Consider the following 72,089-nt stretch of genomic DNA (forward strand, 5'->3'; position numbering starts at 1 on the left):
GCAAAAGTGTGGAGATTGGGTAGTTTATTGCAACAGTTATTCATCAATCCTCTTACTTAAAATATATTGATTATTATTTTCATTCAACCGTAACGTCTACATTTTAATTTTAACTTAAATCAATAAATATAAATAAAAAATATATTATTTGTATCCTACTAATTAGCTATTTTTTAAAAAAATATCTAATTTTATATTAAAATCTATATTTTTATATTATCATGCATACAATAATTAGCGTCACTAGTGGGAATGGGGGGAGGAGCTCAAATGCTCGGACCCCCTCAAAATTTGAAAATTTATTTTAACTAAATTGGATAATAATTTTAGATAATATTAGCTAAAAAAAGGTATTGTAATGGCCAATGATGCCTGTGCGTACATTATATTGTTTTATAAAAAAAGAATACAAAAGTGGTGCAAGTAAAGTGCTGAATAAATCTTGTAAAGTACTTAAGATAGCTGGTGAAAATCTAACATAACTAAAGTCTTTAATATAAAAAGTACAACTTCATCAAAATAAATCTATTTTTTCAAGAGACTTCTTCAAACTCTTCTTAAAAAATATTAGATAATACAACTTTACCTAATATTCTAATTCATACCATAAATTATCACCTAAATCACATTTAAAAAAATCCTAGATTAAATTACAAATATCTTCACCTATGATATGTTTTGTATCATATTCTAATATGATATCTGATTTCTCATATACAAAAGGCACAAATTTAAATCCGCGTAAATTAACATATTTAACAACAAGAGATTTATACAACTTCATCAAAAAATATTCATTTATTCAAGAGAATGGACTCTTCTTTAATTTTATATGGTATGGTGATACAATTTCACCCAATAATCCAATATCGCTTATTTTAAATGATAATCTTTCTTTTAAATTTATAACGTAATAGATTTTGAATAAAATAACGTAAGTCCAGGCGCAAAGAGGGGGGGGGGGTAGGCGAAGCCCACCAAATATGGGCCCTATTTTAGAAATATCCTATGGGACCTTTAGCCTCCCTGTCTTCCCATGTATTAGTATTTGCTGATACTTAGGCTATTATAATTAAAAATTTAGCAATTAATAGGGTGATTATAAGATTTAGAGAGAGGTTTGCCTCTAGACCCATTGTCATGTAGATGCTACACAGACACCATTCTTTTTGTCGATTCTGACAGTAGCTACTTTTACCAAAAAATACTAATCTATATTATAATTTTCCGATGTCCTCACTACGTCATCGTGATATCATGTCATCGCTACGTCATGTCATCGGTACATATTTTTTATTTTTTTTATTTGTTGATTTTATTTATTTATTTTATACTAACAGATGAATGGAATTTAGAGAATTGATGGTGTACACATATCTAACATGGATTGAGAGATTTGAAAAATCGTCTTTGAATTGATATAAACAATATTCCCTCAACTTTCTAAGTATGAATGAAATAAATGATGTGAATAAAAAATAATAATTCACATTTCAATGTCTCTTCATTTCTCAAGATTCAGGCTAACTTTTTATTTCACTTAATCCTTTCTTTATTTTTTAGATTACCTTATCAATTTTCATCATATTATCAATTACACATTAATGAAATCTCTACAAGATACTCAACTTGTATATTTATTTTGAACATACTCACAATTTTTGTCAGTACTTACATTACAATTTTTTATATTCATATTTTTCTTTCATAACCAATAATTAAGAAGATAACCAAGTATATTTAAATATTTAAATATTCTTATCCTAACCTATTTATAATCTCCAATCTTTATAAATAACTCTTTCTTTATTTTTTTCCCCTCCCTTAATGAATTTATTTATCACTAAATTTTATTATCTCATTCTTTTCTTTCTATCTCTATTATCTATTAACCACTATTTCTCAAAACCTTATCAATTCCTTTAATTTAATTTTTATTATTTTTATAATATAACAATTTATACCTTCTTTTTTCCCCCCTTTAATCTTATTTTTTAATTACCTTACAATTAATTAAAGTTAATAACATTTAATTCATCATGTTATTTTTTAACTTTTAGAATATCATAATAGACTTGATAAGTCCCCCAAAAATATTTTTTGATAAGTGCTTTCCAACTACTAGAAATATGCATCTAATATTGATCCATCTACCGGTTTTACATTATTTTAATGTTTGTTTAATATGAAAAATAGTTTATTTATATTTTTGCCTGATTTCTTTAATTGTCTAGGCTAACCCTTATCCCTCACATTGTTACAAAACATGATGAATCTATTATTAAAGCTAAGCAAATAAAATAATGACGATTAAACAAACGCCTTACCCATTCTAGAGTTACTGGTAGACAAAATAATAAAGAACTACGCTTGAAATGAACTCATCTGGAGGTTTATTTTGTTTTTTTTATCTTATGTTTTATATCTATGTTTGTTTTATTTTCACTCAGTTCTCCAAATGATATTTCTATCACCACTACCACAATCCCTATGCCACCTCCGCCTATTTTTTAACAAATATAAACATTTAATTCTGTACTATCATTCACTTCACTAGGAGTTAATATAAATATTACTTTATCCGATTCTCTCAGAGACTTTCATGAATATTTGGAGGAATGTTCAAACTTGAATGTACAGTACGGCCAATTTCATCAACTTTATTAATGAAAAAATATGCAGTAGTTCTGTCGTGGCCTTTATAACAATACTTACGACCGTTTTATGGTTGAGTTAACATTGACATTCATGATTCTATTTTAGAATAGGATACCAATGCTGACATTGACAGAAATATCGTTTTGCGTGTTCAAACTTGAATGTACAGTAAGGCCAATTTCATCAACTTTATTAATGGAAAAATATGCAGTAGTTCTGTTGTGGTCTTTATAACAATACTTACGACCGTTTTATGGTTAAATTAACATTGTCGTTCATGATTCTATTAGAGGGGGATACCAATGCTGACATTGACAGAAATATCGTTTTGCGTTCTTCTTTTACCAGTATCCCAAGGCATAGGCATATCATCTTTATCAGGACGTAATGTGTTTTGTACATTGTTTTGTTAATCCGTCATTACTTTCATCTACAACTCTAAATGATATAAAATTATACATTAATTATTTCCTCTCCAGACGACCGCTCAGATTTATTTTGTCGCTTTTTCCATCAAAAATTAAAATGTCAACAAGGATTTGCTCTTTATTTTATCAAATACATAATAAAAATCCTCATTATTTTTTAAAAAAATTATCCTAAATTTATATGTCAATAAAAAAAAATATCTTAAAAAATATATAAATAATTTGCATATAAGTTTCATTAGTGTTTAATGGCATTTTTGTAATTTAAATATACAGCATTTTTTTTTACTTAACATAAAAAAATATATATCCCTTATCAAATTATTTGACAAATAATTTCAATGCAAGACATACATTAAATTTATCTGAAAAACAACAATATCCCTATATAATAAACAACATATTTTTTAGATATAATTTTAGTTGATCATATTACAAAAAAGTATAAGAGTCGGTTATTTTTATTTTATTTGTCATGATTCTCTAATAAGTGGTTGCCCAGGCCTTCCCAGTTTCCCTTAATACGGAATTTACATGTTTTTCATATAGACTAATTGGTAAATCAGATATTTCCCGTTCATGTGATGATATTAAAAATTTAACTATCTCCGAGGCGGGAAAAAATTTTCAAAATTATAATGGGTAGGACTGGGCTTGGAACCTCAAAATTAATATTAGCTTGCACCTGACTTGGGAATATCTTTTACAAATTATTAAGGTTGAACTGGGCTTAATAAACTTTTTTTAAATTATAAGATCTTGGCTGCTTCCTAATATTGTGAGCTTGAACCTGGCATGACATCTATCGTAAAAAATGAATAAAAATCTCATTCCCCGTCATTTTTGACGGGCTTTCTACTAGTGTATATTTATTTTAATAATGAAAAGATATTATTCGTCTGTATTATAATTTATTATTAAAGTAGTTTATAAAATTAAGTTAAAGGAAATGAATAAGGATTCTTTCTTTTTTATCGACTCATAAATTTTTATGATTATTTTTTATAAATTCATGGCGTAATTGATTATCATTTTTAAGCATAGGAATTATAACAATGGACTCGGTCTAGTGGGGGTGAGGCTATTGCGAGAGAAGCGAAATCCCACAGCAATTTTTTTTATTTTATCCCTCATTCCAAATTTTGAGGAGAGATGAGACCCCCTCTACCCGCCAAAAAATTATTTTTTCTATTGTTATAAGAAAATTGGTATATTTCAGTGTCTACATGAACGGAGATGGTAGGAAAAGTTTGTATCCTATTTTTTTAAGGAAGGGGGGGGGGGTGGTAGGCGGCTTTAATGGGGGTAGGATACATTTTTGGGGGGTTATCTATTATATTTTGAGATTAAATAGGACAAAATTTATTGCTGTAAAAATTAATACTTTTATTTTAGACCTAATATAATACAATTCATCAACCAAATCTATATATTGCAAACAATCAGAGACATTATTTTCCAAATAAAACTTTCTGCTATCCTTATAAATGTAATTTAAAAGGTTTAGACATTTTCAGCAAGCACATAATGCTATAATAATGAATTCATTGTAAAAGATGGGGGTTTTAATTAAATTTATTATCTAAAAAATAACTTTTATATTCACAAAATGTCGATAGTTGGTAGTAGAGATAAAATAAGTTAAGTTACTCTTTTTAAATTTTCTGATAGGGTATCATTATAATTAAAAAGGTGAAATTAAAAATGGGATAACATCGCCGCCGAAAGTGGATAAATTTTTTTAGGAGGGTTGGCATAGCTTTTTGAAGGGGATTTGCATCCAGGGAAAATCCTGTCATGTAGATACTGGTATATAGTCAAAAATAAATTTCTTTTTCAAATTCTTCATAAAAGAAAGAAGTGAAGTGAAAGGTTCTATTTTTTAATGTTTTCATTTTATATTTTATTATGACTAATAAAATGATTTATTTAATTTTGACAATTTTTATGGATATTAGTACTTTTTCATTTTTTAGTTCATCATTGAGACAAATTAATACTTTTCTATTTTTTATATGAATATTATAATATTTTAATGAATAAATTATTCTTAAATAGCTATTACCAAATTGTATTTTAAAAATTTTGGAGCATAATGAAATACATTCCCATATTATTTGGCCTAACTATATTAGTTGATTTTTTACTCATATATTTTACTGGTGGGTTTTCGGTTAACTCATTGTAGACTTTTATTTTAACCTTGTATTTTAAAAAATATAATTTGGGGTTTCTCTTTATTAACATGCTTATTTAAACTTCAGGCATTATTTAACGAAAAATTTCTTTTTTATAGGGGTTAAAAAAAATTTAAGCTTATATGTAAAGGAAGAACCACGCTGTTCCACCCCATTCGTTTTACCTATAGGGTTAAGATAAATATATATCTACAATAAATTCGTAGGCAATACTATATATCTATGATAAATTGCATAGCCAGAATTTATCCAATGTAGACAGCGTCTACATAGCGGAAAACCCTTCTACAAAATCGACCCCTACCCCCCCCCCCCCCTAAAAAAAATTCCGTGGCCTGCGGCTGCGATATTTGTCAAACCACAATGCTAAAGTGATATTAATAAAAATAATCTTATAGTAAGCTACAATTTATTATCTCACAAAATTTTGTTTACATCCTTTCAGCTCTATTTAGACTAGGAAAAACAATTAAATTCTAATTCTTGCTAATAATCCATCGGCAATTGGATTAGGACCACATCATTGGGATTGATCATTGAATGAGAAGAAAATATAATCTGGGAATCTTTAATAACTTTGGATTTATGCTAATTATCATATAAAGAATATAGCTAAAATTTGTTTAGATATCGAAAATCTTATTTTTAATAATAATATTTAAAGTATTTTTTTATTATTTTCTTACTGAAATTTATTATTAAAATTAATCATATATGTTAACCTATATACTTTTAGAAAAGTCCAAATAAGAATAATATTAATATTTTACGTGTGTAATTGTTAAATATTATGGTATAAAAATTAATAAGAAGGCTTAAAATTTAAAAAGAAAAATTAATAGTTTTTTATTATTTGTTAATTGACAGATCAATCTAATTAATTATTGAATTTAAAAAGAATATAATTCAAGTCAAAAACTACCCCCCCCCCCCAAAAAAAAAAAATTATATAAATTTCCAAAAATTAATGCATACCCCCTCAAAAAATATCTACCCCCAAAAATCTATGCCTACTACGCAATATATTTTTGAGACATTTGTCTCCTACCCACCCTGGCCTTGTAGACATTGAATGTGGAGGGGGGGGGAGGAGATATGTCATTGGATTTTACCATGTGATTTTATTTTTATTTTGCATTTAAAATATGCAACATCTTTATATTAAATAATTTAAAAGACTTATTCTAAAATCAATGCCAATGTTTTGTATTAGTGTTTATAATTGCTGTAAACATGATAGCTTTGCCTGAATCAGCGTCTACATGACAGGATTTTCACTGGATGCAAACCCCCTTCAAAAACCTTTACCTACACCCCAAAAAATTCACGCCGTCTTCGGCGGCGGTGTCTTTTTATCATTATTTTCACCTATTTATTTATTGATACACTTTCAAAGAATTTATAAAGTATAACATCTATATCTAGTACCAACTATCGATATTTTGTGAATATAAAGAATTTATTTTTTAGATAATAAATTCAATTAAAACCTCCATTATTTACAATGATTTAATTATTATGGCATTATGAGCTTGCTGAAATATCTAAACCTTTTAAATTACATTTAAAAGGATAGTTTATTTGGAAAACAATGTGTATGATTGTTTGCAATATATAGATTTGGTCGATGAATTGTATTATAATAATACTATAATAAAAGTATTAATTTTTACAGCAATAAATTTTGTCCTATTTCATCTCAAAATTTAATAGATAACCCCCAAGAAAATTTATCCTACCCCCATTAAAGCAGCTTACCACCTACCCCCTCAAAAAATAGGATGCAAAATGTTCCTACCCCTCCCGCTCATGTAGACGCTGGCCTGAATATAAGAAACAATTAGTAATAACAAAATATTTTGCCTACTAAACGATTAAAAGGTAGCTTGTTTAGTGCTTAATTATATATTGTTTTCTATATATTTGGTTGAAAGTACAAAGAAAAAATAGTTATTGGTAAAATATAAAAATTTTTTATCTGGAAGGAATGAATTATTTCCTAATCATATTATATATGGAAGGACCTTTAAGAATACCCTCCACCCCCCGATTTAAGTCTTGACATATGAAAATCATGGGGATACTAAATCCATGGGGTTTCAGAATCTCTTTATTTTGAATTATTTATTAAGAGTTATTTTTAAATTCTAAAATCTGATTTGATAGAAATTTAGTCTAAGAATCTATAGAGTATTCAAATTGTTAGATTTCGATTTTATAATGAATTTATGAACTACTCCTAATTTATATATATTTTTTATATAACGTCGCTTGAGAATTAGATTATTCTATATTCACATTTTGTAAAAAATGAGTTTTTTACATAAATCAATTTTTTATAATATTACAATTCTATTTACATTAAAAAACCCAAAATATTTATAAAATAATTTTCATTAAATCCGATACAAGGTTAAACAACCTATTGAAAATTAAAACTTAGTTTGCTCCCACCTATAACTACAAAAAGTTGAGGTAGAATTTTCTAACTCAGGCGACAATATAATTAAAAAATACGGAAATGTTTACAACTAAAATAGTCTAAAATTTATAAGTTAGATAGCCAATACATGTTAGAATACAGTTGTTATGATTTAAAATTGAGATATTTATAATCCATATGAATTTTATATCCCAATATGATATATTAAAAAGGGGAATAGAATAATTGCTAAACAACGACATCTATCAAAAGGTATCGTCCCTCTCAATGACATATGTCATTGGTCCCTCTAGTTCGTATCTTTTTTTATTAGGTGTTTTGTCGTTTTGCTAAAACTAAAATTTTTCCATTTGATTCCCAAAATATTCAATTGATTCCCCAAATTTCCAGTAAGTTAATTTAATATTTTAAATATATTATTATTTAATTTAATATTTTAAATATATTATTATTTAATTTAATATTTTAAATATATTATTATTTAATTTAATATTTTAAATATATTTATAGTTAATTTAATATATATTTTTAATATAATGTAAGTTATTTTAATATTGATTCCCAAATTTTTTCCAATTGATTCCCCAATATTCCAGTAATTTAATTTTATATTTTAAATATATTAATATTTAATATATTTATAGATAATTTAATATATATTTTTAATATAATATAAGTTATTTTAATGATTCCCAAAATTTTTTCAATTGATTCCCAAAATTTTTCCAATTGATTCCCCAATTTTCCAGTAAGTTAATTTTGTATTTTAAATATATTAATATTTAATTTAATATTTTAATTATATTTATAGTTAATTTAATATAATGTAAGTTATTTTAATATTGATTTCCAAAATATTTCCAATTGATTCCTGTAATATAAATTGAATATAATATTAACTTTTCGTTGTAAATTATATAACCTGAAGGATTGAATTCATAATATATATACGTGGTATTTTGTATTAAATATACTTTTACTTACTTTTATTTAATAAAACACTTCATTGGCGACGATATTTTTAGAGAAGATTTATTTGATTTATTAAATTTAAAGTAAAAGACTCAATGGAAGTAGCTCCTATTAAAGTTGAAGATTCAATGGAAGTAGTCCCTATTAAAGTTAAAGACTCAATGGAAGTAGTTCCTATTAAATTCAATATTCCAGAATTCGTCAAAGAAAAAGTAAATATTCAGGACTACTTATTTAACTTGGAGTTAATTTATAAAGTAAGAAATATTATAGATTTAAATACAAAAAAAGACCTGCATTTAGCCTATATCGGAACAGACAATCTTATCAAAATTAAGAACTTTCACTTTCCAATAAATTTAGAGATGATAAATTATGATACTTTAATAAAAAGCTTAAATTTGGTGTTCAAGGATAGTTCGAGCATTTTCGTAAATAGGAAAATTTTTTTTACGCTAAAAAGATGCAATGAGACGATTATTGACTTTTCAATTAGGGTTAAAACTGTCTGTTCTCTTTGTAATTTTAAACCGCCTTTTGATGAACTTTTAAGAGATATATTTATCCTAGGAGTAGGCTTACCTGAGTTGGACAAAGAACTTCGGCCAAAGTTTATCGAAGACAATATTACTTTTGAAGAGACCGTGCGTTTAGCGATCGCGCTGTCTTCGTTGGAAAATGAAACCCAGACTGAAGTTAATAAAATAATTAAAAATAAGCCAACACAGGGTTCGAAAAATAATTATTTTAGAAATAATAATTATACTAACGTCAATAGATTCAATAATAATAAACACTTTAGTAACAATTATATTCCTAATAATAATTATAGACCTAGTATCAAACCTAACTCTATTCAAAAGAAAGTGATATGCTTTTGTTGCGGTAAGGCAAACCACATAGCGAAAGATTGTAGAACCCATGCCATACAAATGATTCTGCCACGGACACCTCGCCTGTCATTTTCAAATAAAGCTACCATCGATGCGAAGATAAATGGGTTGCAGCTAGCTATGGAGTTTGATACGGACGCCGCGTGTAGTGGGATTGATGAGGTCACCTGGAATCGTATTGGCAGACCACAACTATCACCGGCTTATAAATTAGTGGGATATAATCATATCCAAATCGAAGTACTAGGTAAATGTACCGTAGAAGTCAAAGTAAAAAATATTTCGAAATTTTTACTTATTTGGGTAGTTAAAGGGGAGAATTCCCTTATTTTTGGGATGCCTTTCATTAGAGAATTTGATATAAAACTACCGGAAGAAGTTCGTATTAATCAAATAAATATGAATATGAATATTCCCTCTTTAAATACGATTGTTTCAAAATTCCCTCAAGTTTTTAAAAAAAAATTAGGTGAAATCAAACTGCAAAAGGCAGTCATCCGAATAGAACCGAACACGTTACCGATTGCATTACCAGCAAGAAGAGTTCCTTTTCCGTTGCGTCGAACCATTGAAGCTGAATTGGACAGACTTTTAGACGAAGGCGTTATCGAGAAGGTGGATCCAACAATAACTCCAATCACTTGGGCTACGCCAACGGTTAATATCTTAAAGAAATCCGGTGCCGTACGGATATGCGGAGATTTTCGTTTAACAATCAACAAATATCTAGCGATCGATAACGATTTACTACCAACTTTCGTCGACCTAACAAATAAAATCGCGGGTGGTAAAATATTTTCACCAATAGATTTAAGAGATGCATTTTTACAATTCGGAGTTAGTCCAGAATGTAGGGACCTTTTAGTAATTTCGACACATTTCGTTATTACCGATACCAAAGAATTCCATTTGGTTTGACTAGCGCTTCGATAATATTCCAACGCTTTATGAAAAACCTATTAAAGGGAATTCCTATGGTTAGTGTATTTTTAGACGACATAATTATTGCAGGTGAGAATAATTCCGATCATATAGTTAATGTGGAAGAAGTATTAAGAAGATTTGAGAAGGCTGGACTGAGCACGACGACCGATAAAATTAAAATCGGAGAAAAGACAGTCACTTATTTAGGTCATGTTATTGACAGTTTCGGAATTCACCCTACAGAAGATAAGATTAGCGCTATAAAAAATTTTAAAACACCTTCCAATGTTAAAGAACTACGTTCATTTCTTGCAATAGTGAATTATCATGAGGCATTTATTAAAAATTTGCATTCTATTTGTGCGCCTTTACACCGACTAACGAGTAAAAATGTTAGTTGGTTTTGGTCAGCTAAAGAAAATGAAATATTTACTAAAGTTAAAAATATATTGTAAAAAGAAGATACAATAATTCCTTATTCAGCCGATATCCCTGTCGTGATTTCTTGTGACGCTTCCGAAGATGGTCTAGGAGCTGTTATTGCACACCGATTTCTTACTGGCTAGGAGAAACCGATTGCTTACGCATCGAGGACACTTTCGGCGGCTGAAAAGAATTATACCACAATTGATCGGGAGGCTTCGGCGATCATGTTCGCTATCGAGAAGTTTCATCAATATATTTTTGGAAGACATTTTATCTTGGTTACTGATCATAAACCATTACAATATATTTTAGGTGATAAAAGAGATCTTAACAAAATAACAAATAACCGTTTAATACGGTGGGCGACGAAACTATTAAATTATGATTATGAGATAATATATAGACCAGGTAATCAAAATAAATGTGCCGATGCTCTGTCCCGTTTGGGGGTAGAGAAAGCAAAAACCAATGAAGTTACAAAAAAAATCGAAGAAAAAATGAGAGGATTAAAAATTAATTTAATAGAGGATTTATCTTTCACACGCAGTAAAGTCGTAAGTGAAACGAGCAATGATATAAACCTAAAAGATTATTAAATTAATAAAAAATCATTGGTATATTGATAATATAAATAATTATTCGGAGATTGTAAAAAAATATATTTCGATTAAAGATAATATTTCGTTCGAAGAAGGATTATTATTTTATAATGATAGAATTATTATTCCAGATATTTAAAAAAGGAGGTTTTATATGTGATTCATCGAGGACATCCTGGGATAGTGGGGATGAAATCATTGTGTAGATATTACGTGTTTTGGACAAATCTCGATACGGATGTTGAAGACTTTGTTAAATGTTGTAAGAGTTGTCAAGAAGGAAGGCCGGGAGCTAAAGAAGTGCCATTATACAATTGGAACATTCCTACCCGACCTTGGGAACGATTACACATTGATTTGACAGGCCCCGTATCTGGAAAATATTGGTTAATTTGCGTAGACGCTTTTACCAAATGGGTTGAAGTTGCAATTTTAACACATATTAATTCGGCGAGTTTAATAAATAATCTGCGTAATTATTTCGCTAGATTTGGGTTACCTCGCTACATTGTCTCAGATAACGGTACTCAGTTTACTGGATCTGAATTCAAAACGTTTCTTTTTAAAAACAATATAAAACATTTTAGATCGGCCCCTTATAGCCCCAAATCGAATGGTTTGGCTGAACGATATATAAAGACGATAAAGACACGTTTCTATGCTGGAAGGAGATGCGGGACTCCGGACCAGTTAAATTTAGCAAATGTTTTAATTACTCACCATAATACTCCCAATGCAACTACTGGTAAATCTCCTGCCGAGATGATGTTTGGAAGGTCGCTTAGGACGACATTGGATCAGTGGAAATTATCAACGAGAGAAAGGACGGAAAACGCTCTATGGAAATAAAAGTACTACAAAGATAGAAGTGTTGAACCTCGGGAGTTTGTAGAGCAAAAAGTTTGGATAGCAAACGAAAGGACAGCAGGGTGGCATGAAGAAAAAGTGTTATAACGAAAAAGCGCAATATTGTACGATGTGGAATCAGAGGGAATCGTTAAAAACAAGCATGCAGATCAATTGAGGGATGCACATACACAAGAGAAGGAAATACCCGTTACGTTGACCGAAGAAGTGGAAAAGGCAGAACATGAGAATACAACTCTTGAAAAAAGAGTTTCGAAACTCCCATTACGTTATCACGATGAATTCAATTTATAGTGGGGAGAACTGTAATATAAATTGAATTTAAATTGAATATAATATTAACTTTTCGTTTGTAAATTATATAACCTGAAGTATTGAATTCATAATATATATATACGTGGTATTTTGTATTAAATATACTTTTACTTACTTTTATTTAATAAAACACTTCAATTCCCAAATTTTCCAGTAAGTTAATTTTATATTTTAAATATATTAATATTTAATTTAATATTTTAAATATATTTATAGTTAATTTAATATATATTTTTAATGTAAGTTATTTTAATATTGATTCCCAAAATTTTTTCAATTGATTCCCAAAATTTTTCCAATTGATTCCCAAAATTTCCAGTATGTTAATTTTATATTTTAAATATATTAATATTTAATTTTAAATATATTAATATTTAATTTTAAATTTTAAATATATTTATAGTTAATTTAATATATATTTTTAATATAATGTAAGTTATTTTAATATTGATTCCCAAAATTTTTCCAATTGATTCCCCAAATTTCCAGTAAGTTAATTTTATATTTAAAATATATTAATATTTAATTTAAAATTTAAAATATATTTATAGTTAATTTAATATATATTTTTAATACAATGTAAGTTATTTTAATATTGATTCCCAAAATTTTTCCAATTGATTTCCCAAATTTCCAGTAAGTTTATTTTATGTTTTAAATATATTAATATTTAATTTTATGTTTTAAATACATTAATATTTAATTTAATATTTTAAATATATTTATAGTTAATTTAATATATATTTTTAATATAATGTAATTATTTTGATATTGATTCCCAAAATTTTTTCAATTGATTCCCAAATTTTTCCAATAGATTCCCCAAATTTCCTGTAAGTTAATTTAATATTTTAAATATATTACTAGTTAATTTAATATTTTAAATATATTTATAGTTAATTTAATATATATATTTAATATATTGTTAGTTAATTGAAGTAACTATGAAGATTCAAGAGGTTAGAGAGAAATCACAACAAATATCAAAGCTTATAAATTTAGAAATTAAAGTATATATTATTTAATTTACATATATTAATTTATATTTTTTGTTATATAAACTTTATCATTGATTCGTCACTGTTATTTTATTTATATAGTTAACATGCATTAAACCTCCTTTTCATTTTTAATAGTCATATTTATATATCGCAATACAAATGTTTAATTATTATAATCGCGATTGGAACAATAATATTTTTAATATAGTTTACAATAGATTAAAATTTTATATATGACATAAATAAGAAATGATTCCCTAAAATTATTATTCCTATTTTATGGAGTGTGCCACATAAACAATAGAAATAGTTTTAAAAGTCAGACTTTAGAATAGTTATAAAGACGACCATTATATGATAGAGTTAAGAAATTCAACTATAAAATAGGATTTACAATTATTATTATAATTGTAACAATATCGGAAAATAGGTAAGTAAAAACTTATGAACTAATATTATTTCGGGATATATCTTTTTAAATATTAGGTAAATTTAATTTAATGAGAAAGTAATATATTGCTTATTCAGAGTTGGGCAGTACCGCAAATACTTGTATCTAAGATACAAGAACCTTTGCATCTTGTATTCAGTATCTTTTTGACATTTTTAATAAGATAGAAGTGTCTCTATCTAAGATCCTTTATTCTGAAGTGAATCTTATATCATTTTCTTGATAAAAGATACAGATACAGATTCTTTTTAATATTCATGTTTAAAATTTTACATATCACAGTATACATCCTATTTTCTTCCAGAATCTTGTATTAATTTCCTTATTTTTTTCCGCCATATCGATAGATAAAAAAAATAACAACATCAAAACGAAATAAGCAAAGATTATATTTTATATATAAATGTAACTCGATATTATATTTTCATGGTAGCGAAGAAGAAAGTAGTGAAATTTAAATTAAATAAGTTCTCTTGAATCAAATTCCAATCTTTAAATTTTATATGGAAAATTTTTAAAAATAAAAGTTAAAAAATAAAATAAAATAAAATACACAGACTAGATGTAAAACCTGTATCTTCCAAATGATAAAGGGTTAAACACATATTTTGTTAATTGTATTTAAGTATCTTTATCTTGTATCTTTTTGATATTTTGAAAAAGATACTAGTATCTGTATCTAAAATTCATTTTTTCACAAAGAATCTATATCTGTATCTAGATTCTTTTTCCGTAGGACCTGCCCAACTCTGTGCTTATTCTATAAACTAAAAAGTCGACTAAAAGGTCAACATTTCCTTTGGTTCACAAAGAATAGATTTTATGGTTAGCTTACTCAATGTTATTAAAGAAATATTAGGGAAATTTCAAATAATCACACTAAAAATAAATAAATAAATTCGATAAGATATTATATATTTTATAGTGATGTAAATAATGTATAATATTTAAGGATCTTTACTTTAGGTATCTGTTATAATATTCATTATAATTTAATAATGAAATACAACAGTCATAAAACGATAAATTTTGAACAGGATAATATCGTTCACATTATATTCCACTTGAGCCATGGTAATGTTAATTCTTCGGATTCTGAGCTTAAAGATATACTTCAAATATTTTATAGAAGTTTGATTGTATTCATTAAAAATTCATATAAATAACCTAATATATATTGTATTATTACAAATGAGTTATCAAATTTATTTTAATTCATATTATACTTTATTATGCAAAAAAATAGATTGCTTTTTTATATATTTTTATTATGATATTTGATATAAATTTTATTAATATTATATCAAAGATATATATAATACATTTGTGCCCACTCTTATATATTATATTTAAGAGTTTGCCTAAATATTGTAAATTACCTGCAATTTATTTTTAGTATATACTCTTTTTGTAATAATATAAATATTAATTACTATTTAGCAATTTTTATTTATATTTAAATTTAATTTAAAATAAAAAGCATTTTTAAATCTATTTGTCTATAATTTAAAATAAAAAGCATTTTTAAATCTATTTGTCTAATATGTTGCAATGTTTCGAAATTATATATCTATATTTATATTTGATTTTAAATTTCCGGTGGAAAATTTGAAGTGATAGAACGTTACGTTTCAAACATATGAATGGAAAAAATATATTGAGTATGAATATGGAAATTATCTTCAAGGATGGATATAAACTGATAAGTGATTGTATTTGTACTTTGTATTTTATTTAATCATATATTTCTTATTTTAGGTTTTAAATTTTATTTTAGGTTTTAAATATTATTTATAGAGTACCTTCCCCGTCCCTTTTTTAAAATAAATAGGGCCGTAGGTTTTGGGTGTGGGCTGTTCTCTTGGTCCTTTCTATCTGTTTCCAGCCCACAGACGTTTAAATAATAGTTTATGAACTATTATGCGTACAAGTACGTGCGGCTTGCCCACAAACGTGTGAAGGGCTCCTCATATTTTACTTATACCTAACTTAAATCTTCCAATTAGATGGAAATGAGGAAAACCTAGCGTAGCTCTGTTGTACCTACAACGTTGAGAGGGCGTATGCGCTTTATTCCGTAAATACTATAATCGCTTCAAATATATTTGTGGCCATTTTAGGTTATTTGAGTTTTTCCATAAATGTTCATACGAAGAGGTTGACCCTAACCTATTAAAATTTACGTGATACGTGATATTAAGCGCACTAACCCTAAAATGTCATATATAAGAGCAACGCTTGGTTCTCTCATAAGAGCCCATCTAACTGGGATAAAAGAATGGGAAATAAATAAATAAGAGGACCATCCACGTTTTTTGGGCAGGACGCAGTTACCTGTGCGCGCAAGAGGCAAAGCCCCTTACTTAAACGCCCATGGGAAAATAAAAATTGAGATAAAAAGCCCATGCCCGATTAAATAAAAAATTTGAATATGGGAGGGATATATTGGCTATATTAATTTTAATTTTACCATTAATTAGAATGTGAGCAAACCTAGAAATAAACATGATTAAATAAAATAAATACCAGTACAAATACAGTACTATCACTTTCTTCCAAAAAATTTTGCACCGGATGTTTGCAAATTGATTTCTAATTTTTTTCGCATATGTTAGCCGAACAATGAGCATGTTTAAAAATGAAGGCATCCTAAAATATTATCAGCTGTTTAAATTTTAAATGATAAAGATAGAAATGCACATTGAATATGTTGTGAAATTGAAAGATCTAATTCTTAATGATGAAGACATACTATTCGTTTGCGGTAACTGTAAAGAATTGGGATATTGGGACCCTTCAAACGCTTATAAATTAAATAAAAAATATAATAATCAAGGGTACTTTAGCTTTTTTTCACATCCAACATTTCTTTATTCATAGAATTGAACAATGGTCAGGAAAAATTAATATCCTTATTAAGGATACTATTCAATATCGATACTTTGTTGCTTCCCTAGTAACCAGTGCTGATATCAAGGAGAACAATTTTATCATTAAATATTGGGAAAATGGATCCATTTCAAGAGTATATGACCCAAATAGCAACATAAGAATAATAAATGATGTTTTTGGATTTTGCAGTTTGTATGAATTTATATATTTTTATTTTATATTTGTAAAGATGGTGAAAAGATTATAGATATGGGGTGGTTATTATTAGATACACTCACACAAATCACCATTAAAAACTTGCACATTTCTGAAATTGTTGGTAATAAGTTTGAAATCTGCCCTAATTCATACTTTATTAAACTATCTCAAACAAATTTAAACAAGTATGTTTATAAATACTTATATATATATTTTATTTTATTTAAAAAGTATTGATAAAGGGATAATAAATGATCATAATATACTAATACAGGTTTAATAAATATTATTTAAATGCTATATTTTAATATATAACTATTTCTTTTATGTTTTTATATAAATATGGATTTTTCAAAATATTATTCTACAAATTTGATACCTTTTAGTTTTACTATTTCTATTTCAGAATCCTGTCAATAGGGTTGGCTTACAATACAGTATTGATTTTCTATTGGGTTTAAAAAGTATTTTCCATAGATTATATTGGCATTGATTTATATTAATATTCGTTTTAATTATTATCTAACTATACAACTTAGAGAAGAATAATAATCATCATTTTGTTATTATAAAAACTCTTGAATATGTTTAAAATAAAAATCACAATTGTCAAAAAATATGTATATAGATGATTTTCGTTGTTCTTTAGAAAAGCTTTCAAAGTCAATAATTTTTAAACTTTGATTCTCTATATCTCTGGTTTTAATTATGATATCCTAATTAAATAATTGATATATATTTCTATAAATAAAAGAAATATTTTGATGAGAGTTGCTAATCTTATAATAAATGTAGATAAAAGATAAGCTATCATTTAATCTTTCTAACAGAGTGGCAAACCTTATGATATATAAACTTGATTAAGTTAAGCTTACATAAATAGAATACTTTAAAGGATTAGGTTTGGCTCAGGTTATGGAATTAAATCTTATAAATGTACTTTTTAAAAAACAATAATGGAGGTTCAGTAAATTTTTTTACAGGCTTCTCTATATAGCTCTATATTTTATAAGTTCTTATAATTTGGTTGGACACTCTGCTTCCTAAGGTAATAATTAAATAATTATTGCACCAATATTTTGAGGTGAAGTCAAAACACAAATATTTAACTTGTTAAATTCAATATATAAGAAAATATTTTGTGTTGGGCCTCATTAGTCAGGAGCAGCGTCTACATGAGCAGGGAGAGGGGGATGGGGTAGGAACAGTTTGCATTCAATTTTTCTTGAGGGAGGTAGAGGGTTGGATAAATTTTTTGAAAGATTATTTATTAAATTTTGAGATGAAATAGGACAAAAATATTGCTATAAAAATTGATAATTTTATCATAGACTTATTATAATACAATGATATTACAAATCATTGATCAAATCTATATATTACATACAATCATAGACATTATTTCACAAATAAAACATTTATAAGTTTTGACATTCTCAGCAAGCTCCTAATGCTATAATAATGACTTCATTGTAAATGAGGGGAATTTTAATTAAATTCATTAATAAAAAAGAACTCCTTTATATTCATAAAATTTTAATAGTTGTTAGTAGAGAGAAAATAATTTAAGTTATTCTTTTTAAAATTTGAAAGGAGTATCATTATAATTAAAAATAATTAATTATGGAAAAACATTGTCGCCGAAGGTAGCGATAATTTTTTAGGGGGGTGGGGGGTTGCACCCAGAAAGCCTGTCATGTAGACGCTGGTTGCCAGTCTTTCCTCATCAGCAGAAGTCTCCTGCAAGTTTTTTTTCAATATTTACATACCCTTCTCCCACAAAACTCCAGCCAATTTTAAATTTACTCACATATTTAAATTTTATCTTTTTTAAATAATAATTTTTAGGAACAATATTTGTTTAATTTTTATATTTTATAATTAAATTTTAAAATAAATAATAAACATATCTTGTAAATAAATATTTTCTCAAAATCTTCACCTAAAATAAAAAATTTCAAAATCATCCCTCTTCCTTTATGAGGTTAATTTTTGATAAACATATTTTATACACAACATAAGCATTACATTTCATCCTACCTGGGGGTGAAGCAAAAATCTTATGTTTAAATTCAAGTTTTATCATACATAAATTATTACAATTTTCTATATTTTTTTTAAAAAAGATATAATATTTTATCTTATTATTGGAAAAAATTAACTATTTTTGGTATAAATTTATATATTTTTTTAAAAAATTTTACCTTGGAAAATAAAGATGGCCTATAAAATTAATAATTTAAAAAATTTCACCCGCAATTTGAAAATTTTGACCTGGCAACCTTGTTTTTATAAACGCACATCATTCAAGCGATGCGATCGACATCGGAAATATCTTTAGCAGTATGCTATATTTATTAGAGACCTGCAAAAGTACAATTTGCATGGCCTGCTCCAAATTTTTTTTTTAATTTGGGCTCGGCCCGAGTTTTATATAAAAAAAATTTTGGCCTCTGATTACTTAAAATTATATTTTATTTATTTTTAATTTTTATAGCTGATAATGGCGAGTTAAAATATTTCGGTTTAAAATATACGGCCCAGCTCGGGTACCTTAAAAAATTTTTTTGGCCTGGCCCGGATATATTTAAAAAAATTGAAATACCGCCTGGCCCCCTGCATGTCTCATATATTTATAGTAACGCACATCACATAAGTTGAGTAATGCGTGCTTACTATAAACGTGACCATATCCATGAATAGCCAAAATTTGCTAAGGAAATCTTAAAATTTAAAGTATTGTAATAATTTTTGAATAATTATTGTTATTGCTTTTAACTAAATATATTACTTTGGATTGATTTATCAGTTTATGATATTGGTAATAAGTGATAGAGTTGCCAGCCCTACTTGCAGATCTAAATCAAAACCTTGCCCATTAATTTTTTTAAGAATAGGCCAGGCCTAAAATATTTATTTAAATCAGAGCATATCAATTAATAAGTTGAAAATACATTAATGGATTTTTTAATATTCATTTATTCCACATATTTTCAATTTCCCTTTGAAACTATTTATCCAAATTATTTAAAACAACAAAATTTTAAAAATTCAGAGACAAGTTATAAAAAATATTTAACCTAATTTTAAATTTTAAAAGCCAACTATAAATTAATTATTATTAAAAATTATAAAGATGAGATAATATATTAAAGAAGTTATTTAATTAAAAAACAATTATCAAATTATAAGTGTTAAAAATTATTATCTTTCTGGATGAAGCTGCCTATATAGCTTATGTAATTAGCATTTTTAATAGATGGCTAGCCTCTACCTCAAGAATAAGCCTTCACGGGGTTCATCAGTTTATGTATGTCGGAACCTATTTCCTTAAAAAGTGATTTTAAAAAATTTGAACAGGCTTAAAAAATTAATCTCTTTTTTTCAAATCCAGGCTGCTGAATATTTATTAAAAAAGCATAATATAGTTATATTAATATTTTAAAATGGCTAATTATTCTTATAAAGTAATTCTATAATTTATATAAAGATTATATAAATTCAAATGTTTTTGGCTTCTTTTGATAAACCAGGTGTTGAATTTTATTTTCAATAGGTTTAAGTTCAACTCTGAGATTTCAATGAGTTTAAGGTTTAGTTATATCAAATTTAGAAATAATTTGAAATTTTTAACAATTTATTTATATTATTTGTTTATTATTTATATCAGAGACCTGCACAGGTCAAATGGAATTTGTAAAATTGTTATTTAAATAATTTTTCAAATTATTTCAAAGTAAAATTGAAAATATGAGCAGTATATCTGTATAAAAGGCTTTATTTTATGATTTTTCAACTTGATTAATTGGTATAATTTTAATATTTTTTTATAAATCGGTCCCACATGGATTTTTAATTTTTTTTTAGCCCGTTGTAACGTTATGAGGTGAATATATTATTGTAATACCAATTATTAGGTAAATACTGTAAATAATCAAGCATTAGTACATGTTTTTCATTTACGCATTTATTTTTTTATTGTTGAGCAATAGTGATTGAAAATTGGATTTCATTTAAATCATCAAAATTGTCTGCCTTTAATATTTACTTAAAATATCCTAGTAATAAAATAAAATCTATAAAACCACAATTTATAATATAAATTTTTAATAAATGGCAGGGAATTCGAATATCCTGATTTAAATAAGGAAAATTATCCGCTATTAATTTAAAATTACCCAATATTCCTTTTAGGGAAATGAAGAATATTATAAACATGGCCTGGCTGCCAATATATTCGATACACCGGCTTCGATTTTTTAAATTATAAATTCTCGACTGTGATTGATTATTTTTTTAAATCTTCTTTAATAAATAATAGTCATTATAGTGGTAATTAGCATGCATAAAAATATAAATAACTTCAATTGCTTATTCAAGCAATCGTTTAGAGTTTTATAACTAACTAATAATGTTGGTAAATAGCTCGATTTGAGCCAACTTTAAAAAATGGCTAACACAATATTTTAGCCCGAAAGATATCACATAAGTCACGAAATTTCGTTAATAGATGTCCAAACCTTTGTGCCATCTATGAGAAAAATCTGGCTTGCGTAATATATTTTTAGATAAAATATTAAGTTATCCATTTTTAAAAATGCCTCAAAATGAGCCGTTTAACAACACTATTAACTAATACATTTATCAAATAAATATTATTTATTGTATTAAACATAAATTAGTTAATGAAAAAAAAATTTATAAATAGAAATTTTATTTCTATAAATTTCTTAATAAAAATAATGTCTAAATTACTGTACCCTGCCCGGTCAAAAAGATTTTCGGACCAAACCTAATTTAATTACAAATCGGACTTGACCGAAGTTTTGAAAATGTAAAGCTTATAATTAGTCAAATTTGTGTTGTTGGCTAAAAAATTTGTAAATAATTTGATTGGGCTAGGATGAGATATATATACAAAATTTATAATATATTTTAAAATTATTTAGTGTTAAATTACATAACTTATTCATATATTTTTAAATTATTTGTTATCAAATTACATAACTTATTAATATATTTTAAAATTATTTAGTGTTAAATTACATTACTTAACTTATTCATGTATTTTAATAGAAAAAAATTTTAAATGTAACTTATTTTAAGAGTTCTAACGAACATAAAGTACTTAATATTTTGCTCTTATGCACAAATATGCTTACTAACTAGCGGAAAACGCTAAATTTAAATATCTTTTTTCGGGATCAACCCTTGCGATAAACATTAATTTGAATATTGTATATGAAATATGATTTTAATCTAGTCGCTCGACCAAAATGAGACACATAATATTAAACAATCCAAATATGGGAAGCATTACAACAACGGACAATATTTCACTTACCAGATCAGATCTTTTCCATACTTAAAAAAGAATGTATGTAAATTATATGATTGTAATAATTTTTATTATATTTTATAACACTTATAAATACAATTAAGTACCTAACCTTTACCATCTACAACATTCCTAAACACCATACGGATTTGATATCCAATGATTTGTATCAAGTGGCTATTTCCACTCCTTTCGATATAGATTCATATCATTCAATTTACCCAATAACTAATAATGCCCACACAATCCAATCAGGAAGTAAACAGACAATTTTTGATACAGAAAATTGCCCTTCTCGTGGCAGCAAAAAGTTGTTACTTTACGAATCAGATTGTCTTAACAGAAGTTCGAAAAAAGGGGATGATCTAAATGGTGTATCAAAAATATTATCTTCCGTCATTGGATACATTGAATGTATTATTTATTTATTACCCATTATTAATTCTTATGAATAAGTTGGTACAGATTTTCTGATGCCCTATACTTTACTCTATTTTCAAATAGATAATTTCAAAATAGTTCCAATTTTCATAGGTTAAAACCTAGTGATGTAGACTAGCCCCCCCCCCCAATAGATATGGTTAAGCAAAATTGTTGTTTTCAAAATACAATATTGATATCTAGACAGAAATAAGCTTTTATTCCATTTATATTGATAACCCCCCCTTATAGGTATGCACGGGCTGTCCGTAGCTCGATCTAAGCTCGGGTTCGAACATAAAAATTTATTTTGGGGTTCGAGTCGGGTTGTAAGAGATGTCCGACCCGAAATCCGACCCTAACCATAAAAAAATATAATATCCTAAATATTCTTTTTAATGCATAATGTCAATTAGATTAACATGTCATTTTCAATTATTATTTTAGATAACTTCTGTTTGCCACTATTTTGTTATTATATTTTTGTGTTATTATTACATATTTTATTTACATCATATTCTATCAGGTTAATTAAAAAATATATAGCTAATATCTATGTAATTAAATAGACTCAAATTTTTTAATATTTAAAATTGTTTACCAAATCTTAAATTGGTGGTAGACTTTTCAAAACGACTCATTTTAAGTGTTTTGGCTCTTAAATTTCTGTATCCCTGCTTCCTCTGCTAGCAGTGAAAGAGGACTTTTAGCGGTTGGTAGGGCCTTTGAAGATGGAAGGACTTGTTTAAAGCCTGACATGACTCTTCATTATTATCATAATTATTCACTATATGATACTATTGATAATGATATTTATATATCATTATAATATGTTCATTATATCATGCACATTATTTTTATATAATCACAATAATTTTTAAATTCGATTGTATTTCAAATTTTTTAATATTTAAACTGAATAAAAGGTATATATTTTCATTTTATATGAAATGCAACTTAATATAAATATTGATTATACTGTGGCTGTCAAATAAACTTTTATTTAAGGTAATGCACATAATTTTTAATTGTTTTTTGGATATTATAATATTCACACTCAAATTTAAAAAAATTTAGTCGGGTTCGGATGTGGTTGAAAAATTTTATTTTAATTCGGGCTCGGATCGAGTTCGGACAATAAAAAATTATAATTCGGGCTCTGGTTGTGAAAAAATTACCAGACCTCTACCCCTTCCTTCCTCCCTATTTAATTTTATAAAAGAATCTAAATATTTATTCTTCTATTTTAAAAAGTGCGTGAAAAATATCTTAAAGAATAAACATTACTATAAAAACATTTCACTTTATAATCAAATTTTCCAATAAAAGGTGCCTGAAATTTACGAATAAATAATACCAAACATTTCATGTTATAATCTAATTTTCATATAAAAAATTTGTTAAAAATTATAAAAAGCGGGGGAAGGGGGCTTTCCAAAGGCGCTATAATTCGCATGGGATGGATCAACGTTTGACCTTTTCTATTTTTAATTGTAAAAGTGCACTTACTATTACTAAACAAGATTAAAAAATCAGCTATCATGAAATATCGCCATGACCAATCGATCTTCTTTTGGTATCACATTTTCCATAGATGCCACAAATCTATTTGACTATTTTTATGCTACCGTTATTAAATTATAAGAATGAGGCTACAGCCAGAGGCATCGAGTTTCGTATTATGAAATATGATAAAAGTTAATCTATTATATGATGATAGTAATTTTTCTAGATATTTCGTTTGTTTAATTTTTTTTCAAATATAATTAATTGAGAGTTTTTAGATTCTTCGTTCTGTTAAGTCCTGATATGAATTTCAGTAATTTTCATATTCTAATAAATTTTATTTATTCTGTTTACCAAACGGATTGAAGATAAAATAAAATGTATACTATTTAAGTATTACAGAGTGGCTTAAGACTTAGAATTATAACTTTCAAAAGTTTGGCAAACTTCATGCCTAGGACTGCTAACTCGATTCAAAATTTTAACTATTTTACTTCAATATATATTTAATACAGTAAAGGACAAATGATATCTATAAAGATAATAATATTTTGAATCGGGAAAATTTAGGCCTAATTTGTTTTTGAATCGCATTTTAAAATACGATATTTAAAATAAAACTCAGCTTAAGGCATCATATTTTTATTTCAATTACAAATAGTTTTTATTATTGATTGGTAAAATTTTACTAACAATTCATATACTTCTTTTGCAGAAAGAAATTGGTCGATTTACGTTAACATCCTTACGAAAACAGAAATCGATTAAAGATCTTGACAACAGGATAATTTAAAAATATTTAAGAAAATGATAATATTGAATATGAATCAGAACAAGACTCTACCACATAGAGCGAAACATTATTTATTGAATGACAATGAGTTTAAAAAATATTTTAAAATGAATATTAATAGATTCATTTTACTATTATATACAAAATAAAGTTATTGTCAAAAACATTTATTTGAATTTGATGACCGGTAAAATATCGATCAATTGATTAAATCATATCTGACCGGCCACACTACCCTGGTTTCATCAGATATTAAAATAAAATTATGAATTTGAGATTTTCATTCGAATTGTGATTTTTTAAGTTTTTAGAAAGATGACAGCATTAACATATAAACACAATTTATCTAATAATTTATTTGAATAAGTATGTTTCACCTGTGAATAGGAAAAATAACCCCTGAAAAAAACTCTTGGAAAAAAAAATCGGATGCTTTTACCATTTATGTCAAAGTACCCATAGAAAAATTCAGAAGCTAGGTTTGGAAAGCCAATACAGGACCAGTGAAACTCTGTGGAATGATGGACGGCTTAGCATTTACTCCTTTATGTGATATGGGCAATGCAATGACATTCCTGAGATCGGTTACTCCGAGCAATGGTAAAGATATTCTTGATTATTTAGATAAAAATTATATCAACAGAAGCAATTCTCAATCCCAGACACGTTGAATTGTGTCTCGATTTCCTCCAGAAACTTGGAACGTGGATCAGAGCGCTATTCGACGAAGAACGAATATATAATCAATGCGAAGGTTAGAATCATCGTTTTTCTAATCTGGTTGGGAATAAACACCCATCAATCTGGAAATTGATTAAAAAATAAAATGCTCTATGGCTACCGATGAAACCAAACGTGAACGATGGCGTGTAGTTAGTTGGCCACCGAAAACAAAATCGCAGAGTTATAATATCCAGATTCGGTTAAAGAAACTTTGCGAGGAATACCGTGATGGGATGCGAAGCCTTCCAGATTTTATAAGAGTGATTTCCTTCAATATTCGATGTCAACCCATATAATTATTATTCTAAATTATTAAATTTGTATATAATCATGATATATCTTACAAAATTTTGTCAAATTTAGTCTACTTAATATCGTAATTAAGGATGGATTTGTATTTATTACTATAGCAGATAATTTTTACCAAAATAAAAAACATGGGTTATTTTACTGGGGTATTTATTTCCGGTACCAATTTGAATATCAGCATTTTATCTTGTTTAGGCATTTTTTATGGAGGGTATATGAGTAATCTTTAAATAAAGAATTAGGGCCTAAAAAATTTAGGTTATTAATAAATTATATTTTTTATAAAAAAATTTCTAAAATACTAATTCTATACCTTATAATATGAGTATATCCATTATAATCCAAATAAAAATATACCTATATTATTAGGTTTTAAGTAAATTCTATAAATATGAAAAAAAAAATCTGGGGGTTTTTTGCATAATATAATATTTAAAAAACAACTTGTTTACTTCAATCGTATAAGACGCCATTTAATCGTTAAAAAATATCAAACTAGATTGATATTTTAAAAAAAAATCGCATGCATTAAAATAACGTTTTGTTTGGAAATGGCCTTCGAACCCACTCACTATGCACCACAGGTATTATACCCTCCTCTTGCCATCTATCTAACTATATTATATTAACCTCCTATCACCACTGAAAAGGAATCCATCTCTATGATTCGGCCTATTATCTTTCTTTAAATTCATACTCACTTCAAAATCCCTCAAAGTCTCTAATCCTTCTTTAAATATTATCTTATAATCTTCCAAAATGTTCTTTATTTCCCCCTCCCCCCATTCCTTCTTCTAGCATTTGTTCGTTATTTCCACCTCATTTCCTCCTGGACTCTCCTACATTCCTTCCTATTTCTTTCTACCTCCATCTCTTTAAATATATCCCACCAATCATACAAGGGACCTACCCACCACAAATTAACCCACCCCAATATAATCTCATCCAATTCCTCAACTACAAAAAATCGAATAAAATTATTAACTCCTGGTAACTGTACCTGTAACTCTCCCCTAGAAAAAAAAATTATCTGATAAACTGAAGCACGAGAGGAGCAATATTTTAGAATTATTTTATTAAAATTAACAATTTTTACGATTAATTATGTAAATAAATATATATTTTGCGAAAATATATAATTTTGTATTAAACTAAACTTTAAGGTTAAATTTGGTATCGGCAAAAATAGTTTCGGAACAATATTCGGTTTCGGCACATCTCCGGTGAGATAAATTAATTTAGAGGCAACAGGTAGAGATTTTCCCTCTTAAAATACTACCCCTTGAAATATATATGGAGGTAATTTTTGCTCCTACTCACCCCAACATTTAGACAAGCCCATTTTCAAGAGAGAATAGAAACCTATTTTTTCTTAATTTAATATTTTTCTTTAATTCAGATCGGACTCAAACCTTATTTTAGGTCAATCCAACATTTAGACAAGCCCATTTTCAAGAGAGAATAGAAACCTATTTTTTCTTAATTTAATATTTTTCTTTAATTCAGATCGGACTCAAACCTTATTTTAGGTCAATCCTATTTCTAAAATGTAAGCTAAGATTGGACTCAGGTCTAACAAAGTATTGGTCACAAATATTATATAGGATTAGGTCGGAATTTAAAAAAAACAATTCCGATGCATTTATCTACTTTAAACCCTTAATATTTATAAAATAATTGAAATTTAAATCAATCTTTTAAGCATTAGATCATACTTATATTCTCTATTTTTAAAAATTTAGTTGAATATTTGGTCGTTAAACCAACTCTATTTATCAAAGAATTGAATCTGATGAACTCTTTCAACAAAAAACTCGACATAAATGATTTAGACGTTGGGCACAGGGGAATGGGTCAGTCTTTCAGAACAAAAAAGTAAATTTTATTTTAAAATCACTATGAATGAAACTAGTTTAATATGTATATACTATTGGGAAACACTTATTTATTTGTTCGATCCAAATTAGTCCATCGTTACCCGGATAAAAATAATCACGAGTGACTACATGATATTATGCGCACACTGTGTTAAATATATTATAGCTCAAAATAGAATAAGTAAAATTTAAACATTACAATACGTAAACATTCATTTATCTTACATGATAATTATTTTAAAATTGGAGGCAATAATAACAAACTAATCGTTTTTATACAGGTATCCAAAAATGAGTAATAAAATATATTCTAAATTAAAAATAAATAATGTACTAAAACATTTTTAGCTTAAAAATTCATTCAAATTGAAATCAAAATAATTGTGAGTTGATCAAAAATTAATCATGTCAAAAATAATAAATTTTGCATGAAACTTGTAAAATTATTAAACTCCCAAAGAAAACTAGATTAAAATATCAAACAGTTTTATTATTATTGTAGAACTGGTGAAAAGGTGGAGTCACATAAACATGTTATAAGGAGTAATAAAACAGTTTTTTTTATCAATTGCAAGAATCAGTGACTTGCAGAACTATTGATTGGATTTAAAAATGCTTCCCATTTTAAGTCGGGTCTGAATTTTTTTTATAAATCTAATTTTAGCCCTGCCCATGTTTTTTATTTTTAGGCCTGGATTTTTAATTTCGTCTTTTTAAATAATTTTGGCAGCATCATGTAAATTCTTTTGAGGGAAATTGGAGATATAAGTAGTAAATGAATGTGTAATGCTCCATTATATGATTTTCCCGAGTTTTTTTGAAAAATAAAATAGGCCTGGCCATTGTTATAATTTTTTTTAAGTCTGGCTCGCCCCTGATTTAAAACAACACCACTTTGTGGCTCGCTCCGGCAGGGTTGGGACTAAGTTAAAAAACTTTTAAAATTAGTAGAATCAAGTTACACAAATTGCTCTGTTTTTGAATATTTTTTATTAAAATATATATAAATGTTAGCGTCAAATGTATTTTTTTCCGTAAAGTTTCTAACACTTATTTTTAACTATGAAATTATTTTATAAAAAAAATTTGGCCTTGATTAGATTTTGGCAATATTTTACTTTATATCAAGTATTTTTATCTTCATTTAATAGCATGTTTATGTTTAATTATAGAACTTAATTTTTTTTAAAAAAGTCCTGCGTTATTGATGGAGAATACAATCGCTTCACTAATGTGCGCTTACGAAAAAGTATATAAAATATCCTGAAATTATTTATTATTTTTTTGTATGGGGTTCAGATGAATAAGATTTTTCAGCAATTTTATATTCAGGATAATGATTTAGTTTTAACCATGGATATATAACGAAACTTGGAGATAATTATAAAAGAGGAACGGTCATTAAGGAAGAGTTTCGAAACCAAAATAATTATGAAATTTATTTTTTTAAATATATATTGTTTTACTGCTAAACAGCTTAGCTGGTTTAAAAACTAGTTAGAGGCTTAGCTAGTTTACAAACTAGTTTGTTTTGTGAATTTTTTAAAATATTTTAAGTTTGTATATTTTTTTTTTACCTTGTATTTTTTTTCAGCCCATTTCTCTAGTTTATAAACTAGCTAAACATATAACCAGTTTGCAAATAAACTAGTTAAATTAACCAAAATCGTGAAGACAATAGAGCGAAAACTACTTCGCGAAACATATATCGAGAAAATATTATAGGGAATTTAATATCACTAGGTTAATATTCCGATAATTCAATAATGACTATTTTATTTTGAAATATTTATTTTTATGATCATATTAATTGAATAATACTTTTAAAAAAAATAGGTATAAGATCGATATGATAGAGTTTTTAATTTTCTTTTAGCCTTAATAAATTTATATAATGATTTAGGTTTATAAAATTTATCATTGGAATAAAAAAAATTTGTTATCCTGCTATGTTTTTCCTCTAAGTCTTATTTTCTAAGAATCGCGCTCAATGAACCTAGGCTTTATTTTATATTAATCATTGAGTTCATTAGTTAAACCTTGATCCTTATAGAAATTGCTATCTGGGTTGCGCCATTTTTTATTAAAGATCTTAATTTAATAATGAAAAATGTACCTAAAAAATAATTGTGTTTAAAAATTTTCAATTCGCGATTTTCGTTTGTTATGCTAAAAAATTTTCGTGATAAAGTTTTTAAAAAAATATATGTAGACTGAAAAATTGCCGTTAGTTGAAATGACTATTGGCTGAAATATAAAGTTATTTAATTTTGAATATTTATTAATTTTTTATTTTCTCCACAAGTAAGAGGGTTTGTATTAATTGATGAAGGAAAGGATTATACGCAGGTTGCATCCCAGATAAGGGATTTCCCATTGGACCAGTGGGTGCAAGTTAAGCCGTCGGGTCTGAGGCCGTTCTGTAATGAGAGGTTGGTAGGTTCAAGGATGTTGGGTATTTTAGCCTTAAAAGCGTTATGTATGATTTTATTAATTTCTTTATGCCGGAAATGGCGACCTTAGCTGCAGGTGCAGTTTAGACCGTGTCTGGCGTTAGGTTAAACGCGTAGGCTACATTGGTGGCAAGAGTGTGAATGTGTAAGTACAAACCCTCTTACTTGTGGGGAAAATAAAAAAATAAAAAAATATTTAAAATTAAATAACTTTATATTTCAGCCAATAGTCATTTCAACTAACGGCAATTTTTCACAGTCTACATATATTTTTTTTTTTATTTTTTTAGCATAACAAACGAAAATCGCGAATCCTTATTTCTTAAACAAAAATTCAATTGGAAATTTTTAAACACAATTATACTTGTGTTTTAGGTACATTTTCATTATTAAATTAAGCTCTTTTTAGAGCCTTCGATACTATTAATATATATTTTTATTAAGTAATTTTATATATTTTTACATATTTTTATATAGTTGTTTTAATATTTTAGTGTTTTATTATTAATTTTTTAAATTATACCAATATCAATATTATCAAAATAAAATTTTAAAATACATATAGATTAGTCCTATAGCAGCATATGTTATTTTTTCCCCTTAATTACACAGAATCAAAACTACTTAAATTAATTTAAGTGAATTCCTAAAAGATGATTATGCTTAGTAAAAATTTTAATTTTATCAGAATTGAATTTCTTGGAAAATATAATATATCGTTAAGAAATTTTTACAATTCTTTTATTTTTAAGTGCATAAGCTTTTTGAGTTTTAAAATTAATCATTACTCTCTGTCTTAATAACTCGGAAAATTTAATAAAAAAAATTCTAAGAAAATTTAAATCTTATATGATTTTTTAAAAATAATCTGAGATCAGTAAAAATTCTTAACTTTCAGTATTTTTTATCTTGATTGGAAAAATTTCTAAGCATTTGAGAATATTTGTTATAATTACTTTTAATGGCATAAAGCACATTTTTAAAATCTATTTTGGGTAGAGAGGGGGGGGGGTAAATTTATTGAGGTAAAAATTTGAATCAAAATTCCATGAGCGAGAGAGACCAGAAAGAAATCGGCTATATTTTCTATCACATCAGAGAAAGGTTGCATGCTTACTTAATAGACAATAAGTAACAAAATATTTTTAAAACATTTTGCGTTTATGATTTAAGGAGCTTTGGTGGGTAAATTGATATTGAATATGTTGTTTCCTTTAAATAAATGAATTTGCAATATATTTACTGTTTCGCGGTAATGATTTCGCGCAAATACATTCGCGGTAAAAAATTCTCTATAAAGGATTCGCGATTAAAGTTTCGCTATAACGGGTTCGCGATAAAGGTTGCTAAAATGTGTTCGCGGTTAAGGTTTCGCAGAAATAGATTTACGATAGTGTGTTCTCGATATTCTCTTCGTTATAAATGTTTTGCGGGGAAAATTTCGCGGAATAGGTATAGCGATATTACCTTAGCTTTAAAATTTGTTCGCGGTAAACGACATTCGCGATAAAAGTTTTGCTGAATTGACCTGATACGAATATATACAACTCGCACATTCTAACGGGAAATAGACACAATATAAATTAGTGTTGTTAAACGGCTCGTTTTGAGCCGATTTTTAAAAACGGCTAACTCAATATTTTATCCAGAAATATAAATCATAGTCAAAATTCTATCAATGCAAATGACCAAACCATGCAAACTCACCGAATTGAGCGTGAATGATATGAATTTAAAGGCCAACATTCCACGAACAAGGAGAAAACAATTATGTCACTGTATATTTGTGAATATTGTTGTTCTAGAAATATTAGACACATGTCTAATATTAATAAATAAAATTTTTAAGACATAAATTTATATATGACAAATTTTACATTTCTTTAAATTATATTTTGTATATTTAAATTGTTTAATATTATATATTTTTTCAAATAAATTGCTCTTATCTAGTGTCTACTTATTGAGTTATCACATTTTCAAATGAAATAAGTTTACAATATTTGGGTTTTCATAAAATATATATAACAAATTTTGGTTTCCCTTAAATTATATTTTGAATTTATTTATATTTATAATTGTTTTATATTTAATGTTTATTCAAAAAATAATAAAAACACAAACAATTTTCCCGAGATTCAATGACTTACCTAAAATTAAATCATTTTAATAAATAAATTTTAAAAATAATAATAAAATATAAAAAAGGCAAAAAAAATTAAAAATAGTGCTGTAAATTAACGTCGATGAAAGTAATATCGTTACCAAAACAGCTTTACCTTTTTCGAATAAAAAGAACGCCATTCGCTACCTTTTTAAAAAGGTAACGAGTAACGCGTTTCTTTTTTTTAAGTAACGGTTTTAATTTTCTCTTAAAAAATAAACATTTTATTATATATTTTTAAATTTTATAAATAATTTATACCTAGCTTTAAATTCAGATCAACCACCAAAGTTCTTCATTTTTATTTTATTTGTTATATTTTTGTTGTTAAATTTTTACAGTCAAGATTGTTTATCTAATCAATATTGAGTCAATCGAGATATATTAATTTATATTCCTATATTATAATTTATTTAATAAAGAATATATGTCAAGAATACTTTTTTCTACATATGAAGAAGATCTAACTCTACCCTGACCTGAAATATTTTTTTCTCTACCAATAAAGAAAATTAAGGGCATTAAGACTATATTTTGCAAATGTTGATAACGACAAGGTTATTAGCAATGTTCACTTTCAAACAATTTCAAAATTTCTTTTAATGTTAGTTGGAATAGAGATGGAGAGTCTTAGGCTATGCAGCTATTTTTAATGAAAAAAATGGTGGGATATCCATTAAATCAGTCATAACGAGATGTCACTCATTTTACAACTCAGTAAGATAGTCTTATGAAGGAGAATGGCCACGAATTTGATAAACAGATTTTCAGATAATGACAAGTCGTTTATAGTTGAACATTGCATGGTTAGTGTTAATTAAAAAATATGGTATGCATATATATGAATTTAAATGGAACCTTTGCTACCGCTCTTTCGATTTTAAAGAGCGAAGACAAAATGCATTTGAGATGCCTCACTTCCACAATGACCATTATAAATTAAACTTAAATAATTGGCATTAAATCATATCAAGTTTTGCCATTTATTAGTACACTCATACAAGGCAAAGATAAAAGGTATACAGTTAAATTAATATTTACAATTTATATTTTGATTATATTTATTTTTAATGGATTAGAACATAACAAAGATGAATATATACTATCAACAATTAGTCACCAGTTAGTTAAATTGGATTGGCCATCGTTAAATTTAGAGGTCAACGAAGAAAAAAGTCGTGAGGTTTTTTCCAGTTTGAGAAAAATTTTGACAACTATAAAGAAAAATAGATTTAGTTACTTTAAATAACAATCAGATTACATTCTGATAAAGATAAAAAAATGAGGACCTTGTGAAGATGATCTATGAAATTTTTTTTAAAATAAAGACCATTCTTTATATAATTGAAAGGCACTCTCCTGGCCTTCAAAAATCTTGGTTTAAAATCATCCTTTAACAAAATATATATATGTAAATTTTTATCTTTGCCAATTTTACTATTAAAAACACAATTGAACCTTTTAATTAATCTATTAATATCAAAACTCGCTTCAACACACCCTTCTTCGGTAAATATCGACTGAATAACCATTTTATCTTTATAAAATTTATCATTATTTTTACAAGGATTGTCAAAAGTTAAAAAATTTATCCTATCACCTATATCTAGCTTATTAATAGTGTTAATATCAAAGTTGAATTTAATTATGTCAAATTCTTTGATCCAGTCTTGACCACATAAAGGTGGTCCTTTCCCTTCCAAAACATAAAAATCTAAATATTTAATCGTATTGAAATATTTAACCTTATAATTACTGACTTGACCAATGACTGTGATCGGCGAACCTTCATTTTCTCGAACAACTTTTCAACTCAACATCTTCATAATTGGCCAGCTTTTCAAAATGTTTGATGGGCAAAGATGTCATTTGAGAACCAGTATCTGTCATAAAAGAAAAATTGAGATTATTAAGTTGTATGTCAATCTATATTAATATACTTTTTTATTTTAGAAGGTTTAACGCGATCGTTTTTTAGTAACGATATATTCGTATTGTAATAATATATTATATGTTTGTAAATTGGATAACGTGATTTTATATTATATACGTTTTTTTTACATAATTGATTTATTTTGGTTATAAAAAGAGATCTTACATTATATAAATTTTATCAGTTAACTTTTCATAATAAAGAATCATTTAAAATCTTATGTTTAAATTAAATTCCTACTTCTAATATACATTATACTAAGCAATTCCCCTCATCAGACTTCAAATATCCTACTAATTCCTATCAATTCCTACATCCAAGACAAGCTAATTCCCCCGCTCGTCAACAATTTTTAATAAATTTTAATTAAAATTTTTATTTATTAAATATAATACAACCCTCCTATCCTCTGCACCATTGGTCATGTGTTTAGCACAGCGAAAATTGTGATTAGAACTAAGTGCCATTGTTTATTTGGTCAAAATTTTTTATATCAATTCTAAAAAGATTAAAAAAATTACTACAAGCGATTATATCTTACAAAATATTTATATTATCAATGAGGAAAAAAAATTTATATATAATATTTAGTAATTTTTAACATTAAGTTTATTTTTTTGAATAGCGAGTAACGCGTTTTCACACGGTAACTAGTAAAGGTAACCCTTTTTTTTCAAACGTAACGAGAAACGCCTTTTTTGTAACTTTTACAGCACAAATGACAAAATTGACAAACTGATCAATGGAAAACATGTAATTGGCTTTTAGAATTGCTATGGCTAGTCCTTGATGGATCTAATTATACATTATTATTTTTTTCTATAAGAGAACAGTTTTAATTAATAAAATTTCTCATCTATAAGAGATTTTTTGAAAAATCAAAATTTTTGTTGATTAATTTTTTGCATTATTATATCATAAGATATTTTTTAAAAAAATTATAAAAAAAAAAGTAAAGTTAAATAATAAAAAAAATCCCAAATAAAACACAAATCAACCAATTCACATTACGTACTTGAAATTGTATTAGCTAATTTACAAATTTCGCATTTCTGTTAAAAAAAATTGTGGTGTTAACGCCTTTATGTAGATTATTATATTATCTGCTCCTTTCTAGAACTAAAACAAATTCGATTCGTACTTTACGAATATTTTTAAATAGAATACAAATAATGATTAAAAATTATTTGTCTTATAAGTGAATTATTCGAAAATATTTATAAATTCTTGAAATTATTCATAAGTATTAAATATGTTATTTGATAACTTTTTTCATATCTATTAATCATTTCTTAAAATATTTAACATTCAAATCAAATAATGATTTTATTATTCATATCAATTATGATTAGTATTATAGACCTAATTCTTCTTATTATTTATCGTTTAGTGACTCTTTTCCAGGCTTACCTGGGTAAGGCCATTTTCCCTTCTAATCCCCTTTCTCTATTTTCAGAATGAGCATCACCACTGGAAAAACCTAGCACCTTCATGCCATTATCTACCACTTCATCCAGTTTTCTTTGGTTTCCATCTGAGTCTTGTTCCTTCCATCTAAACAACATCATCTTTTTAACTAATCATCCTTTTCCTTCCGTTCAGCATGTCCAAACTATCTCAGTATATTGCTTATAGCCCAATTCTTTCTCACAGTTCTTTGCTTGTTTTTACTCTCAGATATATCCCGAATATAAATCTAACCATCTCCTTTCTTTCTAACTTGGCTTCGTGGATAAACTTGAATTCGGGTTTTAAACTTATTATTGTTTAATTTCTATTTTATAAATCAGATAGGATTAATCCTGAGAAGTATTTCTTTAAGTTTATCATTTTTTTAAATTAGTCTTCAGAAGTGTAAGCACTTATTTAAATTCAATCGGCAACGAATAGCGGGAGGATTCCTAGTCACACTATCGGATTGCATTAGCAGCAGAACTACGACTTTTAAGAACACCACTGAGAGGGAAGGGGAGATGTTGCAACTACAAAATGTGTTGATTATTGACCTATTCAAATACGGATCCAATAGTGTGCTATTCATATTCATATTATTTAAACAAATAGAATTATTTCGTATATAATTTTATTAAGATACAAAAATTATATTAAAATCTATCAAAATATAAAAAATTAATTATGCATAAATTAAATCAATATCTATAATTTAATGGAACTAAAAATGTTTTAAAAATAATATAGATTTTTTAAAAATTATTTCATGTCTTTAACCGATAATCTCCCAAAATAATTGTTTAAAAAAATATGAATTGTGATATTTTTATTTATTGATTCATACTTTTATGGTTTAAAATATTAATATAGAGTTACAATTTTTGTGTGTACTTATATTTGGTATAAAATATAAACATGGTAAAGAAATCTATATATATAATAACAATATGCATAAAGAATTGATAAACAGATGCTAATACGCTCAGATTCCATGGGTAAACGAGTTTTCCTTGCAATAAAATTTTCATATATTCACTTTTCCGTAAAATTGAATTTATACGTTACGGTGATGGATATTCGGGTTTAGTAACATTTTGTTTATTCTTATCTGTCATCACTACGCCTATTTTTTTTTGGCAACAACTTCAAAAATTAAGATTTAGAACGTTCTAGAAAACTAACGATTCCAACGAAGGATACTTCAATTAGAAAACACATTGCTGGAATTCTACTGCTCAAATTATGTTAGCATATATGGCTCTATTAGATTAACACTTTTTTTTATATATGATCGCTTTCGCTATAAATACTTTATTTCCATCCCTAGATTATAATTGTTCATATATATATATAAAGTAATATAATTATTAACTAAAATTAAAAAATTTGTGAGGTTAAAAAAATTACCCGAGTGGTGAGACGGGAACTTAAACAAACACCCTCAATTTTTAGAATGACATAACTTAAGAATTTATACAAATTGTCTGAACGACCGAAAAGTTATTAATTTTGAAGAAATGACAATAGAATAGGAACACCTTTGAAAGAAATAATCATTTTAAATGTATTATATGCTTGTAGTTTATGTACTGGCTATAGGCATATATTTTTATTTTTAAATTAAGCTTTCATAATAAAAAAAGATAACCATTAAAAAAAAATTGAGTCCTAGGAAATCGGAGTTGCATAATATCGACATTTGCAAAAATATTTAGTTTTATCGGAATCCGCAGAAATATGTAAATATTGCATCTAATATTTTCTTTAATTTATTGAATTTAAAATCTTTATATTCATTTAAAAAAAATACATATTATGATATAAATTAAGGTTGAATTGATTATCAGAATAAATACATATCGGTTTATAAAGTTATTTATAATGTTTATATTTCTAATCATAAAATAATAAGGGTTCGAATTTCGTTGAATTCGATGTACAATTGACAAAAGATCAAATTCCATTTCTGTATCATGATTTTAACGTAGTCATTAGTATCCTAAAAAATCCTCCTAACTTTAATGATGGCGCTACTTTTTATGAAGATTTTATTAAAATAGGAACGCATCAAACTACTTTGCATCAATTAAAAACTTGGCAGGTTAAAATCTTACGTTCATAGCATATGGGTTTTGTAAACCTTGAAAAATAATATCAAATTAATTATATACTCAAGAAAGGATAATAAAATTTAATTTACAAAAAAATGTTGGAGGTGGTTATTTTTGATCAAATTTAAGATTTTAATTAGTCACTATGTTTTTGAATTATTTAATTTTAGTAAAAAAAACTGATTATTATCTGCAATATTTCAAAATTAGTAAATTTTTTAGTAAGCTAGAACCAATATCAAATTATAATTAAATAATTGTGACGTGATCATAATTCCTCTAAAATATTTTATTTCTTTCCGATTACATAATCATTGTCTTGTCCCTAAAACTGATTTTTTTTATAAAAATATAGCTTCACCACGAAACCTTGTTGGATAAACAAACTCAAAATCTTCACCCAAATTCTTTTACCAACTTAATCAATAACTCAGAAGATTCAAATTGTTCAGATAATTCTAGTCTTTCTTATACTATTAATCAATCTCCTAATAAGATAGATTCCAATCAATATTCAAAATCTTATTCCGATGCTCTAAAAAAATCCACTCTTCTTCCCAGCGAAAATTTATCCGTTCCCGATGATAATGAAATTATAAATTTATTGCGAAAAGAGGAACAAATTGCATTCAATGACAATAAAAAGGAAGATAGTATGATTGATTTTATTAGGGAAAATAAGGGGAGCGCAACTCAATTTAAAAAAGGTTAAGAGAGGAAAAAATAAAAATTGATTGCATAATGTTAATCAGATATCTCAATAAAGCCTAGTCCGTGTCTTTAAACCCCAATTTAATAAATTACATGATAGATTATTTAAAAATTCTCTTCTCATATTTTTTACTTTTCTCTGAAACCAAAAATACAACCAACATTATTTTCAAAGACCAAGAAACCCCGGGTCTGGCATATATATTCTTTTAAATAAAGGATGGAGAATAATAATTACAAATCCCGGACCCAACTTGTAGGAATCTCATCGGTTTGATGTTAATAATGATGTTAATGTTAAACTATCCTTTTGCGCTTTATTCCTTAAGAAGTTAATTATTGATAGAATTTGAATTTAAACGAATATAATTAATATATATCAAAATAGTATTATCTTAGTGTTGCTAAACGTTTGGTTTTATAACTGGGTCTTAAAAAATCGACTAAATCAGCTAATATTATTAAACATCTTGAAAAACTTTCAATTAACTTCTCCCAAAATTTTCTAAAATCTCATTCAATACATTAAAAAAAGTATAGTATAGTTGGGTAATTGCTTTGGCTTTCTAGCTTATTATTTAGCCTACTAAAAATGGTTATTTTAGCCGATAATTGTCAAAACTTAACTCGTCTCGCACCTCAATGCTTAGAAGATTTACTTACGCGTCGGTAAAATTGTCCTAATGCTAATAATATTTTCCACAATAATGAACTATCTTTTTCATTAGAAAAAAAAATAAAATTAATATATCATTGATATGATAGCTTTGATTATTATTAAAAACATTAAAAAATATGTCACAAAGAAAAATTTCTAATGGCTTTGGTTATAATAAAAATTATTCTGATTTTACATTGTTTATTTTTTCTATTTCTTGAATCTCGGGCATAAATTTCCTGAACTTCCTACAAAAAGATACTCGATAGGCTAAAAATCCGGACGAAAATATCTTAATTTTTTATTAAGTTTTTAAATGCTTAGTAAAGATGAAATTTTTGTAAAAATTATCATATTCTACACTATATTTCAGGGTAAAAAAACAGATATTTGAAATGATAATCTCATAAAAATTTTAGTTTTCTATTTGTTTATGTTCATATTATATTGTAGCAATTTACTAAACAATGGCTAAATTTTATTAAACCATTTTTTAGACCCGACCGATTTTTAATTATTAAGCGCATCAGGAAGCTTAAAATTACATTACGCCTCAAAAAATATAAAATCGTTATGACGCCCTTTATTTAATGTTATAAAACGATATTAGAAATGTAATCTTAATTATACACTTAAAGAAATATGGGACTATTAATTTATTATTCTATATCTATAATGAATCAATTTTTAGCACATACAATATTAAAATTAAAAATTACAAAATAAATATTATTTTAATAATTAATTTGGTATATAATGCAATACAAAATAATGCAAATGATTATTTAAAAATAGAAATAATAAAAGTATCCATTTTAATCTATCGCCTTCAGTGTTTTTGGCATTATATAGATTCTATAAGAATTTTTAGTGTTATTTTTTTCATTTTAATCTAATTTCATTAAGTTTTTAGCATGATATAGAATCTCTAAAAGGGATTAAATTAGATTATGTAACCGCGTTAATTTTTACTTCACTAGAAATATCCAAAAATTAATCTAATTGAATTAAGTGCTTGTTTTATTTAATGATAAAAATCCTAAACACCTTTCTGATTTCGCTAAACATTTTAAAAAATATATATCAATAGCAATGTTATTAAATAATATTATAAGTAATCTTACCTTTGCACTAAGAACAATATGGGACAATAATAGATTTTTACTGGAATAACCGTAGATTATCTTAAAACCAGGAAATTTTTTATAATTTATTGCCATGTGTTTTATTTTCAATTTTAAATCGATTTTTGAGCGCATTTTAATAAATTTAAATCTGTATCGAAAATGTATTTCATCTTCTTTAGAATACCTACCCTATGAATTTCAGACAATTTTGTCTTTAACTTTTGAGTCATTTAAAATTTATATGGAAAAACGATTATAAAATATTAAGTTAAGATTTCATGGGAAAATTTTCAAAAATCACAGGGTATTTCTAAACTTGTTAAAATACATTTCCTGTAAAATCAGATACGAGGATAGAAGGTTCTAGTTATGTATCTTAGACATTTATTAATAAATATTTGCTACTTGTTATTATCCGACTTAGTATCGTTCCAAGTTTCTACACCGTAGTAAAGAGAGGCCATAATTAAGACTTTAAATAGTCTAATCTTCAATGGAATCGAAATTTGCTGGGACCAAATTTTCATCAGAACCCTGTACTTTATTCTGGTCTTATTTAGTTTAGACTGTTGATCTTTTTTTGTACAACCTTTCTTGTCCAATAAAACACCTAGATATTTTAAAGTAGTTACTTCAGTAATCGTACATCCATCTACAGTTAAATTAATCGGTGGAGAAGAATAGTAGGACGTCATAATTTTTGACTTGTTTTTATCTAATAATAGGCCAAAGTGTCCCGCCTCTAAGATGATACAATTTAAGGCTGACTGTAAAATCAAAGCCGATTCACCGACTAAACATAAATCATCGGTGAAAGCTATAATGCTTAGTTTTCCAGAAAACCATTGAGCAAAGTGTTTATCTCTGACTTTGATTATAATATGATTAATAACAATGTTGAATAGAATCGGTGATAAAACACAACCTTGCTTCAATCCCAACATTATCGGAATTTTCGGTGATTTTTCCCCCGCATGAACAATTTGAATAGAGTAATCATTATAAATTAATTTCAACAGACTTATCAAAATTAAAGGAGTACCCAACTCCTCTAAAGTCCTCCAAAGTTTGGAAAGTATTATCGAATCAAAAGCTTTTTTAATATCTAGTGCAACAATTATCAATTGTCTTTTCCTTACTAACGCTCTCTCTAGTTGAATTTTTAATGCTAGAATCGCCTCCAATGCGTTACGATTTTTCCTAAACGCAACCAATGAATTCACGAATAGAGGTTCCACCAGAGGTTTTAATCTATTTAGTATAATATTTGCAAAGATCTTACCACTGAGTTTATTGATATTCCCCTCCAATCTTCAAGGGATTTAGGATTTTTGATTTGGGGAAATTTACCAAGATTGCAGTGATCCAATCGTTCGGACAAAACCTTTCGGTCATACCCTGGATATAATTGGAATAACATGGGGTCAGTCTTCAAAGTATTCACTATGTAATAAATCCTGACCACTTTCCTTATGATTTTTCAATTTATTAATTATTCCAACTAATTCAGCTTTTTTTGGTTGTAAAATCCTAGCATCGGATGAGATTTGGGCCATAGATGAACTTTGTTGTACATTACGCAATCTTGATTCAGGAAGCAGAGTTGTGCCGAGATAAGATAAATCATCATTTGGGAGAATATTGGTTCTATTATTTAAGCTCATTAGTGGAGGCCAAATTTTCGAAGTGGAAGGATGTTGGTCAATTAAATAAGAGCAATGTGAGGATTTATTTTTAATATTGTAACTATTAGAATGGAGAGGGAAGTTTAGGTGGGAATAATGTAAAGATTGTGAAGATTTGATAGTAACATCATAGTTATTTGGTTGAACACGAATATGAGAACGATGTAATAATGTAGATTTGGCATTATCGTCTATTAAAGATGAGAAAGAAATGAGGTAAAGCTTAGAAGTTGGAGGACATTCTTTGATAATAGTAGCGGAATTTGAAGATGAAATTTGTAGAGGCCAAAGCTTAGAAGTTGGAGGACATTCTTTGATAATAGTAGCAGAATTTGAAGATGAAATTTGTAGAGGCCAAAGCTTTGAAGTGGAAGGACTATGATCATCAATAGTTAGGAGCTAGGTAAACATTTACAGAACTCACATGGTCACTAAACAAACTAGAATAATGATTGTACCAAATGTCCATTTGGGTCTTTGGATTAGTTATCAGGGTATTCTGATGCCAGAGTTTAAATATAAGCTGCTTACGGCCAGATGTAAAATATTTTAGTAGTCTGAAAGCCTTGAAAGAGTCATTTTTGTTAAACAAGTTATTAATTTCTACAGCACGACGTTCCAAGTATCTACGTTTGTCTCTCCTAAGTTTATGGCTAATATCATCTAATAATTTAGCCCTATTTCTCCTATAGTGACCTTTCCCATTTAAATTAACTAAGAGACTTTTCGATTCAGTCGAAATCCAATCCGGATAATCATCTATTTCTGGTAGGGACATGGCCGCCGCCTCAGTAAAAATATCACGAGTATTTTCCCATAACGAATCAATAGATAATTTAAAGAGAGAATCTTTCTGAACTAAATATCTTTCCCGTACAAGTTTGATATATTTATCCTTTATAAAAATATGTTTGATAGTAGTTTTGGTAAAATTTAAAGATTACCAACAGCCCAGTTATAATGAGAGACATTATATATTGACATGATGAATGTCAATAAAATTATGTTATTTTTACAGGATCAGAACGGAACGTGAGTAATAAATGGGATTAATGTTAAAGAAGATAACTAATCCAAAGACCCAAATGGACATTTGGTACAATCATTATTCTAGTTTGTTTAGTGACCATGTGAGTTCTGTAAATGTTTACCTAGCTCCTAACTCTATTGATGATCATAGTCACTTCTAAGCTTTGGCCTCTACAAATTCCATCCTCAAATTCCGCTATTATCAAAGAATGTCCTCCAACTTCTAAGCTTTACCTCCCTTCTTTCTCATCTTTAATAGACGATAATGCCAAATCTACATTATTACATCGTTCTCATCTTCGTGTTCAACCAAATAACTATGATGTTACTATCAAATCTTCACAATCTTTACATTATTCCCACCCCAACTTCCCTCTCCATTCTAATAGTTACAATATTAAAAATAAATCCTCACATTGCTCTTATTTAATTAACCAACATCCTTCCACTTCGAAAATTTGGTCTCCACTAATGAGCTTAAATAATAGAACCAATATCTCCCAAATGATGATTTATCTTATCTCGGCACAACTCTGCTTCCTGAATCAAGATTGCGTAATGTACAACAAAGTTCATCTATGGCCCAAATCTCATCCGATGCTAGAATTTTACAACCAACAAAACCTGAATTAGTTGGAATAATTCATAAATTGAAAAATCATAAGGCAAGTGGACAGGATTTACTACATAGTGAATACTTGAAGACTGACTCCATGTTATGTGCGGAGATCCTTCTTCCAATTATATCCAGGGTATGGACCGAAAGGTTTTGTCCGAACTATTGGATCACTGCAATCTTGGTAAATTTTCCCAAAATCAAAAATCCTAAATCCCTTGAAGATTGGAGGGGAATATCAATAAACTCGGTGGTGTATAAGATCTTTGCAAATATTATACTAAATAGATTAAAATCTCTGGTGGAACCTCTATTCGTGAATTCATTGGTTGCGTTTAGGAAAAATCGTAACGTATTGGAGGCGATTCTAGCATTAAAAATTCAACTAGAGAGAGCATTAGTAAGGAAAAGACAATTGATAATTGATGCACTAGATTTTAAAAAAGCTTTTGATTCGATAATACTTTCCAAACTTTGTAGGACCTTAGAGGAGTTGGGTACTCCTTTAATTTTGATAAGTCTGTTGAAATTAATTTATAAGGATTATTCTATTCAAATTGTTCATGCGGGGGGAAAATCATCGAAAATTCCGATAATGTTGGGATTGAAGCAAAGTTGTGTTTTATCACCGATTCTATTCAACATTGTTATTAATCATATTATAATCAAAGTCAGAGATACACACTTTGCTCAATGGTTTTCTGGAAAACTAAGCATTATAGCTTTCACCGATGATTTATGTTTAGTCGGTGAATCGGCTTTGATTTTACAGTCAGCCTTAAATTGTATCATCTTAGAGGCGGGACACTTTGGCCTATTATTAGATAAAAACAAGTCAAAAATTATGACGTCCTACTATTCTTCTCCACCGATTAATTTAACTGTAGATGGATGTACGATTACTGAAGTAACTACTTTAAAATATCTAGGTGTTTTATTGGACAAGAAAGGTTGTACAAAAAAAGATCAACAGTCTAAACTAAATAAGACCAGAATAAAGTACAGGGCTCTGATGAAGATTTGGTCCTCACAGCAAATTTCGATTCCATTGAAGATTAGACTATTTAAAGTCTTAATTATGGCCTCTCTTTACTACGGTGTAGAAACTTAGAACGATACTAAGTCGGATAATAACAAGATGCAAATATTTATTAATAAATGTCTAAGATACATAACTAGAACCTTCTATCCTCGTAATACTACAAATTATAGGCTTTGGGCTAGCTGTGATATTCTTCCTATTCATAGAATGATAGAATATAGGAAAATCGAGTTGGTGGGTCACATAATAAGACATCCTTCGAACAACTTAATACATCAAGCCTTTATAAATCAATTTCAGGAAGACATTGCTCTAAAGCCTTTTCTATCCTTTAAGGGCAGTTGGTTTGGAAGAATGGTAAGGTCTTTGGTAGAACTCGATTTATCTCGGGATTTTTAAAGACGGCTTCGTCAGACATAAAAATATTCAAATATATTCTGAGACTCATATATGAGCATATGACAAATAACTGCTAAATGAGGTTAAAATTGATAACTTGTTCATAATATGTATTATGAGGTTAAAATTGATAAACTTTGTTCATAATATGTATTTTAAGTTATTATTTTCTAGAAATGGGGTTTTTCTAATATTTATTAGGACTTAAGGTTTCTTTCCATAATCTTCTTAATAATAGTTTATTATTAGATATTTATTTAAAGATGGCCAAACTTCTTCTCTAAATTTATTGTGATTTTAGTTTTTTATTTTATTCTATTCCTAATTGTATCCCAATTGTATTTTAATCATACGTTACTGTTTGATATTTGTTTCATTTAAAGTTGAGTCTCTTCTTTAATTTATTATAATTTAAGTTTTTTTTTTCTTTTTCCTTAAGCCAAGTTCCAATTGTTCTAATTTAAGTAATTGTGATATACTCTTAAAGATCAGTAGTCTTTTCTTATTATCGGCAAAATGATAATGGCTTTTCCTTCCTTTATTGTATTTAATTATCTCTTAAAGTAATAATTAGACGGTTGTATTTGGAAGACTTTAGACAGTTTCCTATATCTATTCAGTTCTCCTTATAATATAATTTCTATTTATCTCCTGCTATACGATTTCTCACTTCATTGGAATGGATTAGTTCCACTCATATATTAGTTTCCTGGGTACAAGGTTTGTCGGTATCCTGAGAAAAAAACCGGCATAATTATATGAAGGATAGGCCTTCATATAATTCACGTTCGCTCATCTTGGGCAGGTCTATGACCAACGTGCAAGATAAGATAAGATTTTTAAAAAGCGTTCAAAAAATAATTTAAAATTGAAAAATAAATGGACCAACATAACATATATAATAAAAAACATCACAAACTAGTAAAAGATAAAATGTTATTAATTTTAATCTATATATATATATATGTGTGTTAGCGGCAATGTGGTATTTTTATAACTTTACATAAATCATTTTTGAGGAGTTTTTTTAAATTTACCTATGTGTTGTAGCTGTTGAAAAAAAAGAAGAAATAAATTTAATTTAATACATCAAATGTCAGTTATTTTCTGACAGGGGAATTAAGTTTTCCTGGTGGATAGGGAAAAAAGGTGATCATCACATGGTTGGTTTTTTAAGGGTCCTTTGCCATAAAACAATCCATATTTATTCATAATTATATTTATCTATCCATTAACAAAAAATATAAAGATTATAAATAAATAATAATTATCCAGCTCATATATTCTTCACTCCCACAGGTCCATTCTTTATTCCTCCCAGCTGACATCTTCTCCAATTAATCCAATATCTTCACTCCAAAATAGTTAACAAAGGACCCTTAAAAATGATCACCTTTTTTCCCTATCCACCAGGAAAACTTAATTCCCCTGTCAGAAAATACCTGACATTTGATGTATTAAATTAAATTTATTTCTTCTTTTTTCAACAGCTACAACACTATGCATTTCAGATAATTTTGCCATGCCATATACTTTTGAACTTATTTATATTAGTTTTTCTTATAAATTATAACTGAATCAAAAGTTACCAATAAAATTATCAACAATTCATAAGATAGGTCTAAACATGCTGGAATACATTTCCGAGAAAATAAAAAATTTTAATTAAAAAAAGCACGCTCAAAATATGATTTAAAATTGGAAAAATAACACAATAGCGGAAAAAACACATTGCCGCTAACATATGCACAAGATTAAAAGGATATGTTAATAATTAGTTAGACCTGTGCGCCGACAAAACTATCGGCGGATTATTTTTTTATAATATATATTTTTTTATACTAATTTAATATTTTTAAAGAAAAGCTAAATTAAAATATAAATAAAAATATTGGCATATATTTAGATATTTATTGCAAAGACTTAACTAATTATAAATTCAATTAATTTTGTAATTTTATTATTATTATATATAAAAATAATCTCAATTTCATTGTTTTTTTTCCAATTTTTTCTGTTCTTTTAAATAATTTTTTGTTGATTAAACATGTTTTTTTTTAATTCTGTTTTTTCCATCCCTAGTCATATATCTTGAACTAATGCTTCTCTTAGTTTAGGATTTTATAAAAATATAAGCAGTTTATTGTTCGCTTTAATATAAAAAATTGAAAGAAAAGGGGATTTTTTCTTTATATGACCATTTCCGGTTTTCTATTACCCTGTACTTAACTATTTTAAATTTTATTTCATATTAAAGGGCTATTAATATTATAAAAATATATAGCAAAAGTAATTAATAGTCAAATTATTTTTCAAGATATTTATAATTAAATGAAATGTATTTTAAAATTTTTAAAGGTTGCCATATCTCAGGAAGTAACCCTAGTTGGAATAAAATAATTTGTATTTTTCTTATTTAATTTATACTACAATCAGACAATAATTTTAAAAATTTGAGAGGTCAGGTTGAATCAACAATTGTAAAGGGGATTAAAATAATAATTTTTTCCGATTTATAAAATCCAGTTAAAAAGGGCGAAAACGAAATTAGTCAAAATTTAAAGAGCCAGTTTAACGTATTCCCAACATTGAAGGATGTCATGGAAAAGCTTGATGTAAACTTAGGATTTAACGTAGAATTAAAGTACCCACTATTATTTGAAGTAAAATGTTTGTGAGTTTATCGATAGTATAACTAATTTAATTCTCTCACGATACTCCAATCTGTTATTATATTACTAGTTTTGACAATATTTGTTCTTAATCAGTGGTGTATTGCTTAAAAATTTGGTGGAGGGGGAGAGGGGGCTTTTTTTTAAAATATATTACCAAAAAATATGATATATAATTGAATATTTTTAACATGTTCAAAATCATAAGATGAAAACACCCTTCACATCCCCTCCCCTCAAAAAAAAAATTATTTTAAATTATTTTAATTCCTGAATATTTTTTGATAAATTTTTAAAAACAAGAATGTAATGTGATAAAAATAATTGTTGTTTAAACCACTATTGGTTTTAAAAAAAACTATTAATGTCTGCTGAAATACCTAATAGCGCCAAAACACCTCATATTGTAATGAGGAAAAAGAAAATATAAATGTAGTTAATTTGGTGGAAGAATGAAAATGATCAAGATGCCAAGATTCAGAATAAGGAAAATAAGCCTGAACATGCAAAAACAAAATGAATAGGTTAGATTTTTAAATTATTCTTGTAAATATTTTATAACTATTTAAATCAGCTATCATCAATTAGGCCAGGTCCGATCAAAATTATAACCAAAATAATATTGTGGAAGTCTGGAGATCTTGCTCATAGATGGCAGAAACGTTTGTTGGACATCTATTTACCAAAGACGAGGCTTACTTAATATTGTTTTGGCTAAAATCTTAATCGGTCGTTTTTAAAAATAGACCCAAATAAGGTTTTTTAACAACAATACCTAAATCACTCAAAAAGACTGTTACTAATAATGGAAGAATATTTTCCTTGAAAATACGTATAGGTTGAATAATCAATCGAAGCTGATGCAGTTTTTTGCTCCTTGTAAGATCTATAACTTAAAGTGAATCAAATCTATACCAAGATGGGTTTTACCAACTGGAAGAAAATACTTGTATTCAGGGGCCTTGAGAAACATTATAATTGCAGAATACAAAGAAAAGGATCATAAGACTAAAAGATTTTTCCAATTTTTTTGTATAAACTAATTAGCAAAGACAACCATTTTAATTTTCTAGGCATAAAAATTTAAAACCTTTATTGACAACCAATATTATGAGATTGTTAAAAAAATATTTGTTAAAAGTTTAGAAAATTATAAAGATTGTGTTACATCAGATTTTGTCAAATTTCTATACCCTTACAAAAATGCATTTTTAAATGTTTTTTAAATATTATGAATCAGTTTAGATTATTCACATTGAGTTGTGAATCAACTTTTAACTATTAAAGAGAATTATAAATCAGATAAACGTTCGAGTAGTGATATAAGAAAGGGTACTTGGTTTTATTAGGAAATGGAAAAAACATAACCGATTAATTTTGAAAATATTTTCATGGTATCAAAATTTTATTAAAGCTTTTTTTGATTTTACATTGCTTCAATTATTGACATAATACCAATTGTGATGTAGTTATAAATATTTTTTTAAATAACATATATTTTATTTGAATCCCTACAAGTATTATACAAGTACAATTAATTTATATCAACATTATTATATAATATTTGTAAAATCATAATCAACTAATTTCTTCCAGCTATAAGTCAATTCTTTCAGTTCATATAGTTTTATAAACATTTGATTATTGTATATTTTTATATGTGGTATTTTTCAAATAAAATAATATATTTCAATTTTTGTGTTCAAATAACTTAAATATTAGTTCTATGGTGTTAAAAAAATTTTAACAGCCCCCCCCCCCATGGGTGAAGCTATAATCGGGCATGAATTTGTCAGTGCTGCAGGATAAAGTATGCACAGAGTTAAGAAAATTTGTAATTTGTAATATCTTCATTACTATATTGTCCAAGTCCAGCAATCGTTTCATATTTATTTATTTTGAATCTTGGCAGTTCTTACTACTTTCTTTTCGTCAAATCGCGTATCTAGGCTTTTAGGCCAATTTACTTTTTGATTAAAGAATATATCGGAAAGAATTTCTAAAATGAGGAAATAATTTGAATAATTTGATTTAAATTTATTCAAATCATTTTATCCACGTTTCCAAAGCTATTCATTAGACGGAACTGCATCATACTTTCTAGAGCTTATAAATTAATCTATTTTTCATCTTTATCAGATTTGGATTTTTTTTAATGGTATATTTTTAAATAAAAGTGTAAATTCTGAATCAAGCGACATTTGTAAATATTTACATACAAAGAGCTTTTACGTGATAAAAATGGGTAGGAACGATTTGGTTCCAATTTTTATGAAAGGGGGGGGGGGCGTAGGAATTTAAATGGGGTAGGAGATAGGCATCCATAGAGGGCTAGAAAAAATAAACAATGTTTAGATTAAAAAAAATTATTTATAGATATTTATTTCTCATTCATTCACATATAACATTTTAAAACAGATTGAATTTATACGCTCTCTTGGCAAGGATACGATTGACAACTAGTTTATTGTCACCAACTAATGTTCATTTGTTATTCCTGGTCTAATAAGAATGAACTCTGAAAGAATTTAATTAGAATTGTTTGATTATTGGTAGCTCATTATAAGATTTTTTGAATAATATAATGGGAAGGGGTTTGCATCCAATGAATTTTCTGCAATGCAGACGCTGCCTACATAATTTTTTATTGTCAACATGTTTCTAATTATTTTTCTTTAAAATGTCAGTCAATCAATAATAATTCATTGTCAAAACACCAAAGAATCTGATAAAAATAAATATCCAAATTTATTAATTCTTTCAAAGTAAATTATCTTAACAACTAATAACCTACTTATTCGAAAATTTCAAATCTCTATTTAAACAATTAAAATATTTAGTTAAATTTGGACTATTTCTTGCATTTTATTGTTAAATAGGTTCAATCCTAACAGTCAAAAAAATTCGTTACTTTTTCAAAATTGAGCCTTCGTTTAAACCTCGAGTGAGGCCAAGATGAGAATTTTCTCTTAAAAACTCGGTTTAGCCCATTTAGAGTTGGCTTAAAACCTGCTAAAAATGGAGTTATTTATCACCACCACTTGTTCATGGTGAACCTTTTATACTTATAAAACAGAAACGGCAGACTTAGAAAATTTCTAGAAAAATAATGAAAATAAAACTTTACTTCTTTATTTTCTATGTGACTATAAAAAAAATATGAAAAATTTGACTATATAAAAATTTTAATAACTAACACTCGAAAACAATTTAAAATTATATGGCGGGGGAATCAGCCACTCCTCAAAATTTGGAATCGGGGATAAAATAAAAAAATTAGCAGGGGAGCTTAGTCCTTCTTGCAATACACCCCTGATCTTAATCCTTATTATTGTAGTATTTTTTTAATTTAGTATTGTTAACTTATTGTCAAAACACAAAATATTTCATAAAATCACCTTCATGCTATCAATTAAATTTTAAAAAAAATGGAATTTAATGTAAAGCATCTGATTAATTTAAAAAATTGTTCGATATTCCTTATTATATAATGAAAACTTGTCCAACTAAAGTGTTTGATCATTATATTAAATAGAATATATTTAATATCGAATAATTTTTTATCTAATATTTGATATTGGTGTTAGGTTTATAATTTTAAAAAATATATTAAATTGTTTTTTAAAAATTAAAAACATGTTCCATTTATCACCAATTTTTCAGGACAATACGCATGAAAGTATAGATGGACAATACCTGGATTTAAATATTTATTGCGATGCAATTTTAACGACCCTTTTCGACTCTGCTAGGAAATTTGATAAAAAAAGGAACCTGATATTCTCTTCTTTTCATCCGGATGTATGCTTGATGTAATAATCTTATTAACTTTGGAATACTTTAGTTATATAAAACATCTTATTAAATCTATTTAATTATATTATAATAACATTTTCATTATACATCTTTCAAATTCAATTACAGATTTATTATACAACCCTATTATATACCTCTTCTTTTATTGCTGCTTGTGTTAAATAAGGTATTAGATGATTTCATTGCTGTAATCAAGGGAAAGGGATCGGAAAATATTTCACTTCTTAAATTTTTCCCCAATTTTCGTAAATATTATTTTCAATTAATACAATTATTCCCCTACACTCTACACTATCTCATAAAATAACCCGGAGTGAATCGAAACACCTAAACAAGCTTATATAATTTTCTCAACCATAACCGAACCTTTATACCAAATTGCTAAAAGGAGCGAACAGAACTTATATAATCTCTCTAAACCCGTTTTGTTTTGCATAAATCAAAATTTAATGGCATATATTTGATAATTAACACTTTCCCTATTGAGTTTTTATTTTTTTTTATGTTTGAAAATATTTTGATATTTTTCTTGCTTGATTATATTAATTTAGATAAAATTAACACTTTCATGATAAAATTAATGATTTTAATTTAATATATAGTTAGTGATATGTATTGAATTGTTTATGTAGTTATTTTTTATTTTTTGTAAAATGTTTATTTTCATTATATTATTATGAATTTGAATAATAGAAAAAGAATTTTTTTGATATGAAATAAAAGAAAAAGAATTGCAAGAATTATTAACTGATTTATATTTCTATTACTACTAACAATACTACGAGAATGGCGCAGTAATAAAAAGTCTTACGGATTCAAACCTGTGTTACAAAGATTGGTATGACTTATTTAAAGAATTTAAAAACACAAAACCAAGTTTTACATCATCACAAGAAAAGTCACTGTTATTAACAACAATAGGATGTGATACTTACAAAATACTGGTTTGCACTTAATAGTCCCGGAAACAAAGAGTTATTAGAAATATATAATATTTTAATCAAATTTTTCATCCCAAACCTAATATAATTGTAGAAAGATATAATATTTATCAATATAATCAAAAATATGAGGAAAAATTAATAGACTATATACGAAATCTTCGAAAATTAGCAAAGACTTGTGAATTTGGGGAATATTTAAATACTGCATTAATGGATAAATTTATATTCGGAATAAAAAAATCCTAAGCTATTCAAATAGCTATTGCAGTAGAAATAGCTATAAAAAATACAAAATGATGAAACTAAAATCGATCAGTTAGAAGAGGAACATAATGATAATATGAATAGAATTTAAAAAGTTATTAATTATAATGATAAGCAATCAAAATCATATAATAATTATAATACGAGCTACAAAAAACCAAATCCCTGCCGCTCCTGCGGCGTAAACCATAGGAGGGAAAATTGTCTTTTCAAGAATGGCACTTGTTATAAATGAAACAAAATTACGCTCATTGTTCAAGTCTATAGAAAAGAAATAGTAAATTTTATTAATAATACAAGTGAATATAATCCAGAATTTTGGATGGATGTCAAAATAAACAACAGCGATATCAGAATGGAATTAGATACTCGAACTGGGGTAAGTTAATTAATGAAATAGATTGGAAAAATAAACTTGATCGTCCTGGATTAACAAAATACATGCTAAAACTTAAAAGTTACACAGGAACCAATATACCGCTATTAGGTCAAGACTGTAGTAAAAGTACAATATAAAGACGAACATTAGAACTACCTCTCATAATTACAAAAGAATTTACAAAAATCTAATTGGAAGAAACTGTATGACTAAATTTCCCAAAATGACTGAAATACCTGAAAGAACCATTCAAAAATAACATTAAAATACAAAATGAATTTCCTCAATTATTTACCAAAGAATTCGGCTGCTTAAAAAGATTTTAAGGCACAAATATATATGAAAAACGAGAAACCAATTTTCTGTAAATCACGTCCCGTACCATACGCATTAAAAGAAAAAGTTGAAGAAGATTTAGATAGATTGCTAAAAATAGGAGTAATAGAAAAAATTAATTATTCACTTTATGCATCACACATAGTAATTGTTAAAGAAAGATAAAACATTATGAATTTGCGGGGATTTTAAATAAACTATAAATCAATATATTATTGATTCATACCTAGTACCAAGAATCCAAGATTTATTGGTCAGTTTGGGAAAAGAAGAGGAATTTTTAATATTGGATCTCAGATGCCTATTTTCAAATTAAAGTGGGGGGAGAGCCTCAAAAATATCTTGTAATCAATACGTATAGAGGATTATTTAAATATAAAAGACTACCTTTTGGTATATCGTCTTCTCCAGCAATATTTCAACGAGCCATCGAGAATTTAATAAAAGGTTTTTAAGGAGTAGCTTGTTATTTAGATGATATTATAATAACCGGGAAAAATAGAGAGAAGCACGAAATAATTTTAAGATAGGCACTAAAATGTCTAGACAAAAATGGAATCAAGCTAAAGATAGAAAAATGTAAATTTTTTAGTACTTAGGACACAATATTACAAAAAACAGGATTACAATTACAGAAAAAAAGTTAAAAACAAGCTTAAAACAATTATAGTCATTAGGATCAGCAACATTATATTCAAATATTATTTCAAATTTTGCAGACAAAGCCAAACCATTATACAAATTATTAGAAAAAGCAGCAATTTGGAGAAGGACAAATGTATGCAAAGACGCGTATAAAAAAATAAAGCAAGAAATAAGTACTACTCCAATATTATAATCCGAAATTATCCATTAAATTAGCAACAGATGCGTCAGCCATAGGAATTGGGGCAGTAATATCACATATAGAAGGGGGTAAGGAGAGACCAGTTGCATTCGCCTCAAGAACGCTAAATGCAGCCTAGGAAAATTATAGCCAAATAGAAAAAAAAATTCTTGCCATCATATTTGGGGTTACAAAATTCAAAGAATTTATATATGGAAAGTTCACATTGCAATCAGACCACAAGCCATTAATGAGTTTATTTCATCCAAGAAAAGATATACCAACAACATCTACTACCTGAAAACAAAGATGGGCTTTATTATTAGCAGGTTACCAATATGAAATAAAATTTAAAAGTAGTTGACAACTAGCCAATGCTGACATGCTATCTCGATTACCTATACAGGGAACCACAATATCAAAAGAAGAAACATTATATCAAATACTGGTGGGCACCTTTAAATGCAAGTGGGATTGAAAGAAAAACAATGCAAGATGAGGTACTCTCTAAAGTATACAGGTATACAACAGACGGAGGGCCAATAAACTATGATACATGTTTAAAGGAGTATAGTCAAAGGAGAGAGGTTGTTTACTTGGAGAACTAAAATGATACAATGCCGAAACAACGTGCTAGACATGATTCATCAAGGATATATTGGAAAGGTAAAAATGGAGATGAGATCAAGATAATATGCGTGGTGGCCTAATATAAACCGTGAGATATCGAAACACGGGTAAAAGATGTAGTGAATTCCAGGAACAAGACGATATGCCTCAAAAGACGTCAATTCAAAATGCCAAAACCACCAAAAGCATGGCATCGAGTACATATTGATTATGCTGGACCATTTCAAAATCATTATTGGTTGGTAGTGATAGATTCTAGCAGTCGCTGGCCAGAAATAGTTCCTATGACTAGTATTACAATTGAAAGCACGATAAAAATTTTAAGAAATACCTTTGCCAGATTTGGATTTATTAAGATAATCGTTTTTGATAGCGGGCCACAATTCAGCAGTCATGAATTCAATAATTTTTGCGAAAAGAAGAAATACAATTAGTGCACAGAAGCCTATACCATCCTTTAGACTCATGGCCGAATGTTTAGTTCAAACCTTTAAACAGAGCATGAATAAAAGAAATGAGGCTATTTTTCTCTACAATTGCCGAAATACACCAGGGGCAGAAAATGAATATCCCGCCGAACCACTACTAAAAATTAAACCTAGAGGATTGTTAGACCAAATATTCGAACGGGGTACAAAAAGGAGAAGTTAGAATACTACACTCAAAAATTTGAGATAAATGTAAAAGTGTGATCGCGCGTTTACAATAATCAAGAAAAAAAATGGGAAAAGTCATTATTAAAAGCATAATCGGACACTACGATGTGAAGTAAGTATAGAGAGTAAAACGATTATACGTCATACTGATCAATTAAGGAAAAGAACCGAAAATATATTAACTGAAGAATACGAAGTAGAATAAAGAACCGAAAAGATAGTAATAGTAAACAATAACGATGAATTGAACCTAAAGGAGAGAGAGCAAAATGATACAAGTCAAGAAACTGAAGGAAGTCTTACACAAAAGTTAGAAACTACAAGTCAAGATCGATATCCTAAAAGAATACGAACGAAACCAATTAGATTGGGGATAAATGATATGTATTGAATTGTTTATGTTGTTATTTTTGTAAAATATTTATTTTCATTATTATATGAATTTGAATAAGAAAAAGAAAAAGGATATAATTTTTTGATATTAAATAAAAGAAAAATAAATTGGAAGAATTATTTCTGACATTAAATTTCGATTACTACTAACATTTCAGTTAGTAGACATCTGCAAAGCGCGGCCCCGCCAAAATATCGGCCAGCGGGTCGGGCCATATATAAGAAATAAACTGCCTAAATTCATACATAAATTTGGCCTAAAAAATTTTGATATCATTTTTTGAATTTCGAGCTAATTTAATTTTGATTAATACCATTTGAAAAGAAATTATAATGTTTATTACAAATACACAATACAGATATCAAAATAATTGATTTATAAAAAGAGGCGGAAACTTATAAAAATGTTTATGGGGGCCGAAATTTATTTTAAAGATATGTTCAAAACTTGTATAAAACCTAGTCAAATTTTAATTAATTGTAAATAAAATATAATAAAAAAGTTTGTAATTACATTTTTGCAATCAGTTTTTATTTCCTTCAAAGTTTTTGATTGTCGCATATTTCGGGGGTTATATTATTCTTTTTAATGTTTATATTTTTTAATATTAATAAGGGATTGGTTGTTTTTATAATTGGTTAATTTTTTTATTTTATATAAATATATATTTTTTTAAAATTTTAAATTATGTGAATGAATAGAGTAGAGAGTTCTTAGCCATACATACAGCCTCTACATAGGGGGGTAAGAGCATTTTACCAACAAATTTTGTGAAGAGCTGGGCTTGGGAGTAGGCATCTAAGGGTGGTAGGATAAAGGTAAGGTAAATTTTGGGGGGTTATCAATTCATCAATTTTTAAATGAAATAGGGCAAAATATATTGCTGTTAAAATTATATATAAGTTATATAGAAATTAAAATTAATGCAATTTTACTCATTAAATCGAAATATATTATTAAAATTTATACAATCATAAATAAAATATTAGTGATTGAAACAATAGTGGACATAATTTGTCCATTTAAGTAGATTATAAATAATTTTACTTATAAATAAAATATGCCCTAAACTCAGTGATAATATTTTTATTTAATAATTAATAGGTCAATAAAAAGTTATCTATTATAACTTTTAATTGAAATATATATTTAAATTCCCTTATTAATATTTAAAAAAAACAAATATCTCCCGAAAGAAGCGATAACCAAGTTTTTTATATTGTAAATGACTAAATAATATTTAATATATTTTACTTTGTGAATGATAAAATATAATAAAAATGTATTAAATGAATCTTGCACCACAAGATTTTATGACCTTCACAATGTACATAGATTGCTAAATATTCTTCATTACACAGTCGCGTTTGTAAACTGGAAATCTTTACAGTAAATTGAAGGCTCCATCATCATATTTAGCTCTGCATTTTTTGATGTCTATAGAATATCTAAGTAATATATCTTTGATTAATTCATCTGGCCCCAGATAAATTTTTTGATGGGGGCGAGAGCCCCGCCGCCTTATGAAGTCGGTGCTTATGTTTATCAACCAGTTGTTATGAAAATAAAATAGATAGCCCTAGAGTAGATATATATAAGCGCCTTGGGAAAAATTAGATAAATACATTTAAAATGTGCGGGCCAGAAAATTTGTCTAAATAAGTAAAAAAAATTATCAGGCCTAAATATGCCGGACAAACATTCAAATGATAAACCTTTGATATTATATTATAGTTATACAAATTTGATTTAAATATTTTAAACCCGAATAATTTTTATAAAATTGTAACCTAACCTTTTAAAATTAAATAGCAAACCTTTATAGATAAGGTTCGAGTCCATGTTATAAACAATTATTTAAAAAAATATTAATATATTAGCTAAGAATTATTTATGAAAATAAAATTTATGATGAAAAAAAATACCCAAAAGTCTTCTTTATGAAAATCCTAATACGCCTATGGGTAACGTTCAAAAATTATTCCGATTTTTCGATTCGATTTTAGTTTATTTTATTGGAATTCAAGGTGATATAAAAATTTTAAATTATATATTTTGCTTTTTAAGGTTGAGATACAAGCAGAATCGTTATCCCGTGTTTTTATGCTTCGACAACAATCCAAGTAACGATCCATTTTTCAAAGATGCAAGGACGAAAAACTTGAGTTTCGCCATAAATTATTGTTTGGGGAATGGATTAGCGGTATAAAATTTTTAGGACAATGATATTTTTTCCTCTTATAAATATTTTTTAAAATATCTGATATATAATTTTATTAATTATAATAATGAACTAAATTATACAAATTTAAATTCTTACCATTGACCCCTGAACAATTATTTTTTTGCCAATTTCAGTATCAAAAAATGATAATCGACTTCTTTTTTTAAAATAGGGCTTAAGTTTAAACTGTAAAACTTTGCTGAAAGAACCAGAAATAACAGATATGGCTCGTGAACTTAATTTAATAATCCTTGTATGGGGCTCAGAAGCATCAGACCGCAATATCAGAGAGACACTCAAAAAAATGGGAGTTAATGGCATCATATATGATAGAAATTAGCATATTAACCCTTTCATTTACAATAGGCCAAAATATAACCCACATACAAGATTTAACCTTTTAATGTATACATTTCATTTTTACATATGCTTAAAACATTATATTTTTTAGAAAATAAATGTTTATTTAACATTTTTTTAAAAAAAATCTTTTTTAATTCGCCATAGTAAAATTTTTATAACCATATTTTTCCAAACGGATATTTTAAAAAATTCATATTTTTAAAAGTTATTCAATTTATTATTGTAATATTTGCCATGAATAGTCAAGATAATTTTGATGAAGTCATTGTGAAAAGCGTTTTTTACTTTTTTAAAACACATAATTTCATGTTAATTTTGTTTGTTTAGTAAAAGTCATAGCGCGATCATCATGTATTTTATTTTGTAAGATCTATTTTTAATTATAAAATTTATTTTTCATAAAATAATTTTCCCGAGGCCGCAGCGCCGCCAATCCGCCCCTGCCTCTACTCTTATATTTTATATGCATGCTTTTAGTAATTCATTAACTTCATCAATTGTTTCTTTATAGTAATTTAAATAGTTTTACATATATAAAATAAAATATTTTAATATTAGGGCTTTTCTCATAACTTTTTATTATTATAATTTTTTAAATCTACAATATATGTGTAGCCTATAAACATAATCTGGAACCCAATGACTTACCCAAAATTTACCTGGGAGGAGGGGGAGGGGGGGGGAGGGTAATGATTGTATTAAAAAATATATAAAATAAAGTTTTCAAAAATTATTAATTATAAATATTTTGAAATTTTTTTTATTGAAAAGAAAATATTTTAATTCGATATATATTAATAGACTGCAAATTTTATAGGGATTCCAAATATATAAGGATATCCCTATTTATTAATTAATAAAACATGCTCATACTTTTCATAATATTCGCTCAAAATATTACCTGATTTTATTTTTAAAAAATTATATATTTTTTTATTTTATCATACTTCGGTAGGGGGGGGGTTACTAATTTGGATGGGGGTTTCATCTCCTAAATCCTAATTTTGCCGGACATTGGCTGGATCTAGCTGGAAAATTGTGATTAGGTATTTTTTATTTTCCCGTTGTTTTTTATTTTGCTTTTTTAAATATGAAATCTCTTTATATCATCTTCTTTAAGGTTGGTTGAATAATTGGAAGCACTAATTCAAAAATTTATGTATAATTCATGTTTACGCTATGTAGTAATTAGTATAAAGAAAGAAATTATTTGTAACAAAATTTTTAGCCAACCTTAAAGAATGGATTAAAAAACGACTGAAAGCATTTATTCTAAAAATTTTATTAATGTTTAGCGCGTTATTTTAACTCGTTTAGTAAATAGGATAAAGCAAAAAATTAATTAGTAAAAATTTGGCATTATGCCCGAATGGAAAATATAAGAAAATATAAAACAACTATATATCTGGTTTGCGCTAATATTTAGTACCTAACTAATTACTAATTCCTCAATCAATTTTGATAAATATAAAAATGAAAACTGTGATGCCCGTGTGAAGTGAGCCAAGTTTTTGAAAACATTAATTCTGAAACTTATTTTCTTACACCTCAACTTTCTTATTACAATTAATTAGAATAAAATAAGAACTTAATCTAAATTCTTAAATAGATCTTTTTCTTTAATTTTAATTACAAAACGCTTTGTTAAATCAAAATATTTTTTTTTGATTCATTAGTTAATTTCAATTTGAATACCTTATGGTGCGGTTCATCCGGTGCAAAAAATTTTGGAAGAATAAGTGATAGTCCTGTATTTGTACTGGTATTTATTTTATTTAATCGTGTGTATTTCTAGGTTTTCTCACATACTAATTAATAGGAAGATAATATAGCCAATATAAACCTTCCATAATCATATTTTTTATTTAATCGGGCAGGGGCTTTTTATCTCTCATCTCATTTCCCATGGGCGTTTAAGTATGGGGCTTTGCCTCTTGCGCTCACAGTTAACTGCGGCCTGCCCAAAAACAGATAATCCTTTTAATTTTTTCCCATCTTTTATACCAGTTTATATATATATATGGTTAGTGCGCTTAATATCACGTAAATTATTTTTTTTATTATTTCATTTCAAAAATCACGCTTTTTTAAAATAAAATTATATTTACAAAAAATATTATAGTAAAAAAAATTATTATTTATTATAACACTTTGTTTAATCTCCGACCAATCAACAATAAGCAATATTATTGATTGACGATTGTTAAAATATTGTAAAAATTATGCATATTGTGACACTATTTATATGCAGGGATCCAAACCGAAACGAATATAGATTCAGGTTCGGATAAAAATAACGGTTCAAGGTTCAGGTTCGGTTCGTAAAAAATAAAAATAACGGTTCGGTTCGAACCTCTATAAACCGGTTTGAACATTTTTGTATTCAAACCTACATTCGAATTATGTATAGGGAAAAATATTTTTTTTATCATTAAAATAAAAAAACACATACATAAAACCTTCATTTTTATTAATTGCATAATATAAAATAATATTTAATTTATAAATATAACAAATAGATATCAATGATTAATTTTATAATATGAACAATATTTATAACTTTATTTATTTAAAAATTTTTTATTAAGCCGTACAATTAATATATTTTCAAGATTTATCACACTCAAATTACATCTATAAGGGGATAGTATAAATTTAATTGTAGAAAAACATCTTTCTACGCTAACTTGGGTAGCTGGCACTGCCAGTATGATATCAGACTTATATAATTCAGGGTATCGATTACTCTGATTTCTCCAATAGTATAAAATATTCATATTTTTATTTAACCTAGATTCTTTAGAATTAACTAAAATATTTTTAATATTCTCCGATTTTTGTAAGAGATTTTGTTTGTTCACATCTTTTTTCAAATAAGACTTTCTACTAAGTCCTCTTCAGGTGAAGATCCATTAACCGGTGTTGATTCACCTTCACTAAAATCCTCCACTCTTATAACAAAGTTCGATTCCATGTTATGCCATATTTTAATAATATGTTCTCTAGCTTTGGTTTTTTCTTCTTCAGTCAAAAGCACTTGATATCTATATAATAAAAATTAAAAATATCATTAAAAAAATCTTATATTTATTTATAGATAGAAAAATATATAAAGTGAAATAAAATTATTAATTAAAATAAATAAAATTATTGATTAAATTTATATAAGATATAATATTTTTAAAACATACCTTAAATCTAGATATATGCATGACAAAAAGGCATTGTTGTTTAAAAGTTGCTTCTCTCTAAAATTCATAGCATCAATTATTGAACCAGCAAAGGGTGAAGTAAAAATGGAAATTTCTAATTTAGCTTTCAGCCATATGCCATAAAAATCCCCTAAAGTTAGCTGCTCAAGTTGTAAGTTCTTGGAAGCTACTTTCATTGGTTTTAGTATATTTACCAACCCTATAATTGCTTCCCATTCCAGAGTTGTAAAACAAATCACTATATGATACTGATAACTCCTCACAAATATCTTTTAATTCATTCAATCTCTCTAGCATGTCATAGGTTGATAACCATCTGTGACAATCCAATATAGGTCTTTTTAAGTTTAATTTTTTTAGTATGATTGATATCAATTTTGTCCTTAGCTTCTTGCAGGCAGTACGAGCTTTAATAATAATATTAGAAATGGAGGAATTTTTTAATGCATGAGCTACCACAAGTTGTAAGGTATGAGAAGAACATCTTATATTTATAATATCATATTGAGAATCATTAAGATTGCTTGCTAATTCATCAGGTACATTTGTGAAACTAGTATAAATATCATAATTATCTATATTTTGTATTTGTTCTTCTTCATCATTTTCAGACAATTGATTGTCATCATCACTATCCTCCATAAATAATTTTACCATCTTAATTAGATTTGCCCCATTGTCCGTTGTTATAGTGTACAGTTGTGATGTTTTTATTTCACAATCATTTAATACTTTTATTAAAAGGAGTTTTAAATTTTCTGCAGTGGGCCGTTCAAAAATTTCTTTCATTGCCAGTGTTCTCAAAACAATTTTTGCTTTTTGAATGTACTGAAGATTAATCCCAATAATGGACCTGTCTAGACGAGTAACACAGTCAATTTTTAGAGATAATAATTTACCATTTATTTCTTTGATTATATTTTGCCGAATATCTAAGGCTAATTCTGCAACATTCGATTGAATATTTTTGGAATTAATTTTAATATTACCTAAACCTTCTAATATAGGATCCAGAATTTTTCTAAAGCCACTATCATCGATTAATGTGAATGGTCTACCATTAAAAGTTACCAGCTCAGTACAAGCATCAATTATTATTTTTTTACTAAGTTTCACTGATATAGTAGTTTGTTCTTTAAATACTTCTTCTATTGTCTGTTGGTTTGATGGCATCTTAAGCCTTTTTATTTTATTAGGAATTTGTTGTGATATTTTAATTTTATTGAATTCTATAGGGTGGTTTCTTTTTATGTGACGCTCCAAATTTGCGCCATGATTACCTTTCATATTTATTTGACAATCAGCAATATTACATTTTGATGTGTCATTAATAATATTATAAGTAAAATAATTGTATATGGGGTTTAATTTTGCTCTAGGCATTATAATTTATAAGCTTAAAAAATATTGTAAAATGGCAATACACTAAAGTTCATAAAAATTATGACTGACACTTATCAATCAAATGTTATTGATAAAAATCTTTAAAACAATTTGAATATAATTAAAATATTTTGCAATATACTAGTAATAACTTACACATTATTTTAGCAGCATAAAATCACGAGGTTCTTACCGGTTCAGTGGCATTTTAGCGGTTTTGGATAGAAATTTTTTAGCGGTTTAGGTTCGGTTCAGGTTTGATAAAAAATACCGGTTTTTAGAGGTTTAACGGTTCGGTTTGGATCCCTGTTTATATCAACCATTTTTTTATACCATGTTAGCTAGAAAAGGTCATTTTGAAAATGTTAGTTAAAATTAAAAAAGGTCATTCTAAAAATTAAAATTTTTTCTCCACCAGAAACTATAAAAGCTTTGCCCCTGGTACATTTTATTTAATCTGCTTGAAATATAATTTAAAAGAAAAAAAATAATCGGTAAAATAAGAAGAAAAATAATAATAAGTACAGTTCTATATATCTCGTTTGCGTCAATATTAACAAACAAATACTAGATCTCCAGACCCTTTGGTATTAGTTAAAAAAACATTATTGATAAAATAAGAAAAAATTGCCATCATTCGAAATGGAACGAAAAATATTGTATCATTAAATCATTAATGCAATTTAGTAAAAAAAAAAAAGTACATAAAAAAATTTACTACCATTATAAAAAATAAACTTTATCATATTTTAAAAAATGAGACTCGATTTTTATAATTTAATAGCGACAGCATAAAAAAATTAGTCATATAGGCTTGCGGTTTCTCTGGAAAATATAATACCAAAATATGATGGATTGGTTAAGGTTAAATTGAAAACTCTTACATAGATAATTTTTCACCATCAGGCGCTAAAATTGAGGAATTGTTTAGTAAAGTAATATTGATACTAATAGTGCTTTATACTTGGAAGTAAAAAAGATCAAATATCGATCCTATACGAATTAAGTTTCAATATTTTTATAGGAAAATTTGAATAAAAAATTAACATTTTTATTTAATCGTACATTTTTACACGCTCTTTTTTAAATAGAAGATATTTCTGAAATAATTTTATAGATATAAAAATTAAGCAGGGGGTTTTATCAATTTTTAAAATTTAAATATTCGTCTAGACATCAATAATTAATATTATACAAATGCAGTTTCATCTAATCATATTTTCCAAGGGATGGGGGTAGGATTCAGCCCTAAACTTCCTCTCCTTGTTTATGCCACTGCACACATAAACTAAAATTTTAATATTATCTTTTCTAGACTAATTAGATTAAAACCAGAGATCTGCAAACCCCAACTCGTTTGAGCCAGGCCCATGCCCATTTTAAAAAAAATCTATTCATGCTTGGTCGCGCCTAATATTTTTTATTCTGGCTGGGCCTGGTATGGCTTAAATTTTAAAATTCTGTTAAGAAACAATGTGCTAATATTATTTATTTGTAGAATATTTTTTATACAATCAAAAAATATTGAATTTTTCTATATTTAAATAATTCTTTGCTAAATTATTGCCCAACATAAGTGCTTAAATGTTCCATAATTAAATTTAGAAAAATATTAATTGATTTATCATTTAGATAAATAATTATTACATAAAAAGTTTCAAGTGCATTCATATTATGATTATCATTGGCTTTCAAATTTTGATATGGTTGATCAAGTTGATTTTCCAAATTAATAAACCTGTCCTTTAACCCTTCAATACTCCGGTGAAAAAAATGACGTTAGTACTCGGGTGGGGTTCAATAGACCCCAATTTCAAATGTATATGTCTACAGTTATATTCATAGACCCCAATTTCAAATGTATATGTCTACAGTTATATTCATTATTTTTATTTAATATTTGGATATAAGATAGAACTAACCTTAAACTTGATAAAATATTTATTTATTTTTATTTCTTAAGCTTAGATTAAAGATGATGAGGATAATTATAATTTGTGCCAAAATTTTCTAAAAAAAGCTTACTTTTTTTAAATTTCAAATATAATTAAAAAAATAACTTATCTATCATACAACCATGATAATTCATAATATGGATCTTTATTCTTCAATATAAAAAAAAAAAATTACACTAAAATATTCAAACATAAAAAAAATATAGAACATTGAAATATGTTAATTTGACATGTAAAACATTTATTACATAAAATTTTAATGTGTTCTAAACATAAATTTATTTTACATATTTGATAAAAAAAATTGCTTTTTTTTTTATTTTGATCGTTAGATTTAAAAATTTCAGCTAAATAAAGATTTCCCAGTAATGTCTTGAACTGTGTTACATCAACTTCTTTGGTAAAACCTTCATATTGGTCATTATAGTTTTTACATATAATTTTAATTTTTTCATTGGTATGATAAATAATCTCTATAATCATTTTTGGTGTTATCAACAAGTCAAAACATTTTTCTGGAGTGTCAGCTTCTTTCCCTTATTCTTTTACTCCTGGCAGATGAATAACTAAATTTTGTTGATGAGTTATTATTCTTTGATTAGAAGATTCTCTTTCCATTTAGTAAGCTTATTTTTTTAGCTAATTTTAAAGAGAAATATACTATGATAAATGATTTCATATTTACCTAAATTATATTAAGTTTATTGTGTTCAACTAACATTTCTTCTTCATCTAATTCAGATTGTGTATCAGATCACTATCATATATAAAATCTTCAACCTCACTATTGATTATATTGTCATAATCACCTCAAATAAATAAATAATTTATATTTAGTTTCAGTATCTGCAAAAATCATTATAAATGATAAAAATAATTTAAGAAATGAATCAGCTGGTGAAAAATATAATAACTCCATCAGAGAAAATCTATACATTTTCTTTTTCATATATCTCATTCAAAATATAAGATATTTAAATTTTGTTTTAATAAATTTTATAATATAGTAATATATATTTATAATTTTAAAAAAAAATTTCTTAAAAAATTACAAATTTACTCTGGTGGGGTCTCACAAACCCCAATCAGTAACAAAATGCTCTTAAAAACTACTCAATCAAAATATATGAAATTTGGAATATAGATTCTACGATATATTTGATGAAGCTAATAAAATCTAGATCATAATATTTAACGATTTTTATGTAATATCATTTCCAGTATGCCTGGGGTTTCATATACCCCACCAGAGTATTGAAGGGTTAACAGCTTATTTTGTGCCTGATTAATATAAACCAGTTGAACTTTTACCTAATTGGATCATTGCTGCAATCATATTTGTCTTTGTAATATGAATGAAATCTCTATTAAAAAATCTTAATTTTTTTCATCCATTCCATTTCTAATAAAGTAAATTGTATAAAAAGTTTCAATTTTGTTCATTCATATTATGATTATCATTGGCTTTCAAATCTTGAAGTTAGTTTTCCAAATGAGTAATAAACCTGTTCTTTAATAGCTTATTTTGCTCCTTATAAACCAGTCGAACTTTTACCTAATTGGATCATTTCGGTTATATTTGTCTTTGTAATATAAATGAAATCCTATGTAAGAAACCTTAATTTTTTTTCATTCATTCCATTTTAATAAGGTAAAATACTTCAAGGAAAAGATATAGGGTTTAATTTACATCACAATTTTCTTTTGGCACTTCAATAATAGTAATTTCTTCAAGATTTTTATCTTCATTAATTACAGACATTGATAAATTTAAAAATTATTTATTTCTTGATTAAAATTTAAATAAAAATAGCAAATAATGGTTTCTAAAAATGCAGATAAATTTTTCTATTTATTTTAATAATTAATTTTAAAATAAAAAATAAATTTTTAAATGCATTAAAGAATTTTTCAGTAACAAAAAACCAAATAAAATCAATTACAATATTCATTTTTTAAAAATCATTTACCTAGACAATTTGAGGTTCAAAATCCCAGGCCTTTAACAACTATGACTACAATATATTTATATATTACATTTATTTTCATTAAAAATAATATCTTATATAATTATTTTTCATCTCTTAAAAAAATTCAGTATAATTACAAACATGTTCTTAATATAATTGCCATTATTTTATGTAAGTTTTATACCACAATAAAGAGCTAAAAAAAGTTAATCCATACCTATAAGAATATTAGATATAATTATAAAATTTATCAAACCAAGTAATCACATATGATAAATGTTCATTGCGTAAAGTTACAAGAGTTTGACCTCCAATAGGATTTGGATTTGAACTTGCATTAGTTTGAGAGACCCCTAAAAAAATATACATTACATATTAATCTAGATCAAATTACCATCAAAATCTAAATCTACAAAAATTGGTTGAGCATTTAATAATTTTGCCATGTATGTATCTCTTTTATGAAAAAGGGTGGGTAGTTTATTTTTATTTTTTTCAGATGAAACTTCTGGATTCCTTAATAAACCTGTTATAGTAATATAGTTATCAGTTGTAGAGTTTTCAAATTGAATTTTATTCATGTATTCTGATGGTATCCAACCTCTATCTACAAGTATAGAAGTGCTTAGATTATTAAATGATTTTAGGATATTATGTATTAATCAAAAACTTAGCATTATTTTTCAAGGAAAATGCTTGTATAAGATGGTAACCAACTTTTGATGAAGAACTAAGTAATGAACCACTATAATCTTGTTGATAAATTTTTTTAGGATCTTTATAAATCCTTGGGCCCAAGTATAATAGCTTATCTGATATAAATTTACCCTCGCATTTTACATGTGTATACTCTGGATATTTATATGTTTCTGATATTCTACACATTTTTTTACAAATTGAATTCTAAGAATATATACATTTTTTCAAATTCAATTGGTTCCCTTTTAACGCGTTTATTTAAATCTTGTATCAATCCTAATTTCCATTTTCTTCTTCTTATTTGCCAACATCCCAACCCAAACGCTGTAATAGGCACCGTCTAAATGAAAAAGTATATAGAATCAAACATTTTTAATAAATACTAGCAGTAAATAAGGTTTGATATTTAAACTCTTAGCTGGCTTAGCACTTATTTTTGTGTATATACCGCGATTAAATGTTTGATAATTATTTTTTAAAAACATTTTCAGGCCTAATTATAATAAGAGTTGTCACATGTCAGGTGATAGATTCTAAATTATGACCTATTAATTTAATGTAGTATAATCTCATTGAGTATATAGTTTAATAGATATAAACTGAATTTAATGCTTTCTGAAATAAAGCATAAGACGTTATATCATAGTTTTTATCCAGCTTATAACTAAGTTACCTTAAATTTTTGGTATATATTTAGAAATTACTTTAGACTTTTTATTTTGTTTATAAAACGGTTTATTTCATGTGGTTCGCAAAACTGATTAATTAATACACTAAATATCAAAATACACCAGATATTTTAACTTATATTCTCAATTCTAGCATGGCATCCATTTAGCTAGGTTGTTAATCGGCTTAGCCGAGTCGGCTCGAACAGAGCTGACCCAAATTTTGGGTCGTTTTTTTCGACCTCGACCTGAGTTTAAGCAGAAAAAAACGACCTCGACCCAAAATATGGGTCGTTTTTTCCGACCTCGACCCGAGTTCAAGTGGAAAAAAACGACCTCGACTCAAAATATGGGTCGTATTTTTCGACTCAGACTTAAAGTTTGGGTCGTTTTTTTCGACTCAGACTTGAAGCTTGGTTGTTTTTTTCGACTCAGACTTGAAACTTGGTTGTTTTTTTCGACTCAGACTTGAAGTTTATTTTTTTAAAGCCAATGTGTAAAAATATATTTTGCAAACATGTTAAATTAAAATTTCATTGAAGATGTACCTTAGGAAAGGACAATTGTCTTAATCGTCATTTTTGAACTTTTTTCAATTTTTTTAAGGCAAATGGGTTAAAAATATATTTTGTAAACATGTTAAATTTAAATTTCAGTGAAGATGTACCATAGGAAAGTGACAATTGTCATAATCGTCATTTTTGAACTTTTTTGAATTTTTTTAAGGCAAATGGGTAAAAATATATTTTATTTTAACCAAAATTTTAGGATTTTACCAATGTAATATACTTTACATAACGAGATTGTTAAATTTTCTTTTAAAATTATTTCACATTACATAAAAACATTTCTAATTTCCTTTATGTAGTTTTTATTATAAGGTAACGATATACTTAATAATTTTAATTAACATTTTTAACAGTTATAAACTAAAAAGATAAAATTCTCAAATTATTTTTTAAAAAAAAAATTTATTTGGGGGGGGGGGAGATAAGGGGAGATCTTCCACTTTTAAATAGGAATCTAGCAACCCTTGTTAATACAACACTATTTTATATATAAAGAAAGATATACGTAATAATTATCAATGTTGCATCATTTCATTAACAATTAATTATTCATATTTGCATATATATTACAAAATAATATATATATTACAAAATAATATATATATTACAAAATAATATATATATTACAAAATAATATATATATTACAAAATAATATATATATTACAAAATAATATATATATTACAAAATTACAAAATAATATATTTAATACAAAATAAGAAAAACGACACGGAAAATATGTGATATAAATGGGGATCTTAAATATAATTCGAAATATGGTTCAGTAATTAATTATGAAAAAATGAAGATAAAATGCCCCTTCTGTAGAATACCAATAGTGACACAAACTAGAAATCAGCCAATAAGTAATTTTTTATTTCTATCTTGTTTGTGCTTTCCTTTTAGTCTTTGCCCGCTCCCAGTTTGTTGTCCTCTTAGCAACGACAAATCTAAAGTTGAACATTACTGCCCTCATTGTGGACAGTGTCTACATGGCCGGGGGGGTAGGAGACAAATGCCTCCAAAAAATATTGGCATTTTGGGGGGTAGGTATTAATTTTGGGGGGTAGATATTGATTTTTGGGGGGTAGGCATTTGTTTTTGGGGGGTAGGTATTGATTTTTGGAGGGTAATTTTTGACTTGTATTATGATATTTTTAAATCCAATAATCGATATGATTATCGTTGATTTTCTGAAAAATGTCAATTAAAGAAAAGATATCTGTCAATTTATAAATATTATACACTATATTTATTTTTTTAAATTTTTAGAAAATTCATTTACATAATGGGATTTAGATTTTCACAGTATCAATTTTAAATTATCAATATATATTTTTTTATAATAAGGACCTTTTGAATAAAGAATCCCTTTTATGATAAGATAATCCTACTCAATTAACAATATAAAGAAACATTTTTGGATTTTAAAAAGGTAATTTTTTAAGCATATAATTGCATTTTCCTTAATTTGATGATAGATAAATAAATATAATAAAGAATGAAGCTATTTTTATTTAATCTTAATATGTATACTTAATAAGTTATCTGGGTTTTGAACCATGGCAATTATTTTTGCTAATAATTTTTTAAATAATCATTTTCAATGGGGTAAATATTACCACATTTTTGTGAGGCAATCAGGTTGGACCCATAATTGATTTCTATTTATGATAAATGATTCTTTGAGGTAAGTGTAAATTATATACAAAATTATAAGTGAGAGGTGAAAACCATTGTGTGATAAAAAATTTGTTAAAAGAATTGATAAATTTTTTATTTCATTATTAGATAAATTTTATATAACATCAAATTTTCCATAATATATTTGGCCTTTTTTCTAAATATTTATAGAAATCTTGGGAGAATGAACAGATAATCTATTCCTCTCATTTGATTATTGATTTAAGAAAAGATTTCAATTAAATGAATTGACAAAGTGATTCCATATACTGAAATATTGTTTATTTTTGTTAACAATAAATTAAATTTTTGGATATGGCTTGGGAATAATCTTTGAAACCTATGATGTGGTTTGGGTTTGGATTTCCATTAAACATGAACTGGGCCTGAAAATTATTTTTACTTATGACCTAGGCTGGATGAAGAAATCAATGCCAGTGAAGGTCTCTAATTTCAATGATTAAAATATATCATTTCTCAGACTTTATTTGAAGATAAATGAATGGGCAAATCACAAATATGCCTGTTTTCAATTATTTGCAAAATTTATTAGGATTGTTAATTTAAAGAAACTATGATTTCAAAGCATCATACATTTCTAAAAATTGTTGGACACTAAGAAATAAAGAAATCAATTGTGAAGTGTATAATGGAGGAAATATTGATCCATGATTGTTTTGGCATAAATAACAAAAAATATTATATTTTTTGTGACCATGCATTAAGCTTACATATAATATAATAGGAATCTTTTAAGAAAACATTATCAAAAATATAAGTTAATAGCTGATAGTCCATTATGAATGACTGGTAATCAGAATTTTCTTCTTTATTCA

At 26.6% G+C, this 72,089-nt stretch overlaps 3 protein-coding genes across 7 annotated transcripts in view; 2 read left to right on the forward strand and 1 right to left on the reverse strand.

The window, feature by feature from the left end:
• The first annotated feature begins 16,803 nt into the window (after nucleotides 1-16,803).
• On the forward strand, nucleotides 16,804-59,672 carry LOC135923378 (glycerophosphocholine phosphodiesterase GPCPD1-like). Of its 2 annotated transcripts, none has more exons than XM_065458079.1 (14): nucleotides 16,804-17,012; nucleotides 17,056-17,255; nucleotides 17,297-17,450; nucleotides 17,497-17,539; nucleotides 22,529-22,642; nucleotides 22,708-23,017; nucleotides 28,097-28,229; nucleotides 29,426-29,480; nucleotides 38,146-38,334; nucleotides 38,700-38,997; nucleotides 48,138-48,274; nucleotides 51,947-52,095; nucleotides 58,596-58,731; nucleotides 58,925-59,672. In XM_065458079.1, the coding sequence occupies exons 1-14, from the start codon at nucleotides 16,855-16,857 to the stop codon at nucleotides 59,090-59,092; spliced, it is 2,244 nt and encodes a 747-aa protein (XP_065314151.1). In that variant the 5' UTR covers nucleotides 16,804-16,854; the 3' UTR covers nucleotides 59,093-59,672. The 2 variants fall into 2 exon arrangements, with proteins under 2 accessions (XP_065314151.1, XP_065314153.1); XM_065458081.1 differs by having other exon boundaries at nucleotides 48,138-48,226.
• Nucleotides 59,673-67,736: 8,064 nt separating this feature from the next.
• Nucleotides 67,737-68,858, reverse strand: LOC135924764 (surfeit locus protein 1-like). The gene is made up of 6 exons (XM_065459871.1): nucleotides 68,718-68,858; nucleotides 68,553-68,674; nucleotides 68,306-68,512; nucleotides 68,030-68,259; nucleotides 67,892-67,988; nucleotides 67,737-67,852 (listed from the first exon to the last, which is right to left on the reverse strand). Exons 1-6 carry the CDS (start codon nucleotides 68,817-68,819, stop codon nucleotides 67,798-67,800), a joined length of 813 nt encoding a protein of 270 aa, XP_065315943.1. The 5' UTR covers nucleotides 68,820-68,858; the 3' UTR covers nucleotides 67,737-67,797.
• A 1,902-nt stretch (nucleotides 68,859-70,760) lies between these two features.
• The window catches only part of LOC135923122 (zinc finger MYM-type protein 1-like), a 6,872-nt gene continuing 5,543 nt past the window's right edge, over nucleotides 70,761-72,089 (forward strand). For 2 of the 4 annotated variants that reach the window (XM_065457703.1, XM_065457704.1), the window contains exons 1-2: nucleotides 70,761-70,878; nucleotides 70,921-71,005. The gene's annotated coding sequence lies outside the window, so the exon portion shown is untranslated. Of the gene's footprint in view, nucleotides 70,879-70,920; nucleotides 71,006-71,072 lie in introns of those variants that run through there. The other 2 variants (XM_065457702.1, XM_065457701.1) reach the window with 2 other exon arrangements.

The sequence above is a fragment of the Gordionus sp. m RMFG-2023 genome, chromosome 2 (genome assembly GCF_954871325.1).
Source record: "Gordionus sp. m RMFG-2023 chromosome 2, tfGorSpeb1-WG-v2, whole genome shotgun sequence".
Classification (NCBI taxonomy): Eukaryota; Metazoa; Nematomorpha; class Gordioida; order Chordodea; family Parachordodidae; genus Gordionus; species Gordionus sp. m RMFG-2023.

Coding starts and splice junctions, on each gene's coding strand:
- LOC135923378 (XM_065458079.1), top strand. CDS start 16,855: ATGATAAAGATAGAAATGCACATTGAATATGTTGTGAAATTGAAAGAT. Junction 17,256..17,296: donor TGATGTTTTTGGATTTTGCA/GTTTGTATGAAT, acceptor ATATTTGTAAAG/ATGGTGAAAAGATTATAGAT. Junction 22,643..22,707: donor TTCCATACTTAAAAAAGAAT/GTATGTAAATTA, acceptor AATACAATTAAG/TACCTAACCTTTACCATCTA.
- LOC135924764 (XM_065459871.1), bottom strand. CDS start 68,819: ATGTTTTTAAAAAATAATTATCAAACATTTAATCGCGGTATATACACA. Junction 68,513..68,552: donor CCAATTGAATTTGAAAAAAT/GTATATATTCTT, acceptor AAAAATGTGTAG/AATATCAGAAACATATAAAT. Junction 67,853..67,891: donor TTATCATATGTGATTACTTG/GTTTGATAAATT, acceptor ATATTCTTATAG/GTATGGATTAACTTTTTTTA.